General features: G+C 40.4%; 2 protein-coding genes across 3 annotated transcripts; one reads left to right on the forward strand and one right to left on the reverse strand.

Moving 5' to 3' along the window:
* The first annotated feature begins 777 nt into the window (after positions 1-777).
* Positions 778-14794, forward strand: npc1 (Niemann-Pick disease, type C1). Its single transcript, XM_010729228.3, has 25 exons — positions 778-964; positions 3421-3549; positions 3716-3822; positions 4202-4347; positions 4505-4672; positions 4838-5087; positions 5201-5283; positions 5404-5774; positions 5955-6181; positions 6581-6681; positions 7121-7223; positions 7354-7543; positions 7755-7937; positions 8107-8221; positions 8400-8527; positions 8885-9019; positions 9200-9289; positions 9471-9661; positions 9873-9988; positions 10852-10981; positions 11136-11321; positions 11454-11685; positions 12135-12248; positions 12450-12612; positions 12704-14794. The coding sequence occupies exons 1-25, from the start codon at positions 887-889 to the stop codon at positions 12784-12786; spliced, it is 3819 nt and encodes a 1272-aa protein (XP_010727530.3). The 5' UTR covers positions 778-886; the 3' UTR covers positions 12787-14794.
* Positions 14795-19363: 4569 nt separating this feature from the next.
* cables1 (Cdk5 and Abl enzyme substrate 1) lies at positions 19364-38667 on the reverse strand. 2 transcript variants are annotated; one of them, XM_019267129.2, is made up of 10 exons: positions 37848-38667; positions 31398-31469; positions 31168-31260; positions 29967-30044; positions 26503-26608; positions 25543-25699; positions 25270-25373; positions 22573-22679; positions 22224-22431; positions 19364-21232 (listed from the first exon to the last, which is right to left on the reverse strand). In XM_019267129.2, the coding sequence occupies exons 1-10, from the start codon at positions 38429-38431 to the stop codon at positions 21092-21094; spliced, it is 1650 nt and encodes a 549-aa protein (XP_019122674.2). In that variant the 5' UTR covers positions 38432-38667; the 3' UTR covers positions 19364-21091. The 2 variants fall into 2 exon arrangements, with proteins under 2 accessions (XP_019122674.2, XP_027146162.1); XM_027290361.1 differs by lacking the exon at positions 29967-30044 and having other exon boundaries at positions 37848-38606.
* Positions 38668-55088: the final 16421 nt, after the last annotated feature.

A 55088-nucleotide genomic window follows, 5' to 3' on the forward strand; every position in this document is an offset into this window, starting at 1 on the left:
GCTAAATCTATGAAGATAATAACGTCTATATCGCGTATTGTTATTGTTATGTCCATCCGATCATCTGTTACAGAATGAGCCTCCTCTCTCTGCACAAAGGGGAGTCATTACACAGAGGTATGACATAGCCTGTGACTTGACTTGGAATTGACTTGACCTATTACATGATTTGACTTGACTTGACCTGACTTGACATGACATAGTCTGTGACTTGACTTGACTTGACTTGCCCAAGAGCCTCTTCTCTCTGCACGAAGGGGAGTCATTACACAGAAGTATGACATAGCCTGTGACTTGACTTGGACTTGACTTGACTTGACATGACATAGCCTGTGACTTAACTTGGACTTGACTTGACCTATTACAGGAATTGACTTGACTTGACATGACATAGCCTGTGACTTGACTTGACTTGACTTGACATAGCCTGTGACTTGACTTGACTTGACATGACATAGCCTGTGACTTGACTTGGACTTGACTTGACCTATTACTTGACTTGACTTGACATGACATAGCCTGTGACTTGACTTGACTTGCCCAAGAAAAAAATACTTGGGACTTACTTGTGAACTGAAGGTTAAGACTTGAGACTGGCACGTCTTACTTGTGTGTGACTTGGTCCAATGTCTGGTGGCCTCACCAAACTTCTTTGTGGAGGTTCTGGGGGACAACTAGGTAGTCATCAGAATCTATTCTAACAGCTGTAGTGTCTCCTCGGCGCCTCTTGGTGGCAGCACTGAAGGAACATTTTGTCTCCACCCCCCTCCCCATACAAACAAACCGACGAAGAAGAAGAAGAAGACCAAACAACCATCAACAAGACCTGGGAAAGTTTCGCAGCGCTGCCCGTCACTTCGGCTCGATCGCTTCAGTCAGAGGCACCATGGGAGGCTCACCGGGGAGAAACGCTTCGTGTATACTGCTCTTCATCGTGCTCCTGGCAGGGGAACATTTCCGATGCGTGAGTGAAACTCGACGTTTATAAGTCTCGTGATTAAAAACGTGACTCAGCTTCGGTTGCTAGGCTGTTTACAGGGAGGCGGTTAACGACGGTTGGCTTGTTGTCGGTTGTTTTTTTTAGGGTTTTCAACTCCTATTTAACGATTAAAATAACGTTAACCGGTAGCTTTTAAAGTTTTTTTTAATAGTGTCTCCGAAATAGCAGCAGCTTGTGTTTATTCACTGGTTGTAAACGACGGCGGCACAGCCTTGTCGTGTTAGCGAGAGAGCCGAAAAAATGAGAGAGGGAGATAAGAGGTTAGTTAGCTGTGACATTCCTCAGTGTAGATACAGCTCACACACAGGAGCCGGTGTCGAAACAAGTTGTGTCACCGAAACCACCGTAATGTTTCAATAAGTTAGCTATCAGGGTAAGAGCTTGACTAGATGTGTTCAAGTTCTACATGCACATCAAGTACTGCGTTTCGTTGCCTTGTATTTATACATGTGTAATGACGGTAAATTGAATCTCAAGTTCATGTTGTTAAAAAAAAAAAAACACACACTAAATCAGGTAACAAGTTCAATGGGTTTGAATTATTTAGCTGTATGCCGGTTAACGTGAGGTTGTAGGTTTAACTGTGTATACAGCTGCATTAAGACTGAGAACAACATCTAAACTAGTAGTAATAAATTGTTATTATTATTATTATATACTGTTATTAACAATAACATTACCACCATCTTGCCACTGCACCTTATCCACCTATTTATCTTGTGTTTTTTAAGTGTCCTTGTCCCATTCTGTGTTTTATTTTGATTTTTTTTCTACCTCAGTATTTTATTCTATTGTATTTTTATTGTATTCAAATATACCGGACATCTATATCTATCTATCTATCTATCTATCTATCTATCTATCTATCTATCTAAATGAATAATATATAAACAAGTAAGTACATAGAAATTACAAGAGAGAAGACAACAACAACATTTTGGGGTATTTACTTTATGATATTGATGTTTACAAGTACAGCAGATGATGGGCGTAAAGGTGTAATACATTTTACAAATGTGTCCTCTTCTAGTTCAATCGGGAGAATGTTATTTGTTAATAAAGGCCTTATTAATTATGTCAATACAATCAACAATTGAGGACATTTCCAGGTAAAGATTACAATTAAGATTTAAAATAAGCCATGGTGCAGAATCCTGTGTCACATGTTTGATTGGATCAATCAGATGTCCTTAATCACTCACTTGTCATCAGTAGTCTCAGTGTAATTAGTTTACACAGAACTTCTTAGAAGCTGTGCTAAAACACCAGAATCTGATTAATCATTACTTGTTTGGAGATAACACAGTTTGCAATAGGTAGAAATATTGATTATTTGGAGGCTGCGCTGAATAAGCAGAAAGGATTTTACAGAAAATGTGTTTCTGGTGCAGGATTCGGGCTTATTCATCAGGTTTCTGTTTACTTAGAACAAGTCTTGCAGGGTTCTGGTACTCACTCAGCACAAACAACAAGTCTCTTACAGCTAGTCTTGCAAGTGAACTTTAGACAAATAGTTGGTTAGAGCTAGTCTGCAACTTCATAAAACTCCACCTGAAGACGATGACAGTCAGAGGCTACCCTTGAACTCAATCCCATCCCACAAGGCACAAGTAGGACAGAGTGTAACACTGAGTTTACTCGTTTGTAGAGTAAGTGAATTAACTTCCCCAAGTCAGCCATCCCGATGAAGAACACATGAGACTTCTGATGCTGAGTAGACACATGAAAAACTTTGACAGATGAAGCAATAAACTGTATTAAAAGTACAGTAAATATTTTGAAACAATGGTATTTGTATGTTATTGTATTTTCTCTAATATATCTGATTTAAAGCAAACGTTCCAAGTGATCATGTGATCTTGTTTGTAGCCATAACAACAGTGGTTGAATTGCATTGTTGCCATGGAAATCTCACCACAGTTCTCGTTTTTCTTTTTCTTTTTTTTGTGCCTTTCTTGACGTAAAATGTCGGGTTAGTCAAGATAACATTTTGCGATATGACTAATCATACTCTCTGTGCTTTAAGGCTGCCATATTATTTTTGCAGAAGTGAAATTTGTATTTTCAGACAGATGGTGCATGCAATAATAGAAATGCAGGATATGAAACATGCCCTGAGGTTTAACCTGAAAAGTATAAAACCTCAAGGTACAAAGGTACAGATTTAACCTAACCCTCTGAATGGTTCAGTCCTTTTGTGCATCTAAATTAAAGTCACATGGTCGATTGTAACCTTTAGAGGAACTCAGCGTGTTTTGGACTATCTTATGACCTTGTTCTTTTTCACATTAAATAAAAATAGCAGTAGCAGCTTCTGTCAGTAAAAAGTTTAGTGTAAAAAAAAAAATACTGCATGCAGACCAGCACATGAGACAAAAAAAGCACAAATGATCACCGTGTTTCTGTTGTCTTTCTGTCAGGTCGAAGCCGAGCACTGCGTGTGGTACGGCGAGTGTGGGAAGGTTGAAAAGCATCCTGAAAAAAAGTACAACTGCAACTACACCGGCCCTCCTAATCCGTTACCCTCTGAGGGTTATGACCTTCTCACGGTACATACAGCGTCTTGACACGTTTTTCTTGTTATTGCTGACATTTGATGCTTGAATCTTTTTTTTTTTTCTTGCATGCTTCTGCTTTTCAGCAGTACTTTATTTTGCACCGTGGAAATATTCTGTGAAAGTGACGTCATTGTTTGTTTTTTTTGTTTGAATGCAGGAGCTTTGTCCTGGATATGACTATGGAAACCGAAGCCTCTGCTGTGATGTTGACCAGTTGAACACTCTCAAAGGAAGTCTACAGCTGCCCCTTCAGTTCCTGTCTCGGTATGAACTGCAGTTATAACATTAAGTATTGAAGCACATGACAAGGAAGGGCATTATCGTTTATCTTCTGAATTTTAGAACACAAAGAGTAAATTGTCCTTCCTAAATGACATGTATGGACATGCAAGCCATCTCTAACCAATTGTTAGAAACATGTAAATCTTTCCATGTTTCAAATAATGATTTAGAGATTGACTGGCTCACAAGAAATATGACTATGATTTAAAGAGTTACTTCACTGGCTTTGCTTTTACCTTGTTTATTCCATTTCAACTATTACACACTTAAAATTTACCTTTGTTTTATTTATTAAGTTATTCAGTGATCCTTTTCTTTTTTTCAAACTTCTGCTTTCTGCCCTTGCTTTGTCTGTGCGCAGGTGTCCGGCCTGTTTCTTCAATCTGATGAATCTCTTCTGTGAGCTGACATGCAGCCCACACCAGAGTCAGTTCATGAATGCCACCAAGGTTGACACGTCCAATGTGCTTGAAGTGCAGTACTATATTGGAAAGACATTTGCGAACGGTGAGATGTTGATTTAGACATGAGAAGCAGCGTCACCCTAAAAATTTTTCCATGGCATGTCATATCTGAGTAAATCTCACAAGTTCCCTATCTTAACATGAGGTCATGCTCTCAGTTGTGTTGTTCTGCAAGTGACTAACGGTCATACATTTTTCAGCCATGTACAACGCCTGTAGCGACGTCCAGGCACCCTCCAGCAATGTAAAGGCCTTATCGCTGCTGTGTGGGAAGGAGGCAAAGGACTGCAATGCCACTAACTGGATCCAGTATATGTTCAGTATCAGCAACGGACAGACTCCCTTTCCCATCATTCCGATATTCTCAGGTAAATTATATCGTAGCACTTTTGTATATTAGGTCATGATCCTGCTGCTAAAAATATCGCTACTGCTTCCTTTTTTTGCAAGCTACAGATGTTTATATTTGCTACATCTGTTGGTCTTTGTATGATTAATTCACCACGCTGTGCTTTGCTGTTTCTTTGCTCTAGATGTCCCAGTGTCTGGATACACCCCCATGAACAACCAGACTTTTGCCTGCACAGAGGGTTTGGAGGACGGCTCAGGTTCCTGCTCCTGTCAGGACTGCGCAAAGGCTTGCGGCCCCAAACCTGTACCTCCCCCTCTCCCCCCTCCCTGGACAATCCTTGGCATGGATGCCATGACCGTCATCATGTGGATCTCTTACATGGCGTTCCTGCTTATCTTTATTGGAGCTGTACTGGGAGCTTGGTGTTACAGGTAAAGAACTTTGTTATGCATTCTACTGGCATTCATGTGTTTATATGTGGAAAAATATGTAGGTAGATGTCAGTAAGTAATGATTTGGATTGTGTGCTTCTTTATGCATACAGGAAACGGACCATCATGTCCGAGTATGGCCCCATATTGGACAGCAATAACCCATTGTCTATCAACAGCAATAACCCTGACCAAGGTATTGTAATTCATGATAATACTTTCTGTAATCTGCGTGTCATGCTCATTAAGGCGTAATAACATTGTCGTATCTTTGCTGCATGCCATGAACTAACTCCCAGTCTTTCTCTCCTCTTAGCAAATGCATCCTGCTGTGAAACAATGGGTGAACGCTTCGAGAATTCTCTGCGGATCCTCTTTAGCTCTTGGGGCTCCTTCTGTGTGCGGTATCCCTTTTCTGTCATCCTGGGCAGCCTGATACTGGTGTCCGTATCCTCTGCGGGCCTGATCTATATGCGCATCACTACAGACCCTGTCGAGCTGTGGTCATCGCCCACGAGTCGGGCTCGCCAAGAGAAAGACTATTTTGACAGCCACTTTGGACCTTTCTTCAGAACTGTGCAGCTCATTATAACCACTCCACTGAATGAATCCTCCATATACAGTCCATACTTTGGAGGATCAGACGTCCCATTTGGAGCCATTCTAGACAAAGACATACTGCACCAGGTGGGTTATTAGAATAGGTGAATACACATGGATCATTTATAATATTTTGTCATGAGTTTATTTAGTTCATGTTACCAGATTAGATAGAAACTTTGCATGCAAAGAGCAGCTGTGTCTCTGAAACTGTGTTTTAGCGGTTCTCCTTTTTGTACTTATATTTTTATAACCTCAACCAACCAGGTGCTGGATCTGCAGCTTGACATCGAAGCCATTGTAGCCACATACAAGGGTGAAAAAGTCACCCTGGAGGACATCTGCTTGGCTCCACTGGCCCCGTACAATAACAACTGTACCATCTTGAGTGTCCTCAATTACTTCCAGAACAGCCACGCTGTGTTGGACCACAGCATAGGAGACGACTTCTATGTCTATGCTGACTATCACAGCCACTTCCTCTATTGTGTCAGGTGATCTTTGTTTTTTTTTCTTTTTCATTTCAAGGGATGACCAATGAACTGGCATGTGATCATATGGTCTTAAATTTTGCAATTTGATCAGCAGCAAGGTTCAAAACTCATAGAAAACACACACCAGTGTTGAAATCTAAAACACCTGCAGCTCATGAGAATCTATTTTTTGCTGCATATGCTGGCATTTGCATTTTCTAAGAAACATTGCAGGGGAAAGCGTGTTCTTAAAATGGCACAATCGTGCTTCCTCATTGGTTGTCATGCAATTGTTCTTTATCTGTTCTTTTAACTGCACTACGACAAGCTCAGGTTAACAAACCTGCATTGATAATTTATCGTTCTAATAGTTACTCTGATTTTTCAGTCTAATAACTCTGTTTGTCTTTTCTTCCACAGTTCACCAGCATCCCTTAATGACACCACTCTCCTCCACGACCCCTGTTTAGGCACCTTTGGTGGCCCCGTCTTCCCTTGGCTGGCCATGGGAGGTTATGACGGTGAGCTGGACTAACATTTATAGTTGTCAGAGAACTGCAAAATAGATGTTGTTTTGACTTTTACAGCAGTTGTGTAATCCGTTTACAGCCTCTCTGTGAAATCTTTTATTGCACTTGTGGTCACTAAATTCAGCAATATACAATATAATCACTTTTGTGCAGCATTCGGGTTACAAGCGTGCAGTTTTAAATGATAATATGAATAATAAGAATAAGAAAAATGTTCATGATTGTCCTGATTTTCATAAGAGTTGCCATAGCGACCACCCACAACAATTTATCTAAGAGGCAGCCAGGAGTATCATTATCTTTGCTGCTATTGTCACTCCACCAAAAGGGATATTCAGTTGCCAGTTTGATCATCATTATCTTTGTGGTTGATAACAGAACTGTTTAATGATGGCCACATTTTTTTGATTTTTTTTGTGTGGCTTTACAGGAACCAATTACAACAACGCCACTGCGCTAGTGATCACCTTTCCGCTCAACAACTACCTAAACGACACCGACAAGAGGGAAAAAGCTAAAGCATGGGAGGCAGAGTGAGACAACAATCTGTTTCTAAAATCTTTAAGATAGAGCTCTATTTATCTAACGAAACTCACTGTTAATGGTCTCTTTGCAATGGTCTTTGTACTTATCATATTATTTTTGTGTGTGTGTGCCTTTCAGATTTATCGAATTCATGAAGAACTTCAGCAACCCCAACCTGACCATAGCATTCAGTGCAGAGAGGAGCATTGAAGACGAAATAACAAGAGAAAGCAACAGTGACATCAGCACCATCGTAGTCAGCTACGCCATCATGTTCATTTACATCTCCCTTGCCCTGGGTCACATCCAAAGCTTCAGGAGGCTGTTGGTGAGTGCCTGAGCACTAAGTCGTTGTCGTCTTTGCACAGTGTGTCATGCATTATCTGAATATCTGAAATAGTTTTGCATTAGAGCTTTCATGCGTGTGACGCAAGAGCTTGATAAATTGCTCAACAAAACGTACAACCTGCCACTCGAGTGTAAAAGGGAGTTGCTTAAGAGAGGAACATGACTGATCTTTTATCTTTTTGCCCATACAGGTGGACTCCAAGATTTCTCTGGGTATAGCGGGGATAGTGATTGTGCTCAGCTCTGTGGCCTCCTCACTGGGGATCTTCAGCTATTTTGATATCCCCTTCACCCTCATTGTCATTGAAGTCATCCCTTTCCTCGTGTTGGCTGTTGGAGTAGACAACATCTTTATTATCGTACAGACATATCAGGTAACCCCCTGCCCTCCCTTCTTGTAATCCATTGAACTGTTAATGAACCATTGATTTGTCATGTGGGCTCTCTTTAAAAAAAGAGATCTTAATTTGAATGAGAATACCTTTTCTTGTATGCTGCCAATAAATCCTGCTAAAAGTGATTTCCATTTGTATTCATCAACAGAGGGATGAGCGGTTGCCCCAGGAGGAGCTCCATCAGCAGATTGGTCGTATTCTTGGAGATGTAGCCCCGAGCATGTTCCTCTCTTCCTTCTCCGAGACAGTGGCCTTCTTCCTGGGTAAAAAAAGATCACTCTTTAATACACTCTTCTTTTTTTTATAGAGACAGTGTCACTAGAGCTGTAAGTATTCTAAATAATAAGAAACGGTTTTTGTGGATAGCAGCTGCCACAAAAAGTGTCATAGTTTCCTGTGGAGTCACATGCTGATAAAAGTGTTGACTTTTGCCTTCTGTAGGAGCCCTGTCCAACATGCCTGCAGTGAGGACATTCTCCCTGTTTGCTGGCTTGGCTATTTTTATTGATTTCCTGTTGCAGATCAGCTGCTTTGTCAGCTTGCTCGGGCTGGACGCCAGAAGACAGGAGGTGAGTGAGACTGGGGGAAATGGTGGTGAAATAAATGATGACACCGGAGGGCTTACAGATGGCTGATTGTAATGTTTTCGTGAAAAGGATTTCCTGCCGATTTAACAGCCACATTTTTAATGCTGTGCATGTATTTGACTTAAATTTAATCTTACCGATCATTGCACAAGGCTAATATTAACTGATTTAATACTCTGGCTGTAATTAGCCAGCGTGGTGATTGCCTGCAGCAAAAACTTGCTTTTTGGGCCTCGGTGACGCACGGCTAAAGTATTGTTCTAAATAAATCAACCTTCAAATTGGTTACAGACAACTGGTAAGCTCAATCAAATGCTGTCTCGTCTGCTGTGTTAAAAGGGGAATCGACTCGACATAATCTGCTGTGTGAAGCTACCAGAAGGTCAGGAAGTAAAGACGGATAGCTTCCTCTTCCGTTTTTTCAAGAAAGTCTATGCCCCGTTCATCCTGAAAGAGTGGGTGCGACCGATCATAGTAAGTACCGCAGTCACACGCTGCCAGTCATGCGCATCTGTCTCCAGAGTTTTTCCCTCTGTCTGTCATGTTTTCTTCTAACATTTTGACTGATTTAGTTAGGCTCATATTTTTCATTGAGTAGAATATAGTGGTTGTTGTGCTGTATGAGAAATATGTTTTGCATCTGTCTTTGTTCAGGTGGCAGTGTTTGTGGGAATGCTCTCCTTCAGTATTGCTGTTGTGAATAAAGTAGAGATCGGACTGGACCAGAAACTCTCCATGCCTGATGTAAGTCTTTTAGTAGGAAATAGGGTGGTTATTTTTTCAATATTTGTAGAAGCATTTATCAGTGATGTACATTTTGTGGGGATGTTTGCGACACTCCCCAATATGAAATGTATAATAGGCTTGGCTTGCATTCCTGTTCTCATTTATTCTTACAATCTGTCTCTGGAATCTGTCTATCTAGGACTCATACGTGCTGGACTACTTTACGAACTTGACAGAGTATCTCCACACTGGAGCTCCAGTGTACTTTGTGGTAGAGGACGGTCTCAACTACAGTAGTACAGAAGGCCAGAACAGTGTGTGTGGAGGAGTGGGCTGCAACAATGACTCTCTAGTCCAGCAGGTCTACAGCGCCTCACTCATCAGCAATTAGTAAGTCTAAGCTATAAACAAATTGGATCACAGATGTTTGCGTGAAATAAAATCAGCGTTGAAGATAAAAGGGAGTTACAGGAGTTGTCGTTAGAAAAACCCAGGCAACATAACCTGTAAACTTTGCATTTCAGAGTCATGAAAGGACCAAAGTTTAATCTAATCTATGTTTATATTATGTATTTATTTTCACTTTTACTTTTACTTTCAGCACAACCATTGCCTTCACACCGTCCTCCTGGCTTGATGACTACTTTGACTGGGTGAAGCCTCGGTCCACCTGCTGTCGATACTACAACAGCACTGGGACTTTCTGCAATGCCTCAGGTAATTTTTTTTATCTAATGTCAACATGCTTTGAACCCTTGCCTCGATCCTGGTTTCCCAAGCGGCTGTTTGACATGAGTTCAACAATTTTCCATACAGAAAACGCTGTGAAACAAATTAATAATCCAGCAAAAAGACCAGCAGAAATATGCCAATAAATAAAACAATGTAATTATTATTGGGGTGATATGCAAGATTTAAGATATCAAATTGTTGGTTTAATTATTTGTGCAGGAGGTGAATGGATTTCGTTAGAGGCAGAAGTAGAAATCACCTGTCACCCGAGTAAAAGCAAGAGTCAGTTTTATTTAAGGAAACAAGAAAAACAAGGAAACAAGAAAAACAAGGAAAACAAGGAAACAAGAAAAACAAGGAAACAATCAAGCTGTAAAATTCCTGGCCGCATGATAAATTGTTTTGGGCAATGCATTTGTTTTGAGAGGTGTTGCATCATCATTTATGACATTTATGATGAAAACAAGCATTGTTACACACCAGTACTCTTTTTTGGGAGGGGGGGGGTTATTTTTTATTCTAGCATTTCAAAGTCTTGCAGCTTTCTTTGTTTAGACATTTGTCTTCAGGTCACGTCTTTGTCTCAGAGCAAATTTGTTTATTCCTCCAACCATGTGGGGCGGCTGCGGCTTGGAGGTAGAGCAAAACACTCCCGTGTGAATGTGAATGAATGGTTAGCTCCTCAAACTGATGAGCAGTTGGCAGCCAATGCCATCAGTGTATGAATGTGTGTGAATGGGTGAATGAGATACGTACTGTAAAGCGCTTTGAGTGGTCAGAAGACTAGAAAGACGCTATATAAGTACAGTCCATTTACCATGTTGGTTATATATATATTTGTTTTGCAGTGGTAAATTCCTCCTGTGTACACTGTCGGCCCATGACTCCCAGTGGAAAGCAGAGGCCAGTAGGAGACGACTTCATGCGGTTTCTGCCCATGTTCCTGTCAGACAATCCCAACATCAAGTGTGGAAAAGGGTAATTTTATATCTCTTTTTTTTTTAGGTTTTATTGAGTACTTTCTCTTTCAAGTTCACGTGTTTAAGAGTATCCCATGACAGTATGCCGGTTTCATTGTGGTTGGTAACTTTCCCCTTTCTCTCTCTCTCACAATGTGTTATTGCTCCTCCAGAGGTCACGCAGCTTACGCCACAGCAGTTGACTTGTATTCCAACAACACAGGGGTTGGAGCCACTTACTTCATGACTTACCACACCATCATGAAAGAATCCCCAGACTACATAAACGCTTTAAAAATGGCCCGAGAGCTGGCTGACAATATCACTCAGTCTGTGAACCACAAAGTTTTTGCCTACAGGTGAGTCCTATTGTGCTGCTTTCACCATTTCTTAATATGCTGCATGAATCATAGAATAACCACGATAGCCACATCCACAGTTGTCAGTTTTCTTTGGGGCTGTTCTCTAAAATATATTTTCCTCCTTTACAGCGTGTTCTACGTATTTTACGAGCAGTACCTCACCATTGCGTATGACACGGCTCTGAACCTGTGTGTGTCACTGGCATCCATCTTTGTGGTCACGACTGTACTTCTGGGCTTCGAGCTGTGGTCAGCTGCGCTCGTCAGCATTACCATCGCCATGATCCTGGTTAACATGTTTGGCGTCATGTGGCTGTGGAACATCAGCCTCAACGCAGTATCCCTGGTGAACCTGGTCATGGTGAGAATTAACATCCATCTATCCATCCATTATCTGTAACCACTTATCCTCATCGGGGTCATGATGGGGCTGGATCCTATCCCGGCTGACTTTGGGCGAGAGGCGGAGTACACCCTGGATAAGTCGCCAGCTCATCACAGGGCACATAGAGATAAACTACCATTCCCACTTACATTCACACCTAGGGGCAATTTAGAGTCATTAGAAGCAACATGAAACACACAAATTATAACTTTGTAATGGCAGGATTAGCATTTATCACAGATTGTGCCTTTATAATCTGTCTGGTTGTCTGACCCCTCGTGTTGTTTACCCTGTCAGCACTTTTTTTTTGTTGGTAGAAATAATGTTGTCGTGTCATCTCAAATTGTTAACAACTTTTGCTTTTATGCCAGCATTTTCCATGTTGTTCATGTCCCATCTGAGTTATTTCCCGTCCTCTGTTGCAGAGCTGTGGTATCTCGGTGGAGTTCTGCAGTCATATCGTGCGAGCTTTTTCCATCAGTGTAAAGAAGAACAGAGTGGAGAGGGCTGAGGAAGCCCTGGCTCACATGGGCAGCTCTGTAAGTCTCACTTTACCACTCAAGAGGAAGTAAAACCAGTGTGAAGAAGCTTGTAGTGCAAGATAAAGCAATGTTTTCTGAGGGAACACCTACTTTACATATCTGCTCAAGCTGGAAAACATTTTTTGACAGTTGTAAAAATAATTCTTTTGGCTATCATCATATGACATGATATTTAACCCAGCTGTTTCCTTTTCACAGGTATTCAGCGGCATCACATTAACAAAATTCGGAGGTATAATAATCCTGGCCCTTTCCAAGTCTCAGATCTTCCAGGTCTTCTACTTTAGGATGTACTTGGCCATAGTGTTGCTGGGGGCGTCACATGGCCTCATCTTCCTCCCTGTACTGCTCAGTTATATCGGTCAGTAAAGTCACACATTTAAAGGAAAACAAGATTTTAAGCACAGATTTCATTCTATTTTAAATAAAATGTAACGTGTTCTTTTTCACAGGTCCTTCAGTGAACAAAGCGAAGGTGTTTGCTGCTAACCAGCGCTATGTTGGTACAGAAAGAGAGCGCCTCCTCAACTACTAGCAGGCCGTTTGGGACAATGAACAATGAACTAACAATTTGTCTGGGGAGAGACTGTGTGGGTGTGAGCGCAAGCCGTTTCTGTGATTACTGACGCACTCATCGTTGCCACTACTATGCATGGATTTAACTCAGGAATATAATTGTGAAGGGGAGTGTCCAACTGCATTGATTTTTACCTCGGAATATTTTGGAATCCCACCCTTCCTTCTCCTCCTCCTCATCCTCCGCCTCACACTACAAGACAAGCCTGACTTCAGTACGTGAAGCATGAGCGACGTAACAGAAAACGCCACTTTGACTGTGTGGAAGTAGGAGAGACAACAACACCAACATCAGTTGACAGACAAAGTCTCCGTCAGTTCCATATGCTGTGAGCTATTTTGATTTGGGGAAACCCCAAAAGGATAAAACTGGTCAGTTTTTTCATGTTTTTAAAAAACATATATATATATGGGGGGCCGGGGGCAATGTGGAAACGTTTACTTAAGAGGGACATTTGTAAAACTATTTAATATTATGAATCATTTACTCACTGGCACACCACACAAACTGGAGGCAATGGATAATATAATAATAACAGAGGCCCTCATATCACCTGGCATCAACATGTATCACATCTGGGTCTGTATACTTCATATTACAGCAGGCTAGCTAGTCGTAGCATTTTCACCTTGCAATAACGTGCTTCCGATGCAGCTTTTAAGTATTTGACCAGTTATCTTTTGACTCCAGCAAACGGGATTTGAAATAACTTTGAACCTCCTTACCTCACCTTGAGCTTAAGTTTCAGTTTAAAGTGTTTTGGGGCATGTTTACATCCACGAGCAGTGGATGTTGGGGGAGCAGTGTCACAAATTGTAGCGCCCTTTACATTAAAAAAAAAGCTTACAGATTCTACATGAGTGAGGGTAAACACCCTCAAAGCTATACGCACATTTTAAAGTCAACGGAGCTACAATATAACAATCCAAGTACTTCGTACTGACTCTCCGGTGCACGTCGCTCTCCTGCCCCATCTTTCATGTCCACATCAGTACTGATCCATGATCTGGTGCAACATTTCATTTTAGATACTAGTTAGAGTATCAGAAGTGTCCTTTTGAAGTGTTTGCAGGACTAGATGTTTTTTTTTATTTTTAATAAACGAGTTTGTAACATCAGTGAAGATACATGTTGATGCCAGGTGTAAAGTGTGTGTACAATGGTTTTATATTGAAGTGTAAATACGACACTCTGCAGTTACTGAATGAAATTTTTGTTGCATCAAGAAGTGAAGAGACAAAGCTTTATAATTAACTTTAAATAGCGCACACAGGAATTATTCCTTTTGTTATCTATGTTGATACAGAATACTGTAAAATGATTGGATAATTTGGATAATGGTACAGTCCTCAGTTTTCATTCCTACAGTAATTATTTTTATTTTAACTATTAACATTTTGTTACCATGCAGTTGTCTTAAAAAGCTCCTTTTTCAAAGAAATCATTTTGTTTTTAAAGGGACAAAAAAACAAACTTTTTGTGGCTAATTAGAAAATAACTCAACATCCCAGGACTGTGTTCACTTTGCACCACCTTCGCCTCAACGTGTCTGAGATTGTAACTCGAGGTGTTGTGTTCCCACTAGTTTGACTGAATAAGATCGTGACATAACTGGAAGAGGACGTTAACATTTTACCCAGGGTGTAAAAGATCTGCTCAGCCCTTTTTTAAAGTAACAGCAACATTCCTTGTTTTTTGTTTTTTTGTTTGTTTTCCACGATGCGGTAATGTTTTTTTGGGTGTAAGAAATTATCATGTCGATGAAGTTTAAATGCGGATGTGAAAAATGTTTGAACAACTAACTGAAAAGGTTGTAACATGAATAACGAAGTGCTTTTGAACAGTGCTGTGCATTGACATGGACAAATCATCTCTGATACTGAAGAATATGATTGTGGAAAAGGAGACCAATTTTTTTTTAGTTTTTAACTATTTTAACACATATTAAATATTTCTCAGAAAAGTATGCAGTCGAGTGTGTTTGTCCTTATTTTCCAAAGGAAATCATTTTGTTGTTTTTGTAGATATACATTTGATTTAATAAGTTATATCCAATTTAGAAAGACAGCTTCTGCCTGAAGAAGACTTTGGAACAAAATCTACCACCGTCTTCTTTGATGGTTAATATTTCTGGATGCTTTGGTAGCATGAACCACATGTAGCTGAGCTTGTTCAAACTGACCACAGTGTGGCGCCTGAATCCAATCGTGGAGCTCTGTCTGCATCATGCTCTCAGTAATGTTGTGGGAGTGACCTAATTTTTATGTCTTGAAGAGAGAACAGTCTTGCCATGCTCTTACACAGTGTGTGAATTAAACTTCTGCAGGGTGCAAGCAGTCCACGGAGCATATTAACTACAGCATCTGAATGGAGCTGGTTGTTCAGCATCTGAATTTGCATCTTTTGGACATTTATACCAAAAGTTTACAGGCCAACAGTAACTCACATCCCATTCGAAAGTGGCTGCCAAACACCACCCCCAAGGCCGTGTGCTTCCTCTCGGTGGGTGTTGTTGTGTCTGTCTGTCCAGCTCTGTTGTCACACAAACCTGCAGCTCATGACTTATTTATCCGCCGCCCTGTGAGAGCTGTTCTTTGAATCTAGCTGAGAGATTAAAATATTAATTTCCTCTGCAGGTCTGCTGTGCTGTCTGCAGGGGGAGAATATACAGGTTGGGAGGGTACTATTATGTAAGCCTCTTACTAGACTCTGACCTGTCCCCATCTTTCATTATTATACACACATACTGCAAAGCAAGGGTGTGGTAATTCAATAAGGTATGACAAATATTTTTATGAAGACTGTGAAGACTGTAATGCCTTTTTAATCCAATCTTAAATATTAGATAGATTAACTTTTTCTGGCAGAGATTCCAAAAATATTCATATTAAAGCTTAAGTTTTTTTAATTAGTTACTTTACAGTTTATTGTTGTTCATCATGTCTGTGTATATACTGTATGATTTATATAGTTTAGTATAGTATACAATGTAATCTGTGTACAAAGTCACACGGGATGAAAGAACTCATTTCATAATTCGTTCTGATTGGCTGAATCTCTCTCCGACGGTGACCCTGGATTATTAACTCCTGGATTGTTTTATTTTTTTTTTTAGATAAGGGGACTAATCTAGAATATAATCTCTCAATAATCTGTTAACTAAAACAGCCCAGGAGCTCTAATTACAACCGTCATTTTGTTGAATTTAAAAAAGTTACGTGCGAGATTAAAATGGGTCTTGTATATCTTGAGTAGTTATGCAACCATGATTCCACCTCAACTAACTATTAGGGGACATTTTCTCCCTATTTTCTCTAAATTTCAGGAAATTCATCTTAGTTAATAATAATATAATAATGATAATATAATAATCCCACAAGTAGATTTTAGTTTACTACAAATAGAGACTTTGTGCAGTAAGGAAATTTAGCTCAGAAACATCTATGCTTCCCAGTCCTGGTGTATAGTATACAGAGACCTTGTCCTATCTATAACTATATTATAAATGTTTTCTCACACCGTTGTCCTTGGACTCACATTGGGGCCTCCATCACACCTACTTGTGTTTTTTAAAGATCCATCAATAAATAAGTGTAAGAAGCGTTTAATGTCCCGCTTTGCGTCACTGGTTTTCGGTTACAGTGGGTTCGGCTGTCTCTGAAATAGACTCTTGGGGTGGAACAAAAGGGATTAGGTAGCCTTGTCAAACATGAAGAGAGGATCAGATTTTCAGGTCCACCTGCAGTGCTTTCCCATCCTGACCTCACCAGTGTTGAAACACAACATGTCAGCCAGTGAAGAAAGAAGTTTGTGGATTTTCACTGATAGACTTTAGCAAGTAATCAAACTTTTAGGTTTTTATTTTAGCTGTTAATATCCAACAACTCTCAGTGTTACTTCCTTGTTTACAAACTACTGTATATGGGGGGAAAAGCCCTGAGTCACAGTATCATGACAGGAAAGGGGCAAAATGCAGTTTCAGCCAAATGTTGTTATTTTACAGGGAAGGGCAATAGACCGCAGCTTGCCCCAAACGATGGTACACATATTTTCACAATGAGGGTCACTTATGTGTGAGCAGGGCTCAGGAAGGGCTGTCAATAGACCCCTTTATGAGGCGGTGAGGGGGGAATTAGGCTGTCAATGGAGGGGACTAAGCCACGTATGCCATGTGTCCACACTCAGCCCTGGCCTGTTTGTTTTGATGGCAGCACGAGACTGGCGTGACTGCGGGCCTTGTTTACATTGGATACGTGTCAAGCAGGAGAGTTCCCACTGGATGTGAAACTGACCTCTCAGATTGCATCAGAGCCACAGGTGCAATCCATATCCAGTCAAATCCTTCACATCTATTTATTGCACTTAGATTTATCAGTCCTGACAGTTCGATAATCCGAGTTATGCATCTACACGACGGAGGAGTGCTTCATAAAAGCAGGACTTATTGTGAAAAGCCTGCCTTGACAGTCAGTCGGGTTAAGTACTAAAGCACAAATCATATCAATTGACAATAAAGAAATTGTAAACTGACAAAACACAGCCAGAGAGCAGTACATATTACATAATACAGAGAATAAAGTAATAAAACAAAGATACTAACGGAGCAAACAAGACAAGCAGTGAGCTCAGACTTTGACACAAGTGCAAGTTCAATGTGAGTAATATGAATTTTGTTTGTACTGTAAATGAATGTGCATAATTTGCAACACTATACACTTTTTACGAACGAAAATAGGACCCCAATTAATATCAATAAAATACAAATAATGTGTATTTTCTATAAACAATTAGATCATGTTACTTAACATGTAAAACACTATCAGTTTGGCTGTCTGCCCATCTTGTATTTTAATGCATTTTTGTGTCTCTGGTCTTGTTTGTGACATTTCAGGAAAATACTAAACTCAGGGCTGCACATGTGGGTGCAAGTTAATGATTAGCTTTATTATAATTGTAGTGCATTTAAAAACAAAAACAAACCCACATGGGATACTGTGTAAGACACTTGAGACTGAAAAAGATGTGAGCTCATATTTGAAGTATTCAACGAGTGCAGCCCATGTCAAAATGTGATAAATGTAACAGGTCTGTGAGTTGACTTTGTCACGTGCAGCAGTTAGACAAACCTTCAGGGAGAAAACATCGAGTCAGTCCGGCAAATTTACTGTAACACCGGTTCGACCTGAAGTGACACGATGGTTCGATGAAAAACTGGTCTTAGCTCCCTCCCTTTCCAGACTGGTCCTGGTAAGTTTCCACAGTAACTTAGATCACGCCATGAAACAGCCCACAGATTTTCTTTTGCATCTAAGCAGTGTGAGCATCTGTGATGTGTTTAAAGGCCCTGGAAATATATTTTCCTCAATCATCTAAAGTGATGGGTTCATAAATAAACATACAATCTTTTGACAAAGTTAGAAATGTTCAGAGAGATATGTGTAGTTTCTGATTTTGTCTTTGCTTTTCTTACTGGTTTAAAGTGGGCAGGGCTCAGCTGGGAAACGGTGGTGTCATGTTTTTTTAATAAACCAATCAGAGTTTAGAAACGTTTGAATCATAATCTGATGACAGCTGGGGAGTTGTTTGCTCATGCTACCAGTAACTCAAGTAAACCACACCGAAACAGATGTGATGAATCAGCTTCACTTTTGAGTGTCCAAGAGTGTTTGAATAAATAACTCAAGATGTTTAATATTTTTGAGTTAATATTCAATCAAGACACCTGTGAAAATCATGGTTTTGCAAACTTCCAGTAGTTAACTGATCACCTTGCTGCAGTAATGTACATGTGTACTCCAGGACACCGTGACATCACTGTTGGGTGTGGTTACAGGTGCAACCAACAATGTGCACGTTTGTGACCACACCCAGGTCAGAGGTGAAACATGACTTTTGACACTTTTTACCAATGGGGGCAGCAAAACGCTGCTTTTCAACCTGAAAGAAAAACAGTACTTTAAGATTTTGACTTTAACTGCATGTTCAGACAGAACGCGAGGTACGTTTTAGAGGCTGCACACAAAGTCAGTGGAATTAGCCCAGGGCCGCGTGAATTGCACAAAAACGTGTTGGCGCGAGTTTAAAATGTTTTAACATCAGCGAAACATTTGCACATCATTCTTAATATTTCCAGGGTGTTCTTTTGTTTCTTTTTTGAGTTTTGACCCGATTAGGAGAGTAAATGTGCGTTAACAAGAATATTGAACTGGGAAATATCGGACCGTGGAGCTGATAAAATGTGCACCTATTCCTTTACTAATCATAAAAATGAACAGAGACAAGAGGAAAAAGAGAAACCCTGAGTTTCTGGTGAGTTTTGAGTTCTCTGTCTGAACAAGTGATACTATAAAGAATGGATGGCAAATGTACAAAGTCGCCTATAGGTTTCCGAAGAGCCATTTTGAAGCTCAAAATCTGTCACATGTGAGCCGCCATGTTTGTAGTCCTGCCTCTTCTGCCTCCTGGCTAATCTAAAAATCGGCAAAGACATTGATCATCGGCAAACAAACATGAACAAAAAAAAAAGTGAGTCTTGTTTTGATTCAACAAGCAAAGCAATTTATTTACAAACATACACAGGTAATAAGTGTCGCCCATGAGTCTCTAATGTGCATCTTATCGCGAAGTCTTTGGGCTTGCAAACAGAAATAAGCTCAGTATTTTTTTCCCCCCACCTTAAATCAGCACAGTCCATGCTTTTCTCATTACGATTTGGTTTAACGTTGTGATCATTTCAACTCAATACTATCAATACTTGAAGCAGCATTAAATACCATATTTTTTTAAAAAGTAGGCCATACTGTACGTATCTGATTTGGTGGCCTCTCAATACTCTGTGGTATTGTGTGAGATAATTTCAAAATTAATTAAAAAAGAAAATCAAGTTGAAACACATGCCAAATAAATGGAATAATACGTTGTTGTTTTTTTAAAATTGGTCACATTGCAGTTGGTTTTTCTTTAAAAAAAAAAACAAAAAAAAACCTCAAGATTTAAAATCAATAAATGCTGATTCAAGTTATACGCAGATTCATGATTGATCCCTGTTGGGATCTCGTTTAGGTTCTCCTCGATCAGAGGACAGGTCAACTAAACAGACATGTCCCCTAAAGCCTTTTGGGATTCAGTGTCTTGCTCAAGTGCACTTACTGGCACGGGGTCTTCGCCCACATCCTCTAGGTGATGGACATTTTTCTCTTAACAATAAAGCACCCTGCTGCCACTCCGCTGCTAATCCTGATCACTGCTTTATGGCATTTTTGCACTCATGGACTTCAAAAACTACCATCCTGACCCCATTATAGCACTGTAAATGTGCTAGCAATACACTCTAACATAGAGCACAGGAAATTCGACACTGATAAAAGTGGGTCTGGTCTCCATACGTCCATAGCAAGCATTTGACTGGTAGAAAATGAATGGAATACTTCAGTGAAAATAGGAAGTCCCATCTTGTCTGCAAGTACCTGTGTACAAACAATCAATACTATTCATGCAGATAGTTTGTGGCTAGAAAATCTGGAATAAACCAAAAAGAGAGAAAAACCATTCAAAAGGTCCATTCAAATGACTTGTGTGTGTGTGGTGCTTATGAACACAGCTTATTTTTCAGGGTTAGTTCCCAAGCTCGTTAAAAGTCTGAAAAAATGTCCCCCTCCCCCCGTTGTGTCTCTCGCAATATTCAAAAAGTGCACTTTTAAGACGATGACTTGCGAACGGATGAGTCACTCTGAGGAATAGAAGAAGTCCAGCCAAAACCAGCCACTTAAAGGCTTTCATTGAAATCTCCCCCCCGCAGGCCAGGAGGCAACCAATCATACTAAAGCTTACAAGAATGAGATTAATGAAAAGAGATGATAAAAATGTTACAATCATTGGTTGCAAAAAAAAAAACGAAGCTCGCTATCAGTTTCAAAGCTCTCTTAATCAACAAGAGAGGTCTAAAATATACAAAGTGGAGATGAAGACGTGTGAAAACATGCAAACTAGAAAAATGACTTGCTTGCAGACTGTTGACTCTTTTCTTTCAGAAGTCTGTGTAGTGATGATGAAGTCAAACGATGGAGGAACGTTTTAGAAATGTGTGTCCCTTTGGCTGGTTTCAAGTCTCTGAGAGGAAGGAGCATGTTGTCGGTAGTGATGAAGGGCCAGCGGTACCTTACAGCTATCAGACTGAGGAGAGGGGTGGGGAGGATGGATACCGTGGGAAGCAGAGGGATCAGGAGGAGAGTCTGGTGGTCATCCTCCTGATGGGTCACTAATGCTAGGAAGTCTGCAGCAGCCGTCTGTAGTGGGGCATGATCTCGTGTTCTGGCAGGTGCAGGTTGAACTCTAACGCCACCAGGACGGGGAACTCGAAGGCTATCAGCTCTCTGCGGTTCACTCTGAACCGCTCTTCCAGTTTCTGCCAGAAAAACACGAGCAAAGATTAAAACAGCAGATACATGCAATTTCTACGCTCTGCCTCGCAGCAGATCTGAAGAGCAGAAGCCTGTTTGGATGGTTTACAAATCTACTGTTGATGCAATCACCATACTCTATAAGCCATAATTAAATGGTAGCAGAGGTGAATTATTATGAGATTACAAAAACATTTGTTTTTCCTAGCTCTGTAGAAATGTAGTCATAAGTAAATTTTCCACTCTAAAAGCTTTCATCAAAAAGACCCTCGACTGACTTTAGAGAAATTATAATGTCTTTCGTGGCCCTAGAGAAGTTTATGAAGTCAAAACAACCCTCTTGATGGAAAAACAGACATTTACATGGCAGGGATGGTGCAAGTAAAGATCCTCTTGAGCTTTATTATGGGAATTTTAGGGCTTGACCCCTTTAGAAACTTCAAAAAAATGATGCACCAGATGTTAGAATTCATTAGATTCTCATTTAAATGTAAGAATCTGTTTTCCGCACATCAGAGAGTTGTAGACCCTGTGCATCTCTAAAAAAACAAACAAATGCTGCCTGTCATTTCTGGGATTTGGAAACTGCCCAACTAGCAACAAATTGACAGTCTAAAATAAATAAAGCTGTAAAGAGAAATAATGTTGACATAACCTGTTACTGACTAACATTGTTTTTGTCTATTATGAATGGGTCAAGGGTCAATTTATCCAAATCATCACAACCATTTTTCTTACTCACTCCTCGTGTTACTTAGTCATGGAAATACTTTTATGTTTTATTTTGTCGTGTTTTGATTTGTTTATTATATGAAAAATGACAAACTTCAACATGCTTATTAGTGAGGAAGTCAATACAGACAATGTTTGACTTGTGTACTTTGAGTCGAGTGAATTCACCCCTGGTGTGAGAAGAGGACACAAGTCAACATCAAAGTCTACGATTGAGGCACAAAGTTATTATTTTTTTTTAGAGATGCGAGTGGAAAAACTTACGTCTATCAAGAGCTTGACCTCATGTTTCTTGAGATCACCACCAATCTTGGCCGCCAGAAGGACACAAGCTCCGGCACAGAGTTTACGATTCTGCTTGTTTAGTTTGCCTTGAAGAACGAGTTTTTCAAAGTAGACGAAAGCCATGGCCACTGTCGGTTCCTCGTAACCACATTCATCCTGAGCCAACTTCCTTATCTCCCTTTTCAAGCTGCAGCGAGGTGAAAAAAAACACAGAATAAGGAAGGACAATAGATAAAGAGGGAAGGAAAGATGCAGAAAAAAAATGTGTCAGGAGATGGTGAAGTCAAATCATCTTTATTATAGAGAGTACACACAGAGTCTGATTTACCTCCTAATCTTGCTGAGTGTGAGCCTTATGTGGGGGAATTTCTCCTTGAAGGTTTCGTTCATGTCCTTCTTGAGGTCAGAGGGTTTGACGTATTCAATGACCGTAGTCTGAGAAGAAAAAACAGAGGCGGTGTCAAAATGACCACACTTTTAGCACCGAGCAAGGTGACTGGATCCTCACACACTAGTGTTGGATTCCACTGTCCCACAATGAGGCTTTACAGAGAGCTGGTGTTACCCATGTCACTTAAAGGATCAGTCTGGTGATATTCTATATATTTCTTATTGTCAACAAATCCTGTGAAAAGACCAGGACCAACAATGAGCTGATCTGACTAACACACTTATTCCTCTGTGCCATAAAGCGCCATTGTTGTCCGGGCATCAGCGAGCCACACTGTTGCGTGATTTGTTTTGAGTCAATCCCACACACACCCTTTTGCTGCTGTAAATACTCACTAGCACACCAAACGTTCATCATTTCTCTGTTGAAATTAGTAAAATCCTTCCTAACCAAAATCATTATTTATTCCTGTTAGAGTGCTAAAAACTACAGCGCCCAGCTGTTTGAGGAAATTACAGGGCTTTTCAGGTTTGCCACAGACAGATGGTACACGACAAAATGAAAAATATTATTCACTTGATTGCTAACAGGGCTTTCCATCTGGCTTCCATTAAACAATCTTTGTTGCTTGTTATAACATGCTTCGAGTACCAGGAGGGTGAATCACACCGAGGCTGTATAATGAGAGGCTGAGTGTTTAGACAGAATAAGAATAATGATGAACAACAACAAGTGCATTTATAAAGATTTTGCTAGATATATCCTGATGTATTACAACATGGGTCTTCATTTTGCAGATTTGGAAAGCCAAAGAATTACTAAGATCAAGGAACATGGCAAGATTGCTAAAAATAAGTTAGCTGGGGTTACAAAATTCAGACAATAACACACAGATAAAAAGGGGAAAAATGAAAAGTGAATAGTGAAATTATTACAAAGTGATAAAATAATTACTGTCATTTGTTAAAGAGTTTAAAAATCAACTTCTTTCGACTACTTACTGTAGTTGTGCATGTCGGATTATTACCAACGTTTTGGCTGCACTCACTTTCAGTTTGACCTCCGATACTTTAGCCAGATTATCTAAACCACTTTATTTGGCTTGTTGCATTTATTTATTTTCTCTCCCTGCTCCTTTAATCCAGATTTTTTTTCTTTTCTCTCTCTCTTTTTTCACCCTCACAAATACACAGGCTGCCATCACACATATGCCTAACCCACCTTTTTTTAGGATTACATGATAGTGTTGTGATTTGATTCAACTATGTTAATGCATGTCCACTTTCCACTGAAAGTACACACAGAATATAATAATATAATATCATATGATTGTCTGAACTTTTGTGTTTCTTTCCCAGTGGGACTTGTTGGTGTGTTGCCAGATCTGCCAGACCTTTGTGCAACTTCATTTATCATTTCATGTAATGCAATTTTTTATTTTAGACAAAAGACAAAGAAAACATCTTCAAAAACATGTCACATATGGCAGTAAAAAAATATATATTTGGGTTTTGGACTGTTGTTCAGAGCTATTTAAAGACAGCATTTTGGGCTTCCATAGGCGAAACAATAAATTAAGAAAGGGTCAATAAAATAAATAGTTAGTTGCCTCTTTTCTATGGTGACGACATTGTTTTCCAAGCTAAGTAAGAACCCATTATGCATTATGCATGTATTACCCAGGATACTGATGATGAACCATGAAGAATGAATGCTTATCGATGGTCATAACCCCGAGAAGTGAACATTTGAATTTGTGGTTGTCCTGGCTTAATATTCACATACTAGCTCATACAAAGCTAATATTATACCCCAGCTTGAACCTGAAAGGTCAGTTAGTCGTGTCTTCTTCCTGAATACAACCAGTGAAGTGCTGAGAATTTTACTGGTTCCACTCCTGTAGTATACACACAATAGCTATTGTTGTGTGACGCTGGGTTTTGTAATTGGAGGAAGACAAAAAAAAAACACATAGTCCGACCTTGACTGAGCATTTCAACTATGTCAGTCGTTGTTGTGTGTTCTGCCAGTCTCTGTAACAAAAACAGAGCCCAGAAAAGAATGAGGAGGGAGTCTAGTCGGGTTTGTTATTCTTTTTCCAACCGCGATAAAAACATCCCGTTCTTTTCCGGAAAAGTGAGAATGTGATTAGCTCACAATAACACTAACTTTTAGCTCTGGTGAAGTGACTGTTTGATAGCTCCTTATGTGAATTCATTTAAGTCCCAGAGAAGGTTGGAGGGAGTCTCGACAAGTGACCTTGCTTATTAAAACTGTCTGAAACATCCTCCTGGCTCCTTTTCAAAAACAGCTGATAAAATTCAGGAAGAGCTTATTTAGAAACAAACTGTCGAGGCAGACAAATCTTTTTCTGGCATTGTTCTTTGTTGTGGTGGGAACACGGAGCACAAAAGTTCCAGAATAACAAAACTAACCATTGAAGAAACATTTAGATATCGAAGGACATCTCAACAAAATACGTCAAAACAGGAGGTGGATCTGTTTCAGTGGATCACGTCCCAAATGAAAACAGCTTTTCCATTCTGCTCTCAAGAGAACGAGGCTGCAGTTGCTGTTGTTGTTGCTGTTGGTGGTGAGAATGATGTGCAAGACGGAGTTAAAGTACTTTCTCACCATGTAGGAGGGGAAGATGAGGACTCTCTTGTGTTTTCCACAAGGCCACTGCGGGTCATCCAACAAATTGGGGTCATATTCACGAAAGTCCCCCAAGTCATTCCCTGCCATGAGCACAAACACAACAACAGAAGTTAACATTTGTACTACATGTTTCCAATAAGAAAAAAAAATTAAAAATACACTGGACAATGGAGAAACAAACAACGAAAGATGAAGAATAAACAACATTCATGATGAATATGTTTAGTACTCGGTTGGCAGATGACTAACCTGTGTCTAAGCTGCTCTGGTTGCTGTTGGCTCGGCCCAAACTGAGGCTTCTATGGCTGGCGTTACGAGACTGAGAGAATGACGAGGTGGAGTCGATGGTGTTTCTTCGACCACCCAGCACATTAGTGGGATACAAGAACTGGGTGTAGGACACAGTCTGTAGGCACAGGTGTAGTTACAATGTCAGTTTGCTTAAATTTCACCGGTTAGATTAGATCTTTTTCACAGCGGCGTTTTGTCAAAGCAGGAAAAGCACAGGTGGTGTCAATTTGTTGACATTAACGATGGCTCAGTTTCATTAAGTGTCCCATTATATGATACTAGTGAGCCAGCATGAACAGTAATAGGAGCTTGAAACCGACTTGCCTAAATGAAATGCAGTTATTAATAACGTGATTAATTTTCCTGCCATTACATGTCGAAATGCCGCTTTACCTGGTTAAAAAAAATGCTAAAACCTGTGTTTGTTTGTGGGAACTATAAATATGAAATACAAGTCTTCCATGTTTGACTTGTTCAGCATTATTTTAGCATTACAGGGAAATATATGCTTGGGATGTAGCTACTATACTATTATCTACTGCTTTTGGAAGACTACACAACTTGTTTCAGACACTCCGGTCAGGATTTGTGTGTCAGGTAACATAAAATTACTAACCCGCAGACATTTGGCTTACTCTCTTGTTTGTTTACTGTTGTTGTGATGTTAGCAGCCGGTATTAGATTTCTCCAGACTTGCACGAATTGTTGTCCATGTTTTGGCATTTCCTTGAGCACAATAAACTGTTCAAGTAAAGTTCAGTGTAAAAGATCATGTTTTGTATGTTCTCTGAGTGGTAGCTTTGTTTTTTCTCTTTGTTCATTTTTATTTAAAGTGTTTTCCCAACACAGAATGTGAGACTAGATATTATTAGATCCATCCTCACTCCAGATCACAGCATACTTCTGCTGGTTTCTCACCTTTCCATCAGCTCCTAACTCCACTCCCTCTAGTCCAATCACCATCTCCTTGGCACTGACGCCTCCTGACGGGTGCCGTTGACGCCCTCCTTCCAGCTTTACATCCCTAATGAGCACAAGACTTTTAGATCTTTCACCGTACAAAACATCCTACAGCTTCTTTTCAACTCTCATGCCGCCTTGCCGAAGCCTGTTCTAGCTCGCTTCCACATCTCTACCTCACGGCCCTGTTATCGATCTGCGCTCATCAGCTGGCCTTGTTTCTGTAATTGCCTGTGTCTTTGGGTGCATCTCAGGGCAATCAGAAATAAAGAGCACCCTTGAGAGAAAGAATGGAGGAGAGTACAGTTTCATTCTAGCAGGCCGGGGCTCTTCAGACTCAGCTGCTGCCTCACCAATGCCTGAAATGTCTTACTGCTGTGGGAGATTTGCAGGACGTCAAATGCTGAAGTAGAAAACAGACCACTGGAGAGTTAACTGTGTCAGTGGAATGAACAGGCGAGAGCCCACGACTGAACACACTTTGTATTGGCCAAATATTTATGCATTTAATGCCTGCTGCTGCAAACATAAAGTAGACTGGGGCGTTCTCATGAGGATAAAGCCACTGCAGAAAACTAAATAGTAAAATCTAAAATGAAAGGAACATTGGTTGCTGCTATATCACTTCACTTGATGATTTTAGCTCCCACAGTAGAGGCTAATGGGTGTGTGCACACTGACAAAGAAGATTACATGCCCGCAATCCACTTTCACACTCTGCCATACTGATTAACTGCTACCAAAGAGCTAAAACTGAAAACTATTTGTTCCAGCAACTTAAAGGTTTGCAATTGAAAAAGGTTGCTGGAAAATTCTAAAAACAAAAAAAGGCAGCGACGTATTTCCACTAACTTAAAACTAACAAATTATTCATGTGTGAAATGTATAGCAGTGAAATGTCAGCAGGACAGCAGACATTAAATCGTAACACTGTCTTGTTTTTCCACTCCTCCCTTATCTTCCCTTGCTCAGCCTCGCCTTCTGTTTAAAAACGGTGACCAGATAAATAGAAGAAATTACATAGTGGGCCCTCACATGACTCTCCAAGTGTTTTGATGACATGTGGGGCCAATCTGTTATAATGAAAACAGTGTTATCTGGCAGGCAGGCACGTCAGGAGACAATGTTGACAGATGCATCATAGACATGGAGATCCCCAGGCAGCAGACATCTTAACAGAACGGTGGAGATTTAAATAAAAGTGGGGAAACAGAGGAGACGGAAAGCTTTCTAGGGAGAGAGCTTTTCTATGAAGAAAATAAATGTACTTCAGTCTGAGGAGAATAAGGAGCAGTTAAAGGAAAACATAAGAAAAGCTGACATTACTTAGTAACATGCATGAATAGGAATCACTGGCTTCAAAACATCTGTATGTTAGTAGTGTAATCAGTGCAAAGTGCTCATCATGCCCTGCCAAATGTTTCCAAATCTACTATCAGGTGAAGAATAAATATTAACCTAAGAATGTTGACCCCTACTGGCTACTTGACTACCAAATACTTTACAGCTCACACAAACAGCTCAGGGCTGGGTAAGCTGGCTTTATAATAATATAATAATAAACAGTCTTACCCAAGCTTCACCCATTACACTAAACTTTGGAAATTTGTCCTCTGCGTTTGACCCATCTAACTTTTTACCCTGGAAGCCAACATCAACTACACTTCAATGCCAAGAGCATTACCTAACATGCATGTCTTTTAGAGTCAGAGAAACTGAAGCATATAAAGAAAGCCATGCTTACACAGGCAGCAAAGTCTTCTGCCTGTGCCACAGCCACACACTAACTCCAGTGGGATTTGAACCCAGAAGCATCTAGCTGTCATGAACCAGCCCCATAAACAGATGTTCAACAGTTTTTAAGTCAGCGTAGTTTGTTTTCTTTCCTTCAAAATAAAAGTTTGACATTTTGATTAATATCACTCTCATATGAGCGCATTAAATGTGAAGCTGGAGGCAGCAACTTGTCAGTATAACTTAAAACAGCTACCAGCACCTCTAAAGCTCACGAATTAACATGCTGTGTCTTTATTTGTTTCATGCAAAAAAAGAAATGTAAAAACATCGAGTTATGGTTTTATGAAGGGTTAAGTATGGGACTATTTTTAAGTGTAGAGCAGCCAGGAACTTTCTTGAACCCCTTAAATTTGAGCTTTAGAGGTGGTTGCAGGCATTTTTTTTTAATCTTTAGCCATTAAGCCCTGCTTCGAGTCTTTATGCTAAGATAAGATAGCCATCTCCGGGCTGTAATTTCATATTTAACGGACACATATGAGAGTGGTATCAATATTTTCATCTAGCAATTGGCACAAAACTAAATTAGTGTCAAACCAGTCCTTTAAATCTACATATTTACTGTAGCAACTGTAGAAGAATTTGCATTTTTTGTTCATGGGGCAGTAATTGTAATAATAGGTGTAAGGACAGAAAGAAAAAAAACATGCAATGAGCTGTTTAGGCCCAGTCTTCTAATAAAATGTTGTTTCACAGTGAGAGCACTTGACTGTGCCAGCCAAAGTCTAACTGTAAGCTGTCAATTAGCAGCAATGAGAAGTCAAATGTGCATATTGGATCGCCCTGGGGGTTCATTAACCCTTGACCTTGTACTGATTGGCTGGCTTAGGAAATTCCACAAACGGATTGAGCCTTTTATGCTTTTCACTAAGCCCCAGTGTGAAACCTTTCTCTCTGTGCATTGTATTCTCTGCTGTTTATCTGTCCCTTCTCTCTTTCACTTCCTCCAAAACACACAGTTTCAAGCCGTAACAGAGCCATCCTAGTGCAAGCCAGGTGGGTTCCCAGTAACTGGACACTTGCATTGCTTTAAAGAAAAAAAAAAGAAGCAAGCATCGTCTACAGATGAGCCAGAGATGTTTTCTGCTTTAGCACCAAGAAATGTAGACTTGAGGCAAAGAATGGTTGATTACAAACCGTCATGGCAGTGAGCAGTGCACACAAACAGTATCTCCAGTCTCTTGGATAATTAGACCAAAGAAAACACATAAAAATATTTAGGGCTAAAGTCACTAAGAAGAGCGGGAACCTCAGGAAAGGTGCTAAACAGCAAAGCCAGCGACAGTTGTGACAGACAAAATGGGGTTGACTTGAAACAAAAAAGGATGAGTGCCCAAAATCCACCGGAGCCATTATGGGAAAAAGCAATAGAAGCAATAAGCAATGGGCTATGATATAGTCTAGAGATGTATATGAAATTAAGCGGTTGAAGTCCATTTCAGCCCACTGTTTATTTACTCATTAAACCTTAATGGCAAAAATGCATCCACCAAAACCAACCCTTAGTAATGTATGCACCAGTCAAAGAAGAGTACATCCACAGAAAAAAGAGGGATGAGGAAACAAAGGGAAAGAGGGAGCACAGGCTGGAGGGAGTTACAAGGTTCGGCATGCTGTAGGATACATACCCTGCTTGGCTACAATCTCGATAGGGCAGGACAGAAAATACACTATAGAAGGATCTTCTGCCACTGATAAGGACTATCCTATAAAAACAAAAATGGTAAACAAGCTAATCAATATCTATCTGACAAGATCCACAGGTTAAAGTTGGAGAGAGTGTGCAGTAAAAATAAGAATGAAGAGAATAAGCTGAAACTTCAGTATGAGTGTGTGTGTTGTTTTGTAGTATAGTAGCACGTCTGGCATGTAGTCTGTGGTTTGGGGAAACAATGATGCATTTTTCGTTTACTCAAGTTAACATATGCTATTTTTAACCTAAACTGTATTTGTGTAAACATGCATACAGAGATGTTTCCCAGACCAGTTGTAGAGAGCTCAGGGAACAGGATGGCCCCGAGTGAAGTCCCACTACAACAACCTGAAAGTTATTTCTTTTAATAGCTGCAACTCACAAACAAGTGATGAATCTTACTACTTGGGCAAAATTGACATCATGATATAAACAACACATGAGTCACAGGTCTGGATGTGAAGAAAAACAACTTTCTGGTGACTTAATTTACCAAGTGAGTCTAAACAAGAGATACTGTAAACATACAGTACATGTGACATCTGCCTCAGCCAAATGCTGAGCATAAAAAGGACTGAAGATTAACAAATGCATCTACACTTTGTTATGTTTTTGTCAATAAACCACCAGAACTAGACTCAGGACCGCAAAAAAACAAACTCAATTATATTTCACATCCGAAGAATGTGACACTGAGAATGATGAACAGCATTATTGCTGAGAAACACTTCACGGAGTGAACAATCATCTTTCCTTTGGTGTTCTTGCACACCCAATGAAACATCCACAGTAACGCCACTGTGCCCAAAATCTGTTTTATATTAAAGGGATTTGTGTGCTGAATGCATGCTTGTGCAAACTGTGACGCTATGATATGTGATTGAGCTTAGAGTGAATTCATGGTGCAATCCCTAAAAAATGAACAGTGATAAAATAAAGATCAAATGGACACGATTCTCAATCAGTTATCTTTCAATTAGAAGTCAGAATGACATGCAGTGAATGGGGCTGCTTGCCTGCAATATGGCTTGTAATGTGAGAAACATATAAAACTACAGTTCATTGACTGGGGCAGTCTGCCATTATGCCACTGAGGACTTGTATTGACTATGGGATGTGGTTGTTTGCCTTCATACCTTCCATTGCGCATATCATGTTGCCTCATGTTCTTTATGAAGTGGATCTTCTTAAAGCTCTTTGGTCGGGGTGAACCCGATAGGGTTCGGCATCTAGAATGTAAAACAAACACAGAACATCAGTACTTCAAAAAAAATAAAAATAAACAGAGAAACCGTGTCAGTTGGATACATTACACCGAGATGAGACGCACAAAATAAAGGTAGCAAAGTCACAATGTTTACGCTACCTGCGTAGAGGAGCATTCTCCTCAATGTCCTCTAGCGTTTCAAGTGAAGAGCGCTGAGAGATGAGTCTTCGTCTGGGAGGACGGACAGAGCGGAAGTTTGAAGTTAGAGGATATGAAGAAACATCATCACATTGCACCAGACACAGAGCCAAATGTTGTTCTGCAAAACAGCTTTTAGAAAATCCAACCACACACCAAAAAAAAAGATCACGAAAGAGATTATTATTGTTTAATAATCTCTTTCGTGATCTTTTTTTGGCCAAACACCTGGACACACACTGCCCTGCAAAGCAATTTGATTAAAAGGCAACGACAATGCTAAGACAAAGTTAATTCCACAGCAATACCTAAAATGTCCATTCTTTTTTTTTTCTCCCAAATTAAAAGTCAGTCTAGCTTTTGGAATAAAATAATGTATAAGCATTCACAAACAGTGCAAGGAATTTCCACCTACACCTCCATTTACCTATTTAGTGCAAAGCAATGTGTCCGTATGTATTTAGCTCACTGGAGAAACTCACTTGTTTCTCACTTGTGAGATCCATATCACTCTTTTTCCAGAGAAGTTTTCGATGTGATACCAAACAATATCTTGTTAGATACCTTAAAGTTTGAGGGGAGTTTTACCTAAAGGAATTTTTTGGGGGGGTGGAAAGGTTTCTTGATTTAGGCAATGATCTGATCAAAGAAAGTAAACAAGTCTAAAATCCAACTATGCATCCTTTGCCAACTTGTACTGTATTAAGGTTCGAGAACCCAGCCCTGGAACAAAGTACGTGTGGGGACACTGGAGGCTTTGGAACAAAGGTCAAACAAGCTCGTAAAATTATCACTCATCTGTATGCTCTGTGGTTAATTTGCAAAAACAAGTCTTGGAACGGTCGAGTTATGGTCATCCATCAACACCACTCTGCGTCTGTGTGGTCAATGATCACTCCTTAGTCTTTGCGTAGATCACTGAGAATTTTCCAGGATCAGAGCTGCTAAGAGGATAACAAGCTGGCTCTGCAAGCACTTTGTGTAACACATTTTGTCACAGATGGCCTTTATTTCACACTTTAGTTGCACTACTCAACAGGCTAATTCTGCTGGACCACATTTATATGATCGGCTGCCAGATTAAGAAACAAACCCACATGTGATAGCTAAGTATTCCCAAGCTGTTGCAGAATTAGGGTATAATTGCATGTTTAGCACTAAAATAACGACATAATCCAACTCATTAGACAGCCTTACGAAGCGGCCACATTTAAAGTAGTGGAAATTAACAAATTAGTGGTTAAATAACGGAATGACGCATTCTCCCAAAGGGACTATCTGTCATCAAGTACTAAAATCTGCAGCAGAGTCTCACAAAGCCAAAGTAAGGGCGTGAACGAATGTTCACACCATGCATACTGTGCATCATCTTGGAGTTCTTCTTTTCACTATCCAAAATGTGCTGTAGCCCCTGCTGCAGCATTAAGACAAGCGGATGACACTTGACCTGACCCACCGCCCCTCTAAACTGAGCATTTAGGCCGAAAGGGAGAGACAGCAGAGTGTAGAGCAGAGTGGCTGGTTAATAAATGACAGAGCATGAGGACAGATTAACAAAAGATGACTCTGTCCTTGAGGATCTCCCAGGGTTTAAACCAACACAGGCTGAGTGAACACTGTATACAGGAGGAGACGGTGAGATGAGTGTTTACACGAGGAGCCAGACTGTTGAAGCAGACAAGAAATGGAGGGCCTTTATACTGGCGAACCTTCCACACTCTATATTATGACCCTAATGATCATAAAGTGGAGGGGAGAACATTAAGCTCTGATAAAAGGGCATGAGCAGTACATATTTTAGTCCCAATGATTAGAACAGCTGACATCAACACTGTTTCTGTAGCATGAATCGAAGGGGTCATAATGAAGAGGCGTGACCTCTGCCTGAAGGTCAGATGACTGGGATCATGGGATTTATGGCCTTACATCATCCTGTTTCAGTGGCAACCCTAAGAGATGGATTGGCTGGATAAGGATCTGAGAGTACAGACAGAATGAGAGGACAAGGCTTCTTGTTTGAGCTGACGGTGTATCGTTCTTTACACTATCTTATATTAAATTAAGCTGGGTTCCCCCAGGTGTTATTCTTCTGTATTTCAATCTATTTAAAGGTGAAATGGTGCGTTGGCATGGAAAATAGCTTAATGAGAAAGTAAATATCACCTCATCTGAGTCCAAAACTCCATCAGAAGGCTTAACTTAAGCTGCACTAATCAATATTTTTATGAACAATGGATCAAATGACTGTGTGAAACGTGATCGCGGTTGCTCGTAGCAATGAACCCACGGAGATTATCACCCGACGCTGCAGGTCTGCAGAGCACTTAACATTTTTTCAGCTTTTCTTTCAACTTTAATGTTTTTGGTTCACTCTCAGTAGATGTAGCAGACAGATGTTCTGAAAAAGAAAAAAAAAAGTTGGTGGAGACCAAAACAGAGCTAAAAGGAATGAATATTAAGTTACATCCACCAGGTGGCCAGAGATATTACTCCAATTGGATGATCAAGTTTCTTTGGGTCTGCTGGATGTGTAAATAGGCAAACACTTTAGCCATAACAACTTTAGAAAAAGTGTGTCACTGTTGCATTTACAGCTTGTTGGGTCCAAAAAAAAGCTAATTAATGCAGGTTCTTGTTCTGACCAAAAATGCACAATGAACTTCAGCTGAAGCTAGTATTAGATTAATCCAGTAGCATCTTCCAAAGATAGTGTCTTTTTAGTACAAATTCCCTTTTGGGGTTACCCTGAACAATGTCTCCTTGAGGAGCTGCAGCAGAGGGATAGTAATATAAATATTGGCTTTCGCACTAAAAAGTTTGTACTTTGGACTTGATTACACCAACATACACTGCTGAAGCTTTATATCAACTTTGGCTGAAGTTTTGGCATGGAAGGGGGATCTCATACAGATCACTACTTAGTATGGACAGGAGAAATGATTACAGCTTCCAATAGCTTTCAACATTCATTTCGGCAGGAGTTTTGTATTAAGACAGACTTGGAAAAAAAATCCAAACTTGTCAATTAATAAGTCCAAAGAGGGCTGCACTGTATCCCTTTATCTGTGCCAAAAAAGAAATAACCTCTTATTGGAGCCATATGTCTCCATTCTGTGTGACATTTTGCAGTGTTTCCAGTCCAAATCTCAATTGTCTGAATTGTTACTGTTCTTCAAAAAGCATTGACCAATCGGCCAAAGGGCATGTGTCCAGTTCACGAGGACACAACTGAACTGTGAGGACTTTGATCCAGGCTCTGTAGATGAACAGCAGCAGCGGGACGTGCTTTTAATGCAAAAGATGTTTTCCAGGCCGGTGCAGATCCTGGAAACAATAACACAGGCCAGGCCACTCATTCACCTCAGACACAACTCTAACAACTAGGGTTACAACAGTCCATTTCTACACAGTTTGACATTAACAAGGCCTGGTCAGAAGCTTCAAAGAAGCCTTGGTATAAATCAGAGGCAAAAGGAGCAACAACAAGCATCCCTCAGTGTCTCTGACACAATTCCTGCTATTGTTCCCTCGAGTGATTTTATTTAAGCAGGTTTTATAAATGCAACCCATGTAGCATTAAGGTATTACAACTGCAAACACAATTACCATCCTGTTGAAAGAAATGAATGTCTCAAAAAGCTATTGATAATCCTGCCCAGTGGTGCCATGCAATGAAGCTATAAAACTCAAGGGGACTACTTAGATGTGGAGATTAAACAGTTTCACACGTACGCCCTGTTGGCAGCTTGCCACACGACATAGTCTTCTATTTTGCTTCTATTAAATGTAACAATCTGGGCTTCTTCACACAAATACAGTGCAGGCAAACGGAAATGTGATTATTTGGATCCAGTCAGAGAGTTCAGCCTCTCTGATCCTCAAACACACCTGGAGTACAAATGGGATGTATCAGCAGATTTTTTTTAAATAAACTGGAGAAAGGGGAAGTTTAATAAAAATCACTGTGGTGTGTATAAGAGCTATATATGGCACTGTTAGCTGTGAAAGAACAAGTCACGATGTGGAAACTTAACTCCATGTCCAACACGAAGTAAAACACATGCTGATCCTTGACAAATCTTATAGGCCTTTCCGACTCTTTGTCGACAGCTCAGACATTGAGAGACTCTGTGAAGGAAAATGAAGCATTCTTATATAATCCTGTGATTATGCCAACCATGACCTCAGCGAACAACAATCAACCTCATAACCAAAAGTATGTGACCCAATCGCAGAAAAACTCCCCAGGACCATTATAATGGCTTGTGCCGCTTGTTTTCCAGCCGCAGCCTCTGCTGCCTCGTGCTAAAAAAGAGCTTGTTAAAATACTGTAAAGTACATGACTCTGCACTACCTAATGGTGGTGAGGACATAACAAAAAGAGGACGTGAGAAGACTTAACCTACCTATGTTTTAGGGGGGGAAGGGATAAAATAAAAATAGCTCTACACCTTAGGCAGACAAGGCCAGATGGTAATAGGTATGCTATATTTAAAGCTTAGCTCTCGGCGTGCTGATTCATGATGGATAGTGCGTGAGGAGTGGAAGGAAAGCTGAATATGAAATCATTAGAATCAGATGAGGATATGGTGTTAAGCAGCTTCAGCCTCAGAAAGTCTATTTTGGCGGCACATCAGAGGCTCTGCGACTTCCTGAATGGGAGCAGGACTGAAGGCCAAAAGTCTGAGGGGAGAGTGTGTCTCTGATGCCCCTGGGAGAGGAAGTGGAGGACAGAAAATACAGAACGGAGAGCCAGGCTGCTTCTCAGAAAGCCTGGGCATCCTGCCTCTCCCAGCCAGGGACCTCTGGACACGTTTCCACCAGCTGCCCTCAGAAAACAAACCAGGCACTGTGCAGAGAGCTCGTCTGTCTGCGCCCTGGTGGAATATGGCCACGCTCCATCAACAGGTTGCTTACTTCTTCAACATTAGAATTCATTTTGTGTGGACATCCTCCAAGCACATTCCAAAAGCAGGGTACAGTCAGGGTTTAACAACTCCATACTATATATATATTGGCTGGCTTGACAGTCACTGTGGCTAAGGCTCACCGCTTTTTTTGGTACCAACTTAAATGTATCGAAAAGTCTTAAAAGTTGGCAGAGGATTCCTTAAGCACACAGTTACATACAGTATACAAACATACATAAAACATGTATTAATATATATATGTTTCTTTAAAAAAAAGGTCTCTCACAGAATAAAGAGCTCATATAAAAATGATTAATGGTGTCTTGAGTCTTATATAACATCTTTGATGCACTTCTCCCGCTATCAGAAAGCACACATTAAGACTTTCGGAAACTGTTAGTTTGGCCGTGCAATTTCCATGAGGTCAGGAAGGGGAACTAAATGCTTATTGAGTGTTTCACCATGAAGCAGCGGCTTCCTGAGAAGCCTGGCAGAGGCACCAGAGGGAGGAGAGGATTTGGGTAAGTGAGGGGGGTCTCTGAATGGAGAGCAGAGAAGAGAGGATTTGACAGCAGGTTCTGACAGTGAGAGGACCATGAGACGACTGTTACGGACAGCTGTACCGCTGCGATGCGAAACCCTCCAAATAACTCCTTGTGCCTCCAATGTGAAGTTGACAAAGAGTGGATAAAAAAAAAAGAAGAAAAGGACACGGAGCTGCAAGCCCCTGTTGTATATGTAGTCGAACATGGGTGTAGAGTTACAGAGACAGCAGGTGTGCACCAGGTTTTCGAATGGCATTAAACTAAAAATAATTTGAGTAAATATATGTTGTGCGCAAGTAAGAAAGAAAGATGAGGAGTGCTGCTGAGGTATGTAGAAACTAGGTTACAGCTCCACACAGCTGCTGTACCTGTGATCACACTGTATCTGTCTGTATAGTGTGCAAACCAGTGTGTCTTAAGACAACAACCACCTACAACAGCTGAACTTCATCCTCCTGCTGTGGTGTTGTTGCATCCAGACAGACTGTGTTGCTAAGAACCGAAAGTACCTTTTTTTCAAAAACAGCTGACTGTAAGTTCCTGGAGTTCATTCATTCATTCAGGGCCCTGGTACATGTGGTTGTGAGGTAACACAAAAACACAAACACTTAACCCATTTGGAGGTGGAAGTTCAGGATAAAAGTTGAGTTTGAATTTGCCAGAACACAGAAGGAAATGGCCAACATGTAAATAAATAATAAAATGTATCTGTGGGTTAAGTGAGTGGTTTCTTATCTGACTCAATAGTGAACCTGATTTTGTAAACAGCTGTCTGCAGACTCTATTGCTCATGCATGCTTGCAGTATCACAGCACTTTGTTTGTCTGCTCGCTTGCTATGATGACATCAGTGTGCAGTTTAATGACCTGACCGTGCACATGCTGCAAGACAAGCATGAACCTTTAACATGTTTACACCGACCAACAGCTGTACTGCATGTTACCAGACACAGTTACCTTGATCTCTGCAGCTCTATCGCAGAGTTGGCTATCTGTCCGCCCTCCAGGCTGTAGTTCTGGGAGGTTTGTCTGGAGTAAGGGGCAGGTAGGATTCCCTGAGTGTAGGTCTGCAGCCTCCCTCTAGTCGAGATCGGGACCGCGGAGAATGGCGAGCTGAACGTGGAGGGCACAAAAGCGTCGCCATCCGGGTCCGTGTTCACCTGGGCAGCTGCGGGACTTGTCCCAAAACTGGCCCGACTGTTGGCGAGCAGAGCCTGGTTTGCAAAAGCGAGCGCCTGGGCGGCCGTGGTCGCCGCCGCCGCCGCCGCAGCCGCAGCAGCAGCGGCGGCGCCAGCGGCTCCGAGCGTCGTGCGCTCCGGAGAAACCAGGCTGTGTCTAGTCCTAGCTTCGAGCGAGTTATCCTCTTCGTTTTGATTGTCTGCATCGTCTTGCACGGGTCGTCCATCCAGAGAAATGTTGCTGAGAAAAGACAGCGCCGCTTGCCTCCTCCTCGGGTCTATGCGTTTCCGCGTATGCTCGATACTGGAGTGCTTGATCTGTAGCGTGGCTGTGGATGTGTTGCTGCTCGTGGCAGCCGCCATGGTCCACGTCCAGTGATCCGAGTCCCCCCAGTACCAGCGATCTTACCTTTCTGACATGAATACTGTGTTTATCGTGCTTGTGTGTTGGTGAATGGTAGTGGCCTGTCTTTTAAGTACATGCGTTTAACTGGGTGAAAACAGGGGAGGTCACGTGTGTGCTGTATTGTGGCAGCACAGGGAAAATTTGGACCAATGGGCTGTCAGGAATACATGTGTTTTTTTTTTCTTTCTTTCTTTTTTGTTTTTTTCACCTTTTCCTGACTGCTGAAGCCTCCACTCTCTGACAGGGTATGCCAAAATTACACAATACAAGCACACAAGTCTCCAAAAAACAGTCTAAGCATGCACAATGCGCACAATATTAATCCGTGAGTTTGAATAACCAACAAGAAATATGTGAACACAAACACAACTTTCCGCTTTCTGCATTACAGATTTCACTCATGCATGGCGAAATAGCTGCTTGCAGCTTCCCTCTGTCAGCACAAGGCGCAGTTTTATATGCGCAATAATCAATGGGCGCTGACAGAATAGGCCCCGGCTCTGTTTGGTTTGAGAAAATAGATCATTTTCTGAAATGCACAAGTCAGCATCTCTGCAGCAATTGCGCCATCTGTCTGCTCGATGCGCACTACGTGTGCTGTTTTTTTTTTTGGCTGATAACCCCATTAAATATGCCATCTAGTGGTTTTTAGGTGACAGCCACGGTGGCCTGTATGCAAGGGCGTAACCAGCACATTGTGAGGAAGAGCTTTGCAGAGGCAGAGGCTATTGGATTGACAGTGTATATTGTTATACATTGCTTATCAAATTTAAGATAAGACTTTATTGACTCCAAGAGGTGAAATCCACAGCCATGTAGTGAAAACTCCCAAACTTAATCACAACTTTGAAAGAAAGAGAGACAAATGCAGCCCTGACTAAATGTGTTTGCCCTCTCCTGCCCTCTCAGGTCTTAAAATAAAGGAAGTTAAACACTCCCTGCCGTGGTTAGATTAAACTGTTACGGGGTCCTGGGAGAACAACCTGGGCCAGTTGACCCCAGTTATGTACCCTGTTGCCGCATTTCCATCAAGTGCGGTGCACTTACAGCTTCTGTATCACACATACAGAAAACAACCAGTGCACCTATTCTGAAGTCTGTCAGGTTTTCTGTGCATCTGTTTTGTGCTAATATGGATGCAGTGTTATTTAGGATCCTACACCATGTGAGCACAATGTAAACTACATTAATAAAAGTCTTGAAACTAGATTTTGACATAAAGACATAAAAATGTACGATCAGGTAATAATTAATAATTCAAAATCAGTCTAACATTATAATTTAGTGGTGGAAATGATCAAAGTAAATTGCTATTAGGCTTTAGGGGCACCTGGGTGTCTATAGGTCCGGGTCAGTCACCTTCTTTCCTAGCGTCCTGCCATCTCTTACATATGTGCTTCTCCCTGCCTCCAAAACCAACTGTCTTGTAATAAACTGACATAATATTTGTAGCTACTACTACAGCAAGACATTTAATTCAACCTTTGGCCAGAAAACAGGAAATGAATCAGTAATATCAGCATAGGATCTGAATAAAATGAAAATCTGCAGAGTGATGGCTATTAGTCAGATTTAATTTGTGCCCCTTTATGTCTTATAAATCTACTCTTACTTATAAATGTAATCCCATTAGTAATCCTAGGTGAAATGAGCTGTGAAAAAATCCCACTATCATTCAGTTTCATCACATTGTTTGTTAAAGGTGTCATGGCTACAGAAATGTCTATTTGTAGTAATTTGAGGACATTAATCGCCAGAATTGTCACAAAGCAGGTCAAAAAACATCTTTTATAAACATGCCCAAGTGAGAATTTCAGTTATTCAACATCAAGTATAGTTGTGAGATCTAAAGTTTATCTGAAAAAAGATGGTAAAACGAATCAATTACTCAAAATGTAATCTCATAAAGATTGTTAAATTCATATATAAACGAACACTTACAGTCAAATCGAATATGTGAGAGAAATAGATTGGAACGGTGGCTATCCTCATCCTTATATAAAATAGTTGTCACACTACAATAAATGACATTTAAATATGTGAAAGAAACAAGACATTGTTGGCAAATCCAACATCATAGCATTTCTTTACCACTAGAGGACTCTGTTGGACTTCATATCTGCACTTTGCTGCATGTTTCCTCCATTCTGTCTGCAGTGCACGAAAGATCACATAGTAACTGATGTTTATAAAGCCCCTGGGTGGATGTACATCATAATATCAGTCCTCAGCGTATACTTACCTTGAAACCCTGGCTGTGTATTTTATATCTGACATACTGTAACTGACACAGGTTAGACACATTGATGATATATGATATAGACTGTTTAATGATTTTTATCATGCATCCCTTCAGGTTAAAGTAATGATATATACATATACAGGCATGGAAAGGTACTGATGATTAATCTTTAAGTCACTGTGCTTCCAAAAAACATCCAAACAAGTTTTAATTCTTCCACTTGAGTACGAGTTATGCAGGGAAAGCATTCAAAACCATAATGCTATATATATATAATAATCTACATTTAACATTTAGCTTAGGATAACAACGCGCTCTACTATTCTATGCACTGATGCCTTTCTGTAGACAGTCTGGGCAACAATAAAGTGTAGGAACTGCAGGTTCTTTGGCTTGAGTTTAATCTTAGCAGTCCATCAGTCCATGCAGCGCCGCAGCAAAGACTCCTGCCCTCGGTGAGAAACACTGAGCTTCCTGTGTTTGTGTGAAGTTTCCTACTCATGAAGTACTTCAGTACCTCATTGTGAGGCTTCATGCACATGACTCTGCTATTACTTCACAATGATTAAAGACAAACATGCCAACATGCATCATACATTTTCCCTCGCTGCCTTAAGAGGTAGGGACACAATACAGTAGTCTCTTAATGGATTAAGCATTGTGTCGTAGTGAAATATTTACGACCTTAATAATGAAAGGAGAGATTTGGAGAGAAAAAAAATGGGATTAAGGTGAGAGGACGGAATGTGGAAGGAAAAGGGCAAAGATCAGAGACGACAACAGGGAAATAAAATTTAGTCATCCAAGTGATCATTGTTTTACTGAAATCATGGAATTAAGTTCCCACTTGAAAAAGTTCCCTGAGTGTTTCTTTATTCCAAAAACATTTTGAGCCATTGCAGGGGGAAGCAATTAAAATGCCTGACAAGCTATTTCAGGGGTGCTAATGCCACTGCTGGCCTTAGTTGGTCTTGCTGGGAACACACTCTTTACATTCATGTCACACACACACACACACACACACCTAAAGAGTGCCTTAGCTCCCACTGCACCAACGCAATAAATAAAACTAGGCCGTACTAATGCACTTAAAGTAAGTAATCATGTAAGTAATGATTTTGTTTCATTTTTGACACTGAATTTTCCCCATATTCCCAAGTGGAGAATCAAATTTGTCAACATTAGCAGCCACGGTCAGATTAGGTGTGTGTTGATGAAGGATTAAGATAAGAGAAAGTGTGTGAGGCCAGTACTGAGCTCTCACACAGGGACGGATCGTGTTAATGGGATTGGTTCTTATCAGAGGAATCAGAAGAGCTCCCTGAAGTTCACCTCAGTTTAATCACAGGCTTTCAGATGACAATTATATATATATTACAGATAGCCCAACGATATACGTGGTGGAAAGGATCATTCTCTTTCACAAGAGTGAAAATAATAAGACATTGACAAACAGATAAAACAAATTATGTTTTTACTCTATCTAGGGAGTTTTGATGAGTCAATAGTTCATCAGGTCCCAGAGGAAGATTATGAAGAAATAATCTGCGATGATCGTTTGGAAATTTGCTTTCTTGTAGAGTTATATGAGAAGACTGTTAGCACTGTCGTGTGTGTAGACTAAATATGTAGCAGGAGCAAGCAGCGGATTATCTTATTTTAGTACAAAGACTGGGAACAGGGGGAAACAGCTAGCCTGGCTCTGCACAATATATATATTGTTTATAACCTCACAAAAAATTCTCTGCAAGAAAGCGAACAAGCATATTTCCCACAATGTCAATCTATTCCTTTAAAAATAAGCAGTTATATTGAATAAGGAATGCGTCTGTGTGTCTGACACAGATAGATATGCTTATCCTGGTTGAGTGTTAGTGCTCTGTGGTCAAGAGGGCAGGGTTGGTTGTGGTCTACGGTTAGAGGAGAGGGAGGTGGAGGAGGGGACAGAAGGCATGGAAAGGTGGTGGTGGGGTCTGCGGTTGTGGCCTGGGATTGATGACTCTGTTATAGGTCGTGGAGAAAGAGCCCACCCGCGTGCCACAGCCCCCCAACATCAAACATGCCGTATTATGTTGATCTATGGAGATGGCTGGGCAGCACTTTCAACTGAGTCAGGCCAGGTCCATCAAAGGATTTATCTCTTCACAAGATTAAAGGGGCCCAAGGCGTCTGCCAAACAAAGGTCCTGAACTGAGAGATTTACACTGAGACAACCTTCAGATCGCAGTATGGCCCAGAAAAAGACATTTCAGGCACTGTGACGTCTGCCTTAAATCTGACAGCTAGTAAATTCAGTTAGCAGTTAACTAGCTGATACTCACATCATGATTGTCCATGATTGATAAATTATCCATAAATATGATTCAATTCTAGATATTAGCGTATGCATGCGATGTTGAAAACGCTCAGCAGTATCATCTAACGCTATAAACACATTAGCACATACTTTCTGTCAGCCCGCGAGGCAGGCAGGGTTAAAGTTATTCAAAACCTCCTTTATATTTCTGACATGTTCCTGGCATCTTTCAGGATTCCACAGTAATGACGAAATCACTTTTTGGGAACATTAGGTCACCTATTTTTTCATATTTCCTTTTGAATAGTAAAACGGTATCTATAGTTAATCTTGCACGAGAAAATCTGAACCGCTTTTGTACAAATTCATGTCATATCCAGTGACTTGTTCCTGTTGCTTTGACCTTTGCACTCCTTGCTATTAGTCACTTTGTAATGTTTTTAGTCTAGGAATGTGGGCCTGTTTCACTGTTGCCCTTATTGTAATATACTTTGCATTATTTACCAGCTAAACGCCAAAAACAAACATCGAAATGCGTGTGGATTACAATGAAAACTTTAATTATTAACTGCGTGTCTCATTTGGCTGTAAATGGTCTTCCTCATCTTTCTTTTGTTCGTCGGCAGTTTGCACATTAGCCAAATGCAGACAGGAAAAACATTTTTTTTTTTTTTTTTTGCAAGAATTTCCTACTTCTGTTTTTCTTTTAGACGAGTTTGCTCCTTTTAAGAGTATTAGCCAGTGTTTTTGGTAACATACTTTGCTGTTTTCGTTCTGTCTCACAATGAAAACACTCATTTATATTCATTTGGAATTGAGTGGGTGAGAGACATAAAGTGGACCACAAGATACGATCTGGAGCCGTAACTGGGACGATGTGGTTTCTCACACACAAACGTGGAGGTTTTTACACAAGCCCGAACTTGGGCAAGAAAGCTTTAAATCAGGGTAAAACTTTTGCAGGAATGTACCTTCACATACCTTGCAATTCATTTCACATGGGAATATTTGTCTCACTTAGAAAAATCTGTGGCCAAGAGTGTTGGGTGATGTTAATGGAGGAGTGAAATGAAGTTAAGAAAAAAAACTTTTATTTGAATTCTTCTGTTCTTCTAAAGCAGTCAATCCATAACAACTATAAAGTAGAAGAGAAATGTGACCTGTGCTGACTTTTTTTACACCTCATCATTAATAAAGCTACTATGCTGTTTTGATTGGCAGCCAGCAAGCCATTGTCTAGTTCCTAGATAACAGTGAGCATGATGAAAGACTGCAGCTGAGTTTTTTTTTTTTGCTACAAGCTAAAAGCAGCTATATTTGAGGCGTGAAATCAAGATTAGAAAGCGGAGTTCATTTCTGCAGATTCTGAACTTTGTATTTATGCAATGAGCAAACATCACAGCCTATTCTTCTTCTTTTGCTTTGAGTATGTGTAGGTGTGTGTATGTGTGCGTCTGTTGACCTATCTGTGTTGCACATATCAGTATTAGCACAGTGTTGCTACGTGCTGCACTGCCAAGCCTCGCCCATAGTGGGAGGGGAGTACAGGGCAGGGTCAACACTGTGTGAGCCAGAAGAGACGCTGTGCCTGGCACCGACACACACACACACCCACACACACACACACGCACACACAGAAACACACCCACAAACACACACACACACACAGACAGGCAACCTTGGGAATCACAGCCAAAGCAGAACAGAATGTACATTAAGGAGGTTGTCTCTCCTCCCCTCTTCTCCTTATTTTGCCCCCTGCACACTCCATCCTAACTACATGGTGAGGCTAAAAGAGGTTCCCTAAAATCTCTGAACCTAGGTGCAAACTGGAGAATAAATTCAGCTCTTCCTCATTTATGTTACTTCCTATTTGCTTCACAATTGTGTCAGTGAAACCAGCAACGATTTTTAAAAAATGTTGGTCAAATACCACTGCCCCTATTTTACTGCCATGTTTGTTTCTCAGCATTGACAGTACACCATAATCAAGTCTTCGCCCTGCTGCTCCCTTTCACCTTCAGCCGCTGTCAAAACAGTTTTAGCATTGAAGGTCACATGGCCTAACTTTGCCTTGTAAGCGCCCATCGTATGGTTTTATCTTTGTGTTAAATGTCCTGCTTTAACAATGTACCCAATGAGTAGCAGATGAGGGGAGTTGTGTGTGTAAGGTTTATAGGTGTGCATGTGTCAGGATCGGGTGTGCTGTCATGTAGGACTTGGAGGATCTATTGCAGGTCCTGGGACTTTAGAATTAGCATGGGGCGAATAGTGCTCCGTTTTACAGCCAAAATGTGAAACATCCACCATGTGAAACTTCAAATAGTTTAAAGAACAACATTTCTCAATGCACAATTGCAATGAATTTGGGAATTTTACCTTCTACAGTCTATATTCTAATTAAAAGATTCTGGGAATCCTGACAAATCTCTGGATGTTAGGGACAAGGCCAAAAACCAACAGTGAATGTCCGTGACCTTTCCCTCAGGCAGCACTGCATTAAAGACTGACATAATCGTATAAAGGATATGACTACATGGGCTTGGGAATACTTCAGAAAACCGCCGTCGTTAAGCACAGTTCTTTGCTGCATCTACAAGACTCTACAAAGAGAACGCCATATATCAACAACATCCAGAAACACTGCCGACTTCTCTGAGCCCGCGCTCATCTGACATAGACTGATAGAAAGAAAGAAGAAAAGAAGAAAGGAAAAGTGTGCTGTAGTCTGATGAGTCCGCATTTCAATCAAATCATGAACTTCATGCCCTCTTGGCTAAAATTTAGTTTTTGCACCATGTCCCATTTTTTTGTAATTGTGAGATGTGGGAATGCAGTGGCATTGTTAAAAGAAGCCAGACTAGGAAACGGGGTACACACTCAGGCAGTATAGTATAAATTAGGCCCACATTGGATGGTTCGCAATTGACGTCCAATGTTCAGTGCCAGTGCAGGATGTGGTGTGCTCATTATGTAGAAACACGGTTGGCAAGTATGTGTAGGTCAGGATGGTGGATGTGCAGCAAGTCTAACTTTCTTAAGCAGGGGATCGGAGTTCGCATCCCATAATGTGACTACAATCTTTCCCTTTACTTTAACCATACTGTAGATTTCATGTGCAGGTATTGAAGAAAGATAGTTTAAAAGATTGTCATTGAACATAATGCTTGATTTGGAAGCATTGCAATACTGATCAATTATTGCGATTTATAAAAACTCACTGACAAACACTTATTTTGAGGGAAAAATGGAGGTGAATTATTACGTATATTGTCTATTAAACATCCATCATAGTTTACAGACCAACCTATTGGTTCAACTTTGACCTACCACGCCACATTGATTTCAATGTATATCAAATGATCGTTACCAGGTTTTGAGCATGCTCACTGTCAGTTCAATCTCAATAAATTATTACTTTGTGTCATACATCATGTGTATGATTGTTTGATTTCTTGTTTCCTGTCCCAGCAGACTTTGAGTTCCCCAATCTCACCAGTTATTTTGGTAAGTGCTGTACGATATTATCAATACTACTAGATATGAAGATCAAAGTTATGAAAATAAGACCCAAGGTGTTTGATCTTTAACATAACACTGCAACAGCACTGGTCTGATTCTGTCTAGGGACCGTCGTTCCATATTAGACACCTCCCTTTCTTCTTCCTCCTGTCTACATCTATACTTTGAATGACTGAAGAAAGGAAAGAAAGACAAAACAAAATAATCATTTTTTCAACTGAAAAATGTACACAGCAATCCTGCCTCGACTGCAAGCTCACCACCTTGTTCCAACAGCTCATGTCAACCACTTCTTCCTGTTATGGATCCCTGTTGCTGTTGATGAGAAAGGGTTGAGGGAGAGAAGAGAAAACACAAGCAGCAGATTTCAGGCATTCTACAACGCATTAGGTCATGAGAATTGGAACTCGTGCTGTGTAAATGATGAAATGGCTCACCAAAGGGACCTCGGTTGAGGTCTACACAATTGGTCACCGAGAGGTCATTTCCATCTGAGAGAAGAGAAGGAATGATAAATACGCTCAGCTCCACACAGTTATTACATTTCTGCAGGTTTTTTTTTTTCTCTTCTGCTCAACGGTAAATGAAGTTGTTCTTGAGGGTTGTTTGTGTTCGAACATGAGCTTTTTCTTCGTGTGGGAATTTGAATGTGACAGACACGCAAAGAGCGACGAGGGCCAGAGAACAGAGAGGTCGTAGCCAGACATCGGAGCTATTTTTGTTTGTAGAAATTCAGAAGTGGTCCTGTTACCCTGGAGGCAGCTCGTGTTTTCCATATAGCTCAGCGACTTGGCAGGCCTCTACAGGGGCAGTTTCACATTGAGCCCCCTCCCGTCCCTCCCTGACTCACACTCCTCTCTCCCCTGCATCTCCCCCACCATTCTCCCTTCCTCCCTCTATCCTCCCACCATCCTCCTCTCACCCTCAGCAGGAAAACGCTCGTGGCCCGCAGTGGAGACAGCCTGACTGCGCAGGCGGCCTGGCAGATGCACTGAAGATAAGTTTGTGTGCGTAAGCTGGGCCGCGACCCTTGGCGGCAGGACATTGACCAGATCCTGTCAGTAAGAGGGCAAGAGCCGGCCTAGCACCTCTTCTGCTCATTTGCTTCTATGCTGCTGCCCCCCTCCCCATCCTACTGTCTCCATGCCTGGCTTCCCCAGCAGCCCAACAAACAAGGGCCAGAAGGGAGGACCAGCCCCCTGGAGCCAAGACTTTCCTCTGGGACATGAGGTTCCAGCCCCGGTCTCCATGACACCTCCTGTATGCGCAGTAGAGGTGCCACAAACACACTTACACACACAGTCAAAACTCCACCAAGCACACAATAGGTCCCCAAGATAACTTCCCCTGTCCCACGGAAAGATAATGGATGGCAGTGTGTGGCAGGCTTTGAGACAGAGACGCCAAACCACTTACGAAAACACCATCCTTCATGCTACATCAGCACTTTTCGGTTTCTTTTGTCCGTGAAATGGTTTCGGAGGAAACACCTAGGCTGGAAACGTGAATGATTTGTCATGTGTAAGCGTAGCTGGTGGCACCAAGTGGTGACTGTAAGAGAAAGCTGTTTAAGTTTTTGTATAGTCAGGGTTTCCCCCCCAGCAGGGACAGTATACAACAAGATTTCTCCTTGTCTTAAGTCATTAATTCAGAGAGTTAGTGAAGCTGAGAGAAAAGTTACCTCTGACAAAAAGACATCACTAGATCATAAAGTACAGAAACCTGGTCTGGCTGAATAAATGCTCCAACGAGCATGATTGTTTCTATACAACACTTTGCCTCACACATCCCAGAATGCCAAGCAGTACCAATGACTTCCTGACTCCATCTAAGTGCCTGGCCCTAAAGGACCATGAGCAGAGATGAAAGACCTGGCACAACTTGAAAATGCCATGGGGAAGTATTGTCAATTTGGCTCCTTTGAAGTACAGATAGTAGAGCTTTCTCCAGTTTTTATCTCCTGCTGGGACTATATTTAAACCAGTGTGCACTGGCCAGCGTCATTTAGATCTATTTCCAGTAGCAGAATGGTCAGATCAGTGTACACAAATCATGTATGGTACACTTTAAAGGGACATACGTGTGCTGTTGCATGTTTCAACCCAGTACAAATCATATATTCTTGACATGAACACTAATCATACTCTTATGTATGATTAGTACCATATAAAAATCGGCACATTTCAATTACAAGTCTATGTAATTTTCCCAGAGTTGTTAGCATGGATATATTGACTCTATGGCTGTAAAGGTTTGTTATATTAACAATGGATGTGACGTAATGTCAAATGCCTGTAGTGACAAACAGATAATTACACTGGGGAACAATTTGATTTGATTTTTTTATGCTGATTACAAAATTGCAGTCAGTTTTTTTCTAGCACGTCAAGTTTTTTTCTCCACAGCTTACACTCCAGATAAGCAAAATTCCATTGATTAGCTGTAGTAAGACTTGCAGGCTGATTACGATTGGACTCATCTACAGCTACGTGGCAACTTGTTTGTGCAGTCACAATTGAGACAGCACGGCGAGAGGTCTGTGCAGCTCCCAATAGGTCAGTCCTATCAATATCTGCAAACAGAAAGCTAGTATAGTAGGAATGAAGAGGATTTGTGTTGGCTTTTCTCTTAACCTTGTAACCATGGTTTTATGCTGTTTTTGTAGTTTTCAAAGCTTGTAACTATTCCATCTTAGTGTTTTATTTACATAGGTATATATTTCCTTTGTTCCCGATCATGTCTGCTCCTGCTACTTCTCGTCTTAAATGCCTAAACAGCCCTGACTCCTTTTGCTATATTTGTGGTAGTTTCCCACAAGTCAGAGGGCAAACATCAGTGCATTTGTCAAACACAAGCATATTTTGCATATTTTAAAGTAAAACTCTGTGATCAAGACAAGCCATGGGCCCCTCACAAAGTGAGAAAGTTGGCATTTCGTATCCCCATGGTTTAGAGAGAGCAAAAAGATCATTGCACAGACTGTTACTATTTGTTCAGTGAAAACAAGCACATATCTGTTAAGTACAGTATTTTTCATATTTTTTGAGAAAAACGCCGATCCTACAGTTCAAAAACTTGACATGATAAAGAAAAACTGAGATCAGTTTCGGATTCCGCACCCAAAAATTAGGAAAAACTGAGATCAGTTTCGGATTCCGCACCCAAAAATTAGTTAAAAACAGCTGTCAGACCTGCCTCAACAAAAATTGTGTTCCCCAGTGTTATCACTTGACTTTGTTTGTTTTTGTAGCTCTGTGGAGTGTTTCAGCATTTTTCAACGCCTCTGAATTATGGCCCACAACATCACTGTTTTTTTTGTTGTTGTTTTTTTCACTTTCACTGCTCACATTAGCATATTTTACAGCCACAGGAGTAGTTCTTCTCAACAACACCAAAAAAAAGCTGTTATACTGTGCACTAAATGGACAAGAAACACAGTTTGCAATTAGCTGGTGAACATAACAGCTAATAATCTAGATATTGACCTCAGGAGTTTTCCCAAAGCTAAATGGATATTTGACTTAGATTCATTAGGCGGCTCAAAATAAATGCTAGTCACTCCATATCTACTGGTTGTATTTATTTGACATGCCTTAAAGTATACTTAGCTTTCATCTATTTTACCCTAAATGGTAACCTAATTTACATCCTGTAGGGAAGAACACTTGAAACTGAGACCATAAATTACTCAAGAAGCTGTTACCTGAGGTAATAAATCATTTGAGACTCAATCAAATGTGACAGCCAATGGAGCTGCCCCCTGCTGGCCTGTAAAAGAAGGCAGTTTTACGACACTTCGTCATTGACTTCACAGCTCTGACCACTAATTATTATATCAATGTTAAACACTAAATGAAGACAAACTTATTCATATAATATTTAGTTGCTATATACTGCCAATCCATTACTCTAAATCTTACACACTGGACCTTTAAACAATCTCAAAGGAATCTTTGACTTATTTTCTCTGAACTCCACCCAAGCTTGGTCAGCCAAACATCTTCGAGTGAGGCTTTATGTTTAAGGCATGCAACTGTTGGATTCAGCTGTTAATAATGCACATTTAAGCAAATTGTTTACAATGACCAAAGGAGCTTGTGGCTGAAATCACGGTATGATGGAGGATAGCAAATCCATGCATCCCTCTGCCCTGAATCATAACTGACCGCTGAAGTTCGTTTCTTAGCAGGAAAGCAACTCCCCCACACGGAGCAATAAGAACCTGAACTCGGCTACTCATAGCAGGGAGGTTAAACCTGGTTTGTCATCAGATTCCAGTAGGTGGGAGGAATGAAGATGTTGTGCATGGAGCAACCAGGCCTGTTCACAAGTCTTCTAGCAAGCTTATCAGAAATTCCCTTTGAAACCAGAGGCTTCACATCTTTTGGCACACTTTCTCTTGTTGCTTAGTTTTCCAGAGAGTTATGTGGCAACTTTTAAAGTATAAGCTGTTTCCACCTGAGATGATTTATCAGGAATAAAATGAAGTTGTTTCTAGTTTCTAGTATCTATTTTAAATAACCTTTAATAGTACAATGTTTTATGTTATTTGTTTCTAGCTCAGTGATGGCAGACAACAGAAGAAAACAGAAAGTTCTTGCTGTAACGTGACATAAAATTCAAAAGAATTTTCAAAGAAACCAGATGGTCTTCATACGTCATTCTGGATTAATTAAATTTTTATGCAAGATACTGTTTTCCAGAAAACCTCCCAGCCAACTGAAGGAAAAGGTGCAGTATGTTATGACTCAGCACTTGTCCATCATCAGCTGATAAGTGACACCCAACAAACAGATTTAGAATAGTAGCTCACCTACAAATAAACATAAACCTAAAGTGAAGGCACCCAGAGACGTGGGCCAACAAAAATCTGTGACACAATATTTCTGACGTCCGAAAAATGTTTTCCCTTCTTTCACATAGTTTGACAACCTTTGTGACGTCTTTCATGACGTTTACAACTGAACAGAAGAAGAATTGTGTTTTATGTAATTTCAGTGAACATGTAACCATTTTAATATCACCTTCAGGTCAGAGTCATGCCAGACTGATCATGCCTGTAAGTGCGATGTATAGACAGTATAAAGATTGTATGAATATCACCCACAGTTTTCTAAAGGCCTGTTTTGAAGCTCAGAGTGTGGTGACTCTGGCTGTCACCATCTTGGCAGTATACTGCCTCTGTCACCTCATGGCTAATCTAAAAATCGTTGGTGGTGCTATAAATTCAGACTGAGTACAGTTTCAGTATTTTTGCTGATGAAGTTGGACATTTTAATATGGGGGCTTATGGGGATTGACTCATTGTGTAGCCAGCCTCAAGTGGCTGTTTGAGGAACTGCAACTACTTCAGAGATGGCTTCATTTCACAGCTACAGAGGTTGCCACTTGGTGCGAAGTCACCCTCTGCATTTGTTCCTGTCAGATAGAACAGGTAAGTTGGTCCATGACAGGTCACCTATGTAGGCAAATTGTCAAAGACAGCAAGTTGTGAGAAGCGGAAGCTAATGTGGTCAAGTTATCGTTATGAAATATTAAATATATTGAAAAAAATTAATGCTGTGCAGTATGATCTCAGAACTAGAAAACTCAAAAAAAAAAAGAAAAAAAGAAAGTAGTCAACAGGGATTTGCAAAGCAGAAAATGATACCAAACAGGGTGTGCAGAGTTCCAGCTGTGTTCGAGGCCAAATAGTCACACTGTGTATCCACATTTCCATATTTCCTTTTACAGCAATATTTTATCTGTTTACATAAAACAACTATGGAAAAAGTTACATTTTCAGTGAATCATCCTTAATAAACATCATCATCGCACTCACTGCGTGTCATCAAGAGTTATTGTAGTCATAGAGGCACGTCAAGAGGAGCGTGTGGGACTGCCAGTGTCAGCAGTGGTGCTCATCAGGTGTTGTGCTCTAAAGAAAAGTTGTCTAATGTTGTGTACAGCCACAGCCCCTGCTGTCTTCCTGTGAATTTCCTGTTGCGTTTAGGGTAAATATTGTCATAACATGATTCACACCTCAAAATCTTGTGCGCTGGTGTTGTGGTGAGCATGACAAACGGTTTCATCATCAGTGTGCAGCTGTTTTAACATCGTATGTTAGGGTCAAAGAGAGTCATAGTGCAGATGATGTCACACATAGTTTAATTATGATAATGCATTATGAAATATAATGCATTATTATAGATGACATAAATGACCACACACTGAGGTTGAACTGTGTGTGTTTTTGGCTTACTGTATTTACCACAGATCAAATATATCATAGCTAAGCATTTTTTTTAAACCATGTTGTTCTATTTAAAATTTTCTGGATGTGTTTTCCAAAAAACACTCTAAGCAGCTATCGATTCAGAACAGAAATCCATCAGCAACTTTTAAAACTTGCTTAACTCGCTGTAATCCATCACAGCGTACATCACGTCTGCCTTCATTTTTGTGCAACTTACATTATTTGTGCATGGTAATGCATTTACCATATTGATCTGAAAGGTCTGCACTGCATTACCATGTAAATGAAGCTGACGGAAATGAATACAGACTTTATGCTCAGTGTGATTGATTACATAACTAAATGTAAATGTGGGGTCTACTATACTATACATAGAATAAAACATAAACGCTGGCATGGTTCCATAATTACCCAACGATATAAATCTGAATTAGCTCCACCTCAACCTGTTTCGACATAAAATGTACAGTTTGAATGCAGAACTTTTATTTGCATTTAAAGTAAATGATCGGAGTACTTCCTCCTCCACTGCTGGAGGTATGCATCAAGAAGAGCACTGATTAGCTATTAATCTTGTTTAATCAGTCGCTTCAGGGAATATGCATTCACTGTCCACTCATTGTGGGTTGCAGATATCTTCCCATGAGGCGATATCTATTGTACTCTCTAGTTTGGTTTGTTTTCTGCTGTCATAAAAAATTAATGATGCTTTTTATGAGAAATTGTTACGCCATAACTCATGTACTTCAGTTTCAATTAGCATGCAAGTGTCCATGTTCTTAAGGGGGTGTCCTGTTACAATTAACGTTTAAAAAACGCCATTCCTGAGCGCAGCACTCAGCGATCGAGGGAATATGTTTTAGGTTCTTACGAGCTCGTCTTTCAGCGCAAACAAGTTTTTGCAAGAAAGCTAAAAGTTTGAACAAATATTACAAAAATGTTGGATTACTTCCCAGATTAGAAGATCAATGATTGTTGAAAAGTTGTTTTTTCATCAAACTCTTTTATGAGAGGAACATAAGTGTGACAGATGTGGCTATAGTTGAGCTATCCTCGCTTTCACTGAAATGCATCTTTATTCAATTTGGATAAAAGGTGATCATAAATACTTGATATACAGAAAACATATAAACATATATGAGTATAAAGCACCAGCTTCAGTTAAACTATGCCTCATGTATGTTTTGAAATATTGGATAGCTGTCACTTTGATTAAGGCCGCAACTTTGTGACTTTTATTTATACTTCTTTAAAATTTAAATATTTTATTTATGTTTAGAAGAAAGCATCAGATCGCTAATGCCAAATGAAATAGTTATCTCAGATAAATAAGTGATAAATCTTTACAATTCATGGCTCATCGGTCAGAAAAGGGAAGAATAAGCAAAGAAAATAAAGTATGTTGACCATCATAACCGCCAAACCAAGAAGATTCCCCAGCTAACATATCAGGCGATGTCTGTAAATAAGATGTAATGATGTTGAGAATTAGTAACGTGGTCCAGTGTAAACTTACCATGATATCACACATTGGTTTGTGGACAACCAGTTTGGTAGGTAACTGCAAATTTGTTCTGACTGTTTTCAAGCAGGAAAGCCTGGTGGCCTGCCTGGTTATAAAGGTTCTAATGTTGCAACTAAACAGTAAAAATAAAATATGAAAACATTTGAGGGGTGAAACAGGCAACACAGTAACAGAATTTTGATGCCTCTTCCTGGACAGGCTCTCTAAGAATAACGTGTCATTCATAAGTTAGCTCACCCTGAAACATACCCTGCTTTATTGTCTATTTCACTGTAAATGGGGCAATAATTTACAAAATGAATGGAAAAACTGGTCATTTTTCCATAAAGCTCAATCCAATCAGACTTTTTTTTTTTTGCCCACCACTGGCCATTACAAAAAATGCAGTTTTAAGCCACTTCGGCATTGGTTTTGTGGATTTATATCGTGTCAAAGAAAGTAATATAAGACATATAAATCCTGATACTTTTCTCTGCAGAACCTAAAATGTATATCTCTCTCTTTATTTTGTCATTTATTTTTATTTATTTTTCCAATCAAAAGTGAAAACAAGTCATTTATTTTTATTTATTTTTCCAATCAAAAGTGAAAACAAGAAAAAAAAAAATACAAACACGTGGTCCTGGCAGCCACCAGCCTTTCAGTCCAAACTATATATCAAAAAAGTCGACTGACATCAACATCCGCTGACTAAACGTGAAGTAGGTAAAATATTGTTCTCTGCTGTTTACCTCACACACTGGCTGCCTTTTAATCTCTAATCCCTCTCTTAGTCCTCAGACAACACAGGCCAG

The sequence above is a fragment of the Larimichthys crocea genome, chromosome II (genome assembly GCF_000972845.2).
Source record: "Larimichthys crocea isolate SSNF chromosome II, L_crocea_2.0, whole genome shotgun sequence".
Taxonomy (NCBI): domain Eukaryota; kingdom Metazoa; phylum Chordata; class Actinopteri; family Sciaenidae; genus Larimichthys; species Larimichthys crocea.

What these genes read in the sequence shown, in the direction of transcription:
- npc1 (XM_010729228.3), top strand. Translation starts at nt 887, where the DNA reads ATGGGAGGCTCACCGGGGAGAAACGCTTCGTGTATACTGCTCTTCATC. An exon ending in CTGGGAGCTTGGTGTTACAG is followed by an intron (nt 5,088 to 5,200) that starts GTAAAGAACTTT and finishes TTATGCATACAG; the next exon opens with GAAACGGACCATCATGTCCG. An exon ending in GACTTTCTGCAATGCCTCAG is followed by an intron (nt 9,989 to 10,851) that starts GTAATTTTTTTT and finishes TTTGTTTTGCAG; the next exon opens with TGGTAAATTCCTCCTGTGTA.
- cables1 (XM_019267129.2), bottom strand. Translation starts at nt 38,431, where the DNA reads ATGGCGGCTGCCACGAGCAGCAACACATCCACAGCCACGCTACAGATC. An exon ending in TCATCTTCCCCTCCTACATG is followed by an intron (nt 22,680 to 25,269) that starts GTGAGAAAGTAC and finishes TTTTCTTCTCAG; the next exon opens with ACTACGGTCATTGAATACGT. An exon ending in ACACTCAGCAAGATTAGGAG is followed by an intron (nt 22,432 to 22,572) that starts GTAAATCAGACT and finishes ACCTCGCTGCAG; the next exon opens with CTTGAAAAGGGAGATAAGGA.